A 72,089-nucleotide genomic window follows, 5' to 3' on the forward strand; every position below is an offset into this window, starting at 1 on the left:
CAGTCATATTCCTTGGTAATTATTTTCTATTAGATAAGTGCACTCATTTATTTGAAACTTTTTACTATACATATGTTCCGTTATGTATTTTTTATTTTGTCTGCTTGTAATGACACCTATTAAATGGGATGATGATGCTTTTAATTATTCATGATGCATTCAGGCTGTAGCTGAACCGATGATTCGCTGCCGTTAGAACAACGGCCGCTACTTATACTGGCTGTATGGCGTCTGGCTCCGTATCCCTTTGATAAAGTCACGTGGTGTGACGCAACGCGTCAGAGTAGGAGGAGCCAGGTGCCGTCGCTTCCTAGGGTACGGCCGAACCCGGAAGCTTTTAACTCTGCTACTGATTGCTGCTATTTTAGATGTAAGTGACGCTATTGATTTTATTAAAATTGTTTATACTTATTACACTATGGAGTCCATTTTCTTCTTATATACGTCCATTTGAGAACATCGATGGAGTGAGGGCGAATATCATCCCATCCTGCTCCAACCCCACTCCCAAGGGAGCTGACATCAAGATTGGGAATCTTACTTTGGGAAGCCGTTCCAGTGTGGATATCCCGACCCACCTGTGGTTACAAGTGTGACTCGGCCCACTTGGGGGCCGCTACTACAGTTGAGAGGCTGGGGGAAATGGTCACCGTGGTCATCGCCACATTGCACTTTGGAACAGGATCGGATGAACTACACTGCACCAGCACTTTTTCCTATTCTTAGAAGATTCCTGTTCTTCCGTAATTTTGGAGTGCTATCAGAAGTCGCACCCTTATGGTCTGGACTGCACCTGATTAATTTATAATTCTTATATCACCTTATTTTGAGATATGAGCTCACAATTAATTGATTAATTTCTTTCTTCACTGATTATTATATATCTATTTATCATGCACATCGCACTTTGGTAGTAATTATTATTTACACTTTGCTGTATCCAATTTTATATATGCGATTTGCATGCTCGTGGGAATTTTTTTCACATTACTTTGTATGAATTTCAATATTATTATTAATATATGCACACTGCACTTTGTTAGAAATTGTATTTTTTCAGTTATATTGATTATCGCATATGTGAATCGCATATTCGTGAAATCAAATATTTTTCGTCATACACATATTATATGCTGCAATTGATCATTTCTGTCTGGAAGTTGCAGTTGTGAGGTGTTTATTTGTTTCATTTATGGGGCTCTTCAGTTATTTTTCTTGATCACGCACATTGCACTTTATCAAATTGTGGGAAGCCATATTACTTTACTGCATCTACGAACTATACACTTGTGATTATAAATGTTATTAATATTGTCTAGCCTCCGGTTGTTATATTTATGGTAGAGGCTTATCACTGATTGGATACATTTTGGAGATATTATTTATGATCCACTTTGTCACATGAGGTTGGGTTTTTTCACTATATTTGGTGTGAGATTGGATTATTTCTTTGTATTTTACACATACACACTATTGTACTGAGCTCTATCTGTTCTGGGTGTATCTTTGCCTGGGATGCATTTATCATTATTCTTTCACGTTGTGACTGAGGTAGCGCTACATATAAATTTTATCAGATGTTGAGCAAGGTTATGTGAGTATACCATTTATGTTGGCGGCTCCTTGTCTATCTTTCCCTACTGTGGTTTTTGTGCATTAGTTATCTCTCTTTTTTATTACTGATTCTATACCTCACCTATACTAGTGCAGCATACCATGGATGTTTTCCAATTTTTAGATAATAGAAATTTAGATTTAGATGAAATTTTTACTAAACAAGAAACCAACCATGTAGGGGACATGGAAAGTGGTTTCAGGAAAATAGGTCATCCCATGGAGAAAAAAATGAATGCATGGTGGGATATGGCAACACATGAAAACTATATTAAGGATAAATTAGTACCCAGAAGACTCCGATGGGATGTACCTTTAAATGATGGCCTAGTAGATAAAGAATCTACAGATGAATGGTTTCATTTCTTTAATGACAAAGGCCTAGAGTTGCTTGATTTTCTGATAAAAAGAAAACAAAAGAAGATTAGACTATTAGATAAAAGCAATGGAAGAGAACAAAGCTACTCTGGAACCATATAAAGAATCACCAGAATTCATTGCGCTTTCTAAACAATTAAATCGGGACACGGAACAAAAGGATAAAGAAACAGCTACTAGAAAAAGGAAAAAATATCAAAGAGATATAAAAGACTTTAATGATGACCTTGTCTTTAAATGGCAGAACAAAATAGAAGAGACTGTCATTAATACCAACACGAGCTCCCCCGTAAAAGAAGTAAGGATGAATGAAAATGTAAATGAAAGAAAAATTGAAGGAGCATTCCCAACGAGTATGATACAAGAGAACTATAATACTTATAACACTCCCAATCAAAAACAGAGGTGGAAAGGGAATAATTGGAAAAAACCCTTTTGGAGGAATAATGGACAAAATAGTAATTACCAAGGGAGACCATACCCACAATCCCCTCGGGATAGAAAACCCCCTTATCCTGTGTGGAGAGAATATGAAAAAAATAGAGAGAGAAATGGGTACCATGGAGATGGAATGAGAAGGGACGAAAGATCCTACAGAGAAGATATTTTCAATACGAAGAGAGAAGAGGTGAATCTCCCTCAGGTAATAATCGTTATGCAGTTCCGGTACGGAATAGATTTAAACAATTACGAAGATATGATGAGGAAATGAGATCACCATGGTATCCAAAACATCGACAAGATAATTTCGAACGTGAGAGAACACCGTACCGTTTTTTAGAACAACGCCATTGAGATTCCCCAAGACGTCAGTATCGGGAGGATCCCCCTCGGAGATACGACAGATGCACTCCGGACCCCAGCCCGGACAGAAGAATAAAAAGGAGAGACAAGAAGAAGCAAGAAGGATCAAGACAGGGGGAACGTCAAAGGAACACTCCAAGGAGATCTACAGAAAGAAGGAATGCAAAAAACGAAAAACGAGAAGAGGATGTCGAGCAGGGATCGAAAAACAAAAGGAAAAGGGAATAAAGGGAGAAGGAATTATTCATTTCAGCGGGGTGGAATTAACGCAGGAGGAGATAAATGTATTAGACAAAGGTTTCAAATTTGCCCCAAAAAAGAATCTCAACAAGTTTAATGCCTATGTAGATATTAATAAATTTATCAGAAGTCTTAACATAAAAAAAATATATGCTCAGCAATCCGGGGGAAGGGAGAGGAAGAATAGTGCCTGAAAATAATGGTATTCTATTCAGTAATTTACATAACAAATCTCTCTTTAACCCGCCAGCTGGCACGGACGGACACATTGATGTGTTCAAGAAGATGATTCTGAAGGATCTACAGGATTTAAAAATTAAAAAGGTATTTGACCCAGGAAATATAAAGAATGGTATAAAAAAATTGGAAGCTAAAAAGGACATCGTAATAGGACAAGCCGATAAAGGAGGAGCTATTGTTATTCAATCTAAAGCTGATTATAATGAGGAACTTAACCGTCAACTAAATGACACTGGAACTTACCAGGTATTATTGAGCAACCCGACAACAAGATACAGAAAAGACCTGGCCAAAGTCATACAGAGGGGATCAGAAAAAGGGTTTGCTAAATAAAAAAGAAACCATATATCTTCAACCCAAAACGTGCAGAGTACCTGTGATTTACATGCTACCTAAAATCCATAAAGATAAACATAAACCCCCGGGGAGGCCTATAGTAAATGGGATCAATTCGGTGGGTGCACGAATTGGAGAATATATTGATTGGTTCTTGCAACCAGTGGTCAAGAGGACAAGATCTTATTTAGGAGACACAAAACACCTCATCCAACTCCTGAATGATATTAACCTGAGCGATGATTCTGTATATTTGGCAACTGCTGATGTCGCATCCCTATATCATGATGAGGCCATACAAGCGACCAAATGGGCCCTTAGAAATTTAAGTAGCTTGAAGTGCAAGCAAAGGAGATTCTTATTGGACTGTTTAAAATTCAGTCTAGACTCCAACTATTTCTGGCATAACAATAAGGATTATAAACAAGTCTGTGGAATCGCAATGGGTGCCAAGTATGCATCCAGCGTCGCTAACATTTATATGTCAGAATAGGAGGAGGAAGCATTATATAACAATTTACCACATCAGCTAATATTTTTTAAATGTTTTATAGATGATATTATTGTTATCTGGAGTGGAAGTATAGAGAGCTTAATGGACTTCTGTTTTAATCTCAATACCAACAACAAAAACATAAAACTGTCTTGGGAAATTAGTGATGAGAAAATTTACTTCCTGGATCTGGAAATAAAGAAGGAAGGAACTAAGTTGATTACCCAGACCCATTTCAAAGCGGTCGACAGGAAAAGCTATTTGCCCTTGGATAGCTGTCACCACTCGGTTTGGCTAGATAACATACCGAAGGACCAGCTGGTCAGACTGAGGCGAAATTGTACATCAAAAGACACTTTCCTTGAACAAGCCAAGATGATTGGAGAGAGATTTATCCAGAAGGGATATCAGGTTGAATTTATTGAAGAAAAGATAAAGGATGTTGCATCATTTGATCGAGAGAAACTAATACAAGATAAGATTAAGAACTCTACTCACAAAGATAATATACCTATAATTATGGATTTTAACATTGGAAAACATTGGAGCATATTAAAAACATATTAAAAACAGGTCGACATTTGGGTACTATTTTGCCAAACACACCTAAATTTGTTTATAGAAAAGCGCCCACCCTAAGGGATCGTCTGGCGAAAAATGTCCTGGTCCCCCCCAGACAAGAAAAAGTTCTCTTTCTTTGAGGGCAAGGGATATTACCCGTGTAAAAATTGTTTTGCATGCCGACACACGAAAGAAAATAAGAAAAAGAAAGTCAGCTTTACCTCAACAGTAGGGATGAGCTTCGCGTTCGAGTCGAACCCATGATCGACTCGAACATCGGCTGTTCAGTCGTTCGCCGAATTGCGAACGTTATGGGCCGTTCGCGCCAAATTTGTGTGGCGCGTCACGGCCCATAATTCACTGCGGCATCACAGTACATTGCTGGCTGATGATTGGCCAAGCATGCACTATGACCCGCATGCTTGGCCAATCACAGCGCCATCGGTAGAGAGAGCTGTAATTGGCCAAAGCCAGGGTGGCTTTGGCCAATTATGGCTCAGGGGGTTTAGAACTCGCCCCACACTATATAAGGCCGCCTGCACGGTGGCCCTGTGTAGTGTGTTCCGGCGTGCTTAGATAGAGAGAGAGAGGCAGTGTTATTTCATTTTAGTTAGATAGATTAGGCAGGACAGTCAGTGACAGTGAGTTAGCTGCACTCATAGTGTATTGTGTATATATATATGCATCCCAGGTGTTGCATATATATATATACACTGTATTCAGTTAAGCTAGATCCGTTCCTGTTATCTTCCTACTGACAGGCATTCTTGTCTTGTTACAGTATTTGCAGCTACCTGAAGAAAATTGCTGGTGTTCTTTTGATCCTATTAGTACCACAGTCAGGCAGCTAGACTATTTACAGTTAGTGCAGTGCGTCCTGCTCACAGTGTTCAGTTAAAGCTACAAGTTAGTTTAGTGTGACCTCTGCACAGTGTTCAGCTAAAACTACAAGTTAGTGTAGTGCACAGTGTTCAGCTAAAGCTACAAGTTAGGGTAGTGCGTCCTCCTCACAGTGTTCAGCTAAAGCTACAAGTTAGTGTAGTGAGACCTCTGCACAGTGTTCAGCTAAAGCTACAAGTTTAGTGTAGTGCGTCCTCCTCACAGTGTTCAGCTAAAACTACAAGTTAGTGTAGTGAGACCTCTGCACAGTGTTCAGCTAAAGCTACAAGTTAGTGTAGTGCGTCCTCCTCACAGTGTTCAGCTAAAACTACAAGTTAGTGTAGTGAGACCTCTGCACAGTGTTCAGCTAAAGCTACAAGTTAGTGTAGTGCATCCTGCTCACAGTGTTCAGCTAAAACTACAAGTTAGTGTAGTGAGACCTCTGCACAGTGTTCAGCTAAAGCTACAAGTTAGTGTAGTGTGTCCTGCTCACAGTGTTCAGCTAAAACTACAAGTTAGTGTAGTGAGACCTCTGCACAGTGTTCAGCTAAAGCTACAAGTTAGTGTGGTGCGTCCTGCTCACAGTGTTCAGCTAAAACTACAAGTTAGTGTAGTGCGACCTCTGCACAGTGTTCAGCTAAAGCTACAAGTTAGTGTAGTGAGACCTCTGCACAGTGTTCAGCTAAAGCTACAAGTTAGTGTAGTGCGTCCTGCTCACAGTGTTCAGCTAAACCTACAAGTTATATTTTTGCGAGCTCTGCACAGTGTTCAGCTAAAGCTACCTGTAGAAGGTTGGTGGTGTTTTCCTGATCCTATCACTACCGCAGGCAGCTAAATAAGCTACAAGTTCGTTTTTTGCGAGCTCTGCACAGTGTTCAGCTAAAGCTACCTGTAGAAGGTTGGTGGTGTTCTCATACTACAGGCAGGCAGTTGATTTTGCTAGCTGCAGTATCAGTACATATATATATATATATCCCAGCTTAGTGCAGCTACAGGCCATTAGTATGTCTGGAAGGCCAACAAGGAGAGGCAGACAGTCAAAAGCCAATAAAAGAGGGCAAGCAGGCTCTGTGTCTAGAGGCAACAGTGCTGGTCCTGGAGACGGTGCATCCTCATCAGCACATGGCCGTGGGACACGTTTGGCCTTTTTTCGGCAGCTGGCCGTGTTGAGCCGCAACATGTGGAAGACTTGGTCGAGTGGATGACCAAGCCGTCCTCATCCTCCTCATCCTCTCTCACCCATGCTCAGGATACTTTGTCTGGCAAAGCAGCGGCCTCTTCCCTCGGCTCAATGTCATCAGTGACTCCTTCCCTAGCCCCACCATGTCCTCCTGAGGAATCCCTCGAACTGTTTGACCACAGTGTTGGGTACATGTTCCAGGAGGATACCCAGCGTTTGGAAGGCTCTGATGATGATACTGAGATAGATGAAGGCAGTAACGTGAGCACAGACAGAGGGGGTGCCCAAGAAGGACAGCAATCTGGCAGTCATGCTCCCCCTGCTGCAGCATACTGCCAGGTTTGCTCCAGTGATGAGGAGGGAGGGGATGATGAGGTCACTGACTCAACGTGGGTGCCTGATAGGAGAGAGGAGGAGGAGGAGGAGGCGGCACATCACCGACGAGGCAGGATGCCCTTCAGGGGCCAGCCTAAGGGCAGCACACTTACTGCTTTACACCCCAAAGCTCCGCATGTGCAGGGCGCTGCAGTCTCTGCGTGTTATTCAAAAAGTTCTTTGGTGTGGCCTTTTTTGAGAAGAGTGCATCAGATCGCACCGCTGCTATTTGCAACATATGTCTCAAGCGTATCTCGCGTGGCCAAAACATCTCCCGCTTGGGCACCACATGCTTGACCAGACATATGTTGACCTGCCATGCAGTTCGTTGGCAAGCGTATTTAAAAGACCCACACCAAAGAACAAAGAGGACCTCTCCTTGCTCCTCATCAGCTGAGATCTCCAACCCCACTATACCTTCAGTCCTCTCTGAGACCTGCACTGAGAGGAATGAAGGTGTAGAATTAGGTGTGTCACAGCCAAGTACTTGTGGGCAATCTGCTTTCGGTACACCGATGTCAGATCACACCAGGCAAATTTTCCCTGCCCCAGCTGCTGCACCGCCGAAAGAAGTTCGCTCCCAGCCATCCACATGCCCAGCGGTTGAATGCTAGCTTGGCAAAATTGCTAGCACTTCAACTGCTGCCTTTTCAGTTGGTAGACTCTGTCCCCTTCCGTGAGTTTGTGGAATGTGCGGTTCCTCAGTGGCAGGTACCCAAATGCCACTTTTTCTCACGGAAGGCGATTCTGGCTCTCTACCGGCATGTGGAAGGCAATGTTTTGGCCTCGCTGGACAGGGCGGTCAGCGGTAAGGTGTATATTACTGCTGACTCATGGTCCAGCAGGCATGGGCAGGGACATTACCTAAGTTTCACCGCGCATTGGGTGACTTTGCTGGCAGCTGGGAAGGATGCAGGACAAGGTGCAGTAGTGTTGGAGGTTGTTCCGCCACCACGCCTCCAAAATGCCACTACTAATGATTGTGACACACCTCTCTCCTCCACCCCCTCCTCTTCTTCTTCCTCCATGGCCTCTTCCTGTGTTTTGTCCTCGGAACTAGCGGTGCTCCGTAGCCGTTCAAGGGGCTATGCAAGTATGCAGGCCAAAAGATGCCATGCAGTGCTTGAGCTGGTGTGCTTGGGGGACAGGAGCCACACTGGGGCAGAGGTTCTGTCAGCTCTGCAAGGGCAGGTTCAGAGGTGGTTGACACCACGCCAACTTAAGGCAGGAATGGTGGTTTGTGACAATGGCACCAACCTCCTCTCTGCCCTCCGACAGGGACAAATGACCCATGTGGTGCAGCGGTTCTTGGGCAGGTACCCGGGGCTTACAGGATGTCCTGAGGCAGGCCAGGAAAGTCTGTGTGCATTTCCGCCGGTCATATAATGCCAGTGCTCGGCTGGCAGACCTCCAAAAGGAGTTTAACCTGCCCAAGAACCGCCTAATCTGTGACATGCCCACCAGGTGGAACTCAACGTTGGCCATGCTGCAGCGGCTGCACATGCAGCAGAGGGCCATCAATGAGTACCTGTGCGACTATGGCACCAGGACAGGGTCAGGGGAGCTTGTTTTTTTTTCCCCACGCCAGTGGGCCATGATCAGGGAAGTATGCACTGTCCTGTCACCATTTGAGGAGGCCACGAGGATGGTGAGCAGTGACAGTGCATGCATCAGTGACACTGTTCCCCTTGTTCACCTGTTGGAGCACACACTGCGTGGAATAATGGACAGGGCACTTGAGGCAGAACAGAGGCAGGAAGAGGAGGACTTCCTTAGCTCTCAAGACCCCCTTTATCCAGACAGTGTTCCTGCATGCCCACCGATCACACAGGAAGAGGACGAGAACGAGGAGGAGGAGGATTGTGTCAGTATGGAGGTGGAGCCTGGCACTCAGCATCAGCAGCAGTCTTTAAGGGATCAGTCCCAAGAAACACATGGACTTGTATGTGGCTGGGAGGAGGTGGCTACGGACCATGTCGTCCTTAGTGGCCCAGAGGACTCCGGACCGAATGCCTCAGCAAACCTACGCTGCATGGCCTCCCTGATCCTGCAAAGCCTGCTTAAGGATCCTCGTATTCGTGGTATCAGGGAGAAGGACCAATACTGGCTGGCAACCCTCCTTGATCCACATTACAAGGGTAAGGTTGCGGACCTTATCTTGCCATCGCAGAGGGAGCAGAGGATGAAACATCTTTGGGAGGCCTTGCAGAAAGGTCTATGCAACGCGTTCCCAGAGACTGGGAGGTTACAAACTCTTGTTTCTGGACAACGTGTTGCTGAGGCTTCGGTCAGTCAAAGAAGGAGCGGTGGAGAAGGTAGCTGTCTGACCGATGCGTTCAGACAATTTTTTGGTCCGCAGCCCCAAGGTATGATCGGTTCCAGCAACCATCGCCAGCTACTGTTTTACATGGTGCAGGAATACCTAGGGGCAAGATCTGACTTGGACACCTTTCCCTTCAAAGACTGCCTATGCTGATGCTGAATGACTATCCTGAGTAATTATCCTCTTCCTCCTCAATGATCACGCTGATAGCTTGTAAGAACATTTTTGGTTCTGAGCGCCACCACCAGTGCCTAAGGCCCAATTTTTCAGCCCCTGTTTAACAGGGGCGTGTAATTACAATTTTTGATGCAATACTTTGCAGCAGGGCTCGTTCCTGCATTCCAACTAGAGTATCTGTGAGGGGTTGCATTGTTGTGGCACCAGCACTAGTGCCTAAGGCCCAATTTTTCAGCCCCTGTTCAACAGGGGCATGTAATTACAATTCTTGATCTAATATTTCACAGCAGGGCCCTTTTCTGCACCCACCAAGAGCGAGTGAGGACTTACAGTGTTGTGGCACTAGCACCACCACCACCAAAGGCCCAATTTTTCTGCCCCTGTTCAACAGGGGCATGTAATTACATTTCTTGATCTAATATTTCACAGCAGGGCCCTGTGAGGGCTTACAGTGTTGTAGCCACAACAACACCTAAGGCCCAAATTTCTGCTGAGTATATAGGGCAGGCCCCTACTTTCAAACATCCAACTTACAAACGACTCCTACTTGCAAGAGGAAGGAGACAACAGGAAGTGAGATGAAATCTACCCCTAGGAAGGGAAATTCTCTCCTGTAAGAGTTAATATGGGAAAAACGTTTCTCCTTTCCACTGATGCTTTATCACCATTCCTTGTTTCACAAAAAAAAAACAAATTTTCAAAAAACATTTGTCATTGGGACAAAAAATGAGGTGAAATCTTCTGAAGAGGAGCACAGACAGCAAAACAAATGTCACAGGGGTGATAACCCTTCCCTATGTTTTCCAAAAAGCTTAAAATAGATTTTTTGGCTGGAGCTAAACACGTTAAAAATGTAGCAGTTCAAAATTACAAACAGATTCTACTTAACAACAAACCTACAGTCCCTGTCTTGTTTGCACCACCTGTATACTGCTGTTCAGAGTATATAGGGCCTGGTGGCCCCACGCCTTTCCTTTTTTTAATTTAGGTGCGGGGTTCCCCTTGATATCCATACAAGACCCAAAGGGCCTGGTAATGGACTGGGGTGTACTCATGCTGTTTGTCTCACTGATTTTCATCCATAATGCCAGGACCCGACATTACATTAAAGCCGCAAGCAGTTTTAAATGACTTTTTTTCCTTTAAAAATTACATTTTGTGCAGGGACTGTTCTAAGCACGGGAAACACACGCCACTTTACAGGCATACTATAGACACCCCCCAGGTACGATATTTAAAGGAATATTTCACTTTTTTTTTTTTAATTTAAGCATCATTGAAATCACTGCTCCTGAAAAAACGGCCGTTTTTAAAAGTTTTTTTTGCATTGATACATGTCCCCTGGGGCAGGACCCGGGTCCCCAAACCCTTTTTAGGACAATACCATGCAAATTAGCCTTTAAAATGAGCACTTTTGATTTTGAACGTTCGAGTCCCATAGACGTCAATGGGGTTCTAACGTTCGTGCAAATTTTCGGTCCGTTCGCAGGTTCTGGTGCGAACCGAACCGGGGGGTGTTAGGCTCATCCCTACTCAACAGTAACATCACAGAACTACATGATAGAAGATTTTATCTCATGTAGAAGCGAGGGAGTTATTTACTTATTAGAGTTCCCCTGCCACATTCAATATGTGGGTAGGACGAAGAGAGCACTGTGGAAGAGGGTGAGGGAGCATGTCCAAAACATTAAAAAAGCTTTTGATAAACACAGCCTATCAAAGCATTTTGTGAAATATCATAATAGTGATCCCTCGACATTGAAAATTTGTGGGATAGAAAAATACAAACCCCACTGGAGGGGTGATAACAAAATTGGCAAGATTAGTCAGGCTGAGTCAAGATGGATTTATGAATTATGCACTTTATCACCATCGGGACTCAATGTAGAATTCGATCTTAATTGTTTTATCTCTAATTTTAAAATTTTTTTATATATGATGCTAATATTTTATATTCCAGTTGTCATATTTACTGGGGCAAAATACAACACTGTGATTAGTCATATCCCGCAGATGGGTACATACCTTGTATTAATAGTCTATGCATCTATATGACTAAATTCCTTGTATGTATTTACAGTCTAGTTGGGGATGCCTTATTTCTTTTTTTTTTTTTAATTGTTTATTTAACATTTATTCATAACAATTATAATAACAATGATGTCACATTCGGGATGAGAGGAAAACAGAAGGTTTCAACACTGTCAATCGAGGGTGCACATCCTTATCAAAGACTTTAAAGTAACTTACAATACTGCTTTAAGAATGGTAATACCAAACAAGAAAAACCTTTGGTTATTTATTAGGCAATTTGCTGTGAATACCCTACATGTCCTACAGAAAGTGGATAACTTGTTAGGAAAATTCCACACAATTAGAAGAGTAAAATAAATATTAATCCGAAGAGGTAGAAAGTGTGAATTACTGTGCATATCCGTCGTTTCCACTAGTTTCATTTGTCTTAATGTTATTTTCATAGTCATCCCATGGTTGCCATATAAGAGAAAATTTCTGTGTGGAATCATCAACAATGGCAGTTAAGTGTTCCATTCTGCGTATATCCATTAAGATAGATAGAGTGTGTTGTGTGAAAGGGTGGGAGGGGAATTGGATAGCCAAAGTTTGGGAATAACTTTCTTAGCTGCTAATAACACGTAGGACATCAGTTTCTGCTTTAATTTGTGAAGGCCTTGATAGGGAAGGCCTAGTATATAGTACATGGGGTCTAGGGGAACGAGGACTCCCAACAGTTTCTCTAATAGGGTTTGGATCTGTTCCCAGAATTGTGAAACTAAGGAACATTCCCAGAAGATGTGAAAGTGTGAGCCGACCGCCATGTTACATCTCCAACATAATTGGGATATGGACGAATCGATCGCATGTAATCTTTCTGGGGTTTTATACCAAAACATAAGTATCTTGTAGCCGGTTTCTTTGTGGGAAATGCATCGGGAACTTTTGGAGGTGGAGACCCAAATCTTATCCCAATCTAGTAAAGATATGTCATGTTGGAGAATCTGTGCCCATTTCCTCATATAGTGATGTGTATCTACTTTAAGGGGATTGGCCTCATGGAGTATTCTATAAATGGTGGATATCAGTTGGGGTTCATGAGGGCCTGTAGCACATAGCATTTCAAATTGAGTAGGTTTATCTAAAGATAGTGAAGGAGTTTTGGTAGAAAAGAAGTGTCTGATTTGTAGATATGAATAGAATATTGTTTTGGGTAATTGGTGGTGTTTTTGAAGGTCCTCAAAAGACAATAGGTGTCTCGTGGTTGGGTTGACTAGCTGCCGTAACTGAAAAATCCCAGCCTTAGTCCAATGCGCCATACGGTCATAGGACAAACTATCTGGGATGTCTGGATTAAAAAGTATGTTGGTGAGAGGTGAGCATGGGGATGAAAGTGAATATTTAGTGGAGCATTTCTTCCATATTGCCAATGTAAAGAGCATTGGGGCCAGGCAAAGGGTTCTCAGCTGGGGCATATATTTGTCAGTGGACGGCCACAACATGTAGCATGGGTGTACTGGGGAAGTTATGCTCATTTCAATATCCGCACATCTGCTTGGGGCTGTTCTATTGGTCCACGAAGTGAGGACCCTTAGATGAGAGGCATAGTAGTATTTGATGAAGTCTGGGGCTCCTAGGCCTCCTTTAAGCTTACGTGCCATGACCACTGAGCCCGCCACTCTATGTGAAGCGTTGTTCCATATAAAACGTAGGCTTCTTCTTTGAAGATTTTTCAACTGAGACATTGGTATTGCTACTGGAAGTGTCTCAAATAGGTACAGTAGTTTGGGAAGGATAGACATTTTTAGAATATTTATACGTCCAAGGAGAGAGATGGGCAGAGTGGTCCAATGGGTTAGCAAGCGGTTAATTTCTTGGAATAAGGGGGGGAAGTTCGCCTGATATAGAGAGGAATATGATGCTGTTATTCGGATACCTAAGTATTTCAAGGATGTGGAGCTCCAGTGATAGTTATAGTTCTGTTTAAGGGTGACCAAGTTAGTTGGTGTGATGTTTATGGGAAGAGCTTCCGTTTTGGTAGTGTTAATTTTAAACCCTGAGATTTCGCTAAAAGAGTTTAGAATTTTATGTAGCGTAGGTAGGGACGTATGTGGTTGAGTAAGTGTTAAAAGAATATCGTCTGCAAAAAGGGATAATTTGTATTCTAACTGACGCAGGCGTACTCCTACAATGGAGGGACATTCACGGATTGTTGCAGCTAAAGGTTCTAAGCTGAGTATAAAAAGTAGAGGTGACAAAGGGCATCCCTGTCTAGTACCGTTGCTAAGGGGGAATGGGGAAGATAAATAGGATGAAAGTTGTACTTGGGAGGTTGGGTGAGAGTATAAGGATTTAAGAGCCTGTACAAAGGGACCCGAGAAACCATATTTGGACAGGATCGCAAACATGAAAGGCCAACTAAGGCGGTCAAATGCTTTCTGTGCATCTAAGCTTAATATTACTGCCGGAGTTTTAGTTCTAGTAAGCAAGTCGACAAGATCTATGGTGCGTCTAGTGTTGTCCCCTGCATGTCTCAGGGGGACGAATCCAACCTGATCTCTATTTATCAGAGATGGTAAAATTTTTGAGAGTCTATTAGCCAGAATTTTGGTGAAAATCTTGTAGTCAGAGTTTAATAGGGCGATTGGCCGGTAGTTGTCAGGGATAGATGGGTCTTTATCTGGTTTTGGTATGACTATGATATGGGCATGAAGAAATTGGGAATGGGGTATTGTACCTTTTAATAGGGAGGCATATAGATTTAACATGTGTGGGGATAGTATAGGAAGGAAGGTTTTGTAATAAGAGTAGGGGAGTCCATCTGGACCTGGGGATTTATGTAAAGGAAGTAGTTTAGTCACTTCAGTCAATTCTTCAGTGGTAATGGGAGCATTTAGTGAGGAGCGCTGGTCAGGGGATATTTGTGGAAGCTTCAAAGACGATATAAATGAATCGAATTTCCTTTGGGTGAATTGGGTATGTTGATCAGAGCTCAAGCAATTATATAATTTGTTATAAAATTCTCCAAAGATCTTAGACATGGATTGGGGACAGTATGTGAGGGTTCCATCCATTTGTGTTAAATGGTCAGGGATGGAGAGGCTTGGACGTGGTTTCAGCCTGTTCACTAACATTCTGTGGGGCTTGTCAGCATATTCATAGAATTTCTGCCTTGACCATAGAATGGATTTGGAGATTTTATTCATTTCCAAGGACTTAATTTTATTACGGATAGATATCACCTCCCGTAGAGGGGTTATTGTGGGGGCTTGAAGTAAGTGCACCTCGGCTGAGCGTAATTGAGTCAAAAATTCAGATTTTTGTTGAAGCGAGTCTCGCCTCCTATGCGACCCAGCAGATATGCATTCACCCCTAAAGAAGGCCTTGTGGGCCTCCCACAGTATGGAAGTGTCCGAGACAGAGCCGTCATTAAGCTGGAAGTATTCAATCAATTTTGTTTGGAGTTGCTGTTTAATGACCTCATTTTTCAGGAGAGACTCATTAAGTCTCCAATGACAGACCTTAGGGAATGCTGAATGTAGGGATATATCTAATGTTATGGGTGCATGGTCGGACCATGTAATTGGGCCAATCTCAGAGGCAACTAGTTGGGGTAGCAGGGGTGCGGAGAGTAGGAAGTAATCGAGACGAGAGTATCCTTTGTGTGGGGGGGAATAAAAAGTGAATTGTTTACCAGTAGGATATTTCACTCTCCAAGAGTCAAACAGGTTATGGGTACGAATTAGTTTGCGAAAGGAAGTAGATAGCCTATAGGATTGAGTTGGGGGGGTGTTTTGGAGGAGGCTAAATCTATCTTTGTTGGCGGACATACACATGTTGAAATCTCCTCCCACAATTGTGAATGGATGAGAGGAATTTTGTACTTCTTCAAGGACCTTAGTGAGGAATCCTATCTGTCCAGAATTGGGTGCATAGATGTTAACTATCATGAGTTTCATCTTTAAATGGACACAGTTCAGGATGACATACCGCCCTTGGGGGTCCAGTTTTGAGTCAATTACTCTTATAGGACATGAGTTTTTGAACAAAATTGCTACACCTGCCTTCCCAGATGGGTCAGAGGCTACAAATGTGTTAGGAAACGATTTAGAAGCGAACTTAAAGGAGCCTCCCGGTCGAAAGTGTGTCTCCTAAACCATGACCACATCGGCTCCAGAGGCTCTGAATTCCTTCAAGGCTAGCCAGCGCTTGTGGATAGAGTTCAACCCCTTCACGTTACACGAGAAGACCTTCAGAGCCATGAGGAGGACATAAATTTTACAGCAAATGAAATCTTAATAGTAAACAACAGCATGTCTAACCAAAGTAGATTAATCGGTAATACCTTTGCACTTTTCTCAATTGACATATAGACAGTGAGCAAATATATATTAACAAAATAAACAGAGAATGTTAGACATATATTCAGGTCAAAAAAGGGCCTAGGTTTGAAAAGAAAAAAAGAAAAAGAAAAAATATGAACTACAAAAAGTAATCCAAAAGGTAATAAAGAAAAAACATTTTGTAAGCCTGAAGATGAAAAAATCTTCAGGGGGCCTTGGCTATCAGCCATAGACCTGTAGAGGGGCATGCCGGTCAGCAACACGGACGGAGCGGTACCCGCTCCCTCTAAAAGGAAAAGAAAATTAGGTATGGAAACTTTAAACTTTGGATTCTGGGGGAAAAAAAAAGGGGAGTGGGTGAGGACCATCTCGACCGGGGAGTTGAAGTCCACAGACTGGATCAGTTGCCGTTAAACTAGGCCATCAAGAGCAGGATTGGGGAGGTCTCTCTCTGCGGACACCATGGTGCTGCCATCAACAAACCCTCGGAGTACCGAGGAAAATGGTAGGAACAAAAAGGGAAAATATTGAGGAGCTTCTCCTCATTGAGTGGGAAGAGTTCAGGTAGGCATTCTAGCCGAAGCAGGACTTTGAGGAGTGGAAAGGTTTCTTTGACGTCTCCGACGAACTGGGGTCCAGATCTCTGTAAGTGGTTGAAGAGGGGCGGGAATCATATTTAAAGGTGGTGGAGGGAGTTCTTCTTCAGGTATAGGCGGCAGTCCCAGATTGCGGACAAAGGCCTCACATTCGTGTAGGGCTCGCATCGAGTATTGAGTACCATCTCTCGAGGCCGAGAGGCGAAAAGGGAAACCCCACCTGTAGGCAACTTGGTGATGTTGCAGATGCATGGTTACTGGCCGTAATTCACATCTTTTGGCGAGAGTGATGGGTGATAAGTCGCTAAAAATTTGAAGTTTAGCGCCTTTATATTCAATGCGATTTTTATTTCGTGTGGCCATTGTGAGGGCCTCCTTGCTTTCATAATAGTGGAAGCGAGCTATTACGTCTCTCGGGTTGGTACCGGGGGGTGGTTTCGGAGCTAGGGACCTGTGGGCCCTATCTAGCCTCCAGTCGATATCTGGAATATGTGGAGCTATAGTGACAAATAGTCCTAGAAGATAGGGATGTATTTCTTTGTCAGGGACTGTTTCCGGAATTCCACGAATTCTCACATTTTGACGTCTCTCTCTGTTCTCCAGGTCTTCCTGCTGTAATTGGACCTGGAAAACATTTTGTTTAAGTGTCGCATTATCTTCTTCAAGCACGTGTACGTATTTCACCAGTTCGTCAAACTTGGATTCTAAAGTGTCCGTTCGATCGCCCAATTGATCGATTTCCCCTCGGAGCTCCTGAGCCAGTTTCCCTACTGCTACTGTAAAGTTGCGGGTCAGGTCCTGTAGCAGGGTCTGTAGCTTTAAGTCCAGCACTGCAACTGTAACTGTAGCTGAGCTGTCTGGGTTTTTCTCTTGGGATGGGGGAATAGAACTAGAAATACCTGTGAACAATGCAGGATGATCAGCAAGGTGGTCCGCAGCGTGTTCTGCTGTTTCTCTGTAGTTGCTGTGTGAGGTCTCCCCTCTTTGTTGTTGTGCAGAGAGGGATGTCTCTTGAGTTAGGGGACCATGAGCAGAGAGGTCCGGTGTGATGTTTGCTGCATCTGTCGTTCGTGCCGCGGCGAGCGTTGCAGTCGTCTGGCTAATTGAGGCCGGGGATTGCGGCCTATACAGGAACCGCTCCATGCTTTGAGCCGGCCGGGAGGTCGGAGGCGGAACAAACCCCTGGTATCCGTGCCGCTGGGATCCTATTTTCCCCATGAGGTGCCCGGGGTGTTCCGGGAGCTTTTACAGTGGATCCTGGGTCTGATGGAGCTAGCGTTGCTGAGCAGGGTCCGGGAATGGAAGGAGCGGGTCCGGAGCTAGACTCTCAAGCGTCCGCCATCATTGCCCGCCGCGCATGCGCCCCGGGGATGCCTTATTTCTAAATAGTTCTATTATGTTTTGCCATTGAGGCATTTTATTTATAACTTTTCAAAATTAATTAATATTTTCTCCGTGGGATATATTCGAGAAGATGAACTTTGTGCTCACTTGATGTCATCATTGTATTGAGATATAGCCGTATTGCTATGTATGGGATTGTTTCTCTGCATATGGCCTATTTGGATAATTATGTCTCGTATCCTGTAGTGTTATTTTCTCACCACTGGAGGGCGCATAGGTATTAGGCTTTCTAGTAATATTCCCTTGTCATTTATTCCCTATGAGATTGATTCTGGCTGTTTGTCTTGTTTAGATAATTATTTCTCCTCCTGTAGTAAGAGTTCCCCACCACTAGATGGTGTATATATATTAGGCTGTTTGGAAACAGTCATATTCCTTGGTAATTATTTTCTATTAGATAAGTGCACTCATTTATTTGAAACTTTTAGAACAACGGCCGCTACTTATATTGGCTGTATGGCGTCTGGCTCCGTATCCCTTTGATAAAGTCACGTGGTGTGACGCAACGCGTCAGAGTAGGAGGAGCCAGGTGCCGTCGCTTCCTAGGGTACGGCCGAACCTGGAAGCTTTTAACTCTGCTACTGATTGCTGCTATTTTAGATGTAAGTGACGCTATTGATTTTATTAAAATTGTTTATACTTATTACACTATGGAGTCCATTTTCTTCTTATATACGTCCATTTGAGAACATCGATGGAGTGAGGGCGAATATCATCCCATCCTGCTCCAACCCCACTCCCAAGGGAGCTGACATCAAGATTGGGAATCTTACTTTGGGAAGCCGTTCCACTGTGGATATCCCGACCCACCTGTGGTTACGAGTGTGACTCGGCCCACTTGGGGGCCGCTACTACAGTTGAGAGGCTGGGGGAAACGGTCACCGTGGTCATCGCCACATTGCACTTTGGAACAGGATCGGATGAACTATCTATAGACGTTTGTCTCTTAACACTGCACCAGCACTTTTTCCTATTCTTAGAAGATTCCTGTTCTTCCATAATTTTGGAGTGGTATCAGAAGTCGCACCCTTATGTGTCTGGACTGCACCTGATTAATTTATAATTCTTATATCACCTTATTTTGAGATATGAGCTCACAATTAATTGATTAATTTCTTTCTTCACTGATTATTATATATCTATTTATCATGCACATCGCACTTTGGTAGTAATTATTATTTACACTTTGCTGTATCCAATTTTATATATGCGATTTGCATGCTCGTGGGAATTGTTTGCACATTGCTTTGTATGAATTTCAATATTATTATTAATATATGCACACTGCACTTTGTTAGAAATTGTATTTTTTTCAGTTATATTGATTATCGCATATGTGAATCGCATATTCGTGAAATCAAATCTTTTTCGTCATACACATATTATATGCTGCAATTGATAAATTTCTATCTGGAAGTTGCAGTTGTGAGGTGTTTATTTGTTTCGTTTATGGGGCTCTTCAGTTATTTTTCTTGATCACGCACATTGCACTTTGTCAAATTGTGGGAAGCCATATTACTTTACTGCATCTGCGAACTATACACTTGTGATTATGAATGTTATTAATATTGTCTAGTCTCCGGTTGTTATATTTATGGTAGAGGCTTATCACTGATTGGATAATTTTTGGAGATATTATTTATGATCCACTTTGTCACATGAGGTTGTTTTTTTTCACTATATTTGGTGTGAGATTGGATTATTTCTTGTGTTTCACCTTTGTATTTTACACATACACACTATTGTACCGAGCTCTATCTGTTCTGTGTGTATCTTTGCCTGGGACGCATTTATCATTATTCTTTCACGTTGTGACTGAGGTAGCGCTACATATAATTTTTATCATATGTCGAGCAAGGTTATGTGAGTATACCATTTATGTTGGCGGCTCCTTGTCCATCTTTCCCTACTGTGGTTTTTGCGCATTAGTTATCGCTCTTTCTTATACCTGGTGCCTTAACAAATCCCACCTTATCAACCGGGCCACTTGCTTTGATATAGAACATTAGTGAAAGGAATATTTTTCCTTGAATGATCCTGCCCAAACTTCTTCGATGTGTGTATAGGCAGGACATAAGTCTACAATACGTGGCACTCTGATTCAAACAGTCGCCAGATATAAGAAACATTACAAATCAACTCTTAAACAAAAAGAGAAGGCTCTGCATGACTTACTTACGGATCATAAAAAAGAACCCCCAAACAGACCTACGCAACCAGACAGAAGCCGCTCGTTTAGAACCAAACATCTGTCTCACTACCAGGGCTGAAAAAAATCTGTGGTGGTCGAGAGCTAAATTTTACTCTCAAGCGGATAAGCCTGGTAAACTATTGGTGACCAAATTGGCTCCCAGATGCCCTGCCCCCTGTATTCCCAAGATCAGGAGAGCGGGCGGCTCCTTCATGCAAAATCCTAAGCTGGTCCTGCAGGAATTTTCGGATTTCTTCCAGGACCTCTATATGCACATGAATGTGTCTAGCTCACAGGGCTTTGATAACTTTACGGCTCATCTCCTTACTAGAGGAGCACAGGGAGCTTACGGAAAAGGATATCACGGTCAATGAAGTCCTGTCCACCATTAAGCAGGCTCCGGTGGGTAAGGCACCTGGCCCAGACGGCTTTAGCTCACTATATTACAAAAAATGTGCCCCCTTATTAGTTACACCCTTGACACATTACTTTAAGACCATCCAAAAGGGGTCCCAGTAGACCCTGATTCTAACAGAGCATATAATATAACACTTATTCCAAAACCTCACAAAACCTATAGTTAGACATAGCTAACTATAGACCAATATCTCTAATCAACAACCTTAAGCTTTTTCCACTAAAATCTCTGCAAATTGATTGCTGACTTTCCTTGACTGTTAAGTACACTCTGACCAAGTGTGATTCCTACCTCACAAACAAGCAGCAGACCAAGTGCGCCAGGCAATAGACCTTATTTCACCTCGTGGGATGGGGGATGGGTTAGACATGGGATGCTACTATCCCTTGACATACAAAAAGATTTTGATTCCCTCTAGTGGCCTTATCTTTTTAGGATACTGGAAAGAAGGAGTTTTGGTCCCAAATGTATTGCCTCATTCCATTCCCTTTATAGCAATCTGATGGCGCAGCTATTACTACAAGGCCATAGATTGGATCCCTTCATTATCTCCTCTGGCACTCATCAAAGGTGCCCACCAGCCCCAGAGTACCTGTCACCAGACCATCAGAGTACCTGTCACCAGCCAGAGAGTACCTATCACCATCATCAGAGTACCTTTCACCAGCATCAGAGTACCTGTCACCAGCATCAGAGTACCTGTCACCAGCCCAACAGAGTACCTGTCACCAGCCCAACAGAGTACCTGTCACCAGCCCCAGAGTACCTTTCACCAGCCCATCAAAGTACTTGTCACCAGCCCATCAAAGTACCTGTCATCAGCTCATCAAAGTACCTGTCAACAGCCCATCAGAGTACCTGTCACCAGCATCAGAGTACCTGTCACCAGCCCATCAGAGTACCCATCAACAGCCCATCAGAGTACCCATCAACAGCCCATCAGAGTACCTGTCACCAGCCCATCAGAGTACCTGTCACCAGCCTATCAGAGTATCTGTTATCAGAATCAGAGTACCTGTGACCAGCAGCAGAGTACCTGTCACCAATCCATCAGAGTACCCAAGTACCTGTCACCAGCCCATGCCTCACAGAATATACGTTGGGGTGTTTGCTTTTGAAAATGGGATCATTTTGTGGGTGTTTCCATTGTCCTGGTGCTCCAGGACCTTCAAAAGTGTGATAGGTTGTCAAGAAACTAAATGTGTAATTTACTTCCCTAGATCGCCTGGCGGTGCTCCCTGCCTGTTGGGCCTCTGTATGTGGACTGGCTGTGTAAAAGTCTCACACATGTGGTATCGCCAATTTTGGGGGGAGTAGCAGAATGTATTTTCAGCCCAACAGAGTACCTGTCACCAGCCCCAGAGTACCTATCACCAGCCCATCAGAGTACCTATCACCAGCCCATCAGAGTACCTGTCACCAGCTCCAGAGTACCTGTCACCAGCCCAACAGAGTACCTGTCACCAGCATCAGAGTACCTTTCACTAACCCCAGAATACCTGTCACCAGCATCAGAGTACCTGTCACCAGCCCCAGAGTACCTGTCACCAGCCCAACAGATTACCTGTCACCAGCCCATCAGAGTTCCTATCACCAGCCCCAGAGTACCTGTCACCAGCCCATCAACGTACCTGTCACCAGCCTATCAGAGTACCTGTCACCAGCCAGAGAGTACCTATCACCAGCATCAGAGTACCTTTCACTAGCCCCAGAATACCTGTCACCAGCATCAGAGTACCTGTCACCAGCATCAAAGTACCTGTCACCAGCCCCAGATTACCTGTCACCAGCCCAACAGATTACCTGTCACCAGCCCATCAGAGTACCTATCACCAGCCCCAGAGTACCTGTCACCAGCCCAACAGAGTACCTGTCACCAGCCCAACAGAGTACCTGTCACCAGCCCCAGAGTACCTGTCACCACACCATCAAAGTACCTGTCATCTGCCCATCAGAGTACCTGTCACCAGCATCAGAGTACCCGTCAACAGCCCTTCAGAGTACCTGTCACCAATCCATCAGAGTACCCAAGTACCTGTCACCAGCCCATGCCTCATACAATATACGCTGGGGTGTTTGCTTTTGAAAATGGGGTAATTTTGTGGGTGTTTCCATTGTCCTGGTGCTCCAGGACCTTCAAAAGTGTGATAGGTTGTCAAGAAACTAAATGTGTAATTTACTTCCCTAGATCACCTGGCGGTGCTCCCTGCCTGTTGGGCCTCTGTATGTGGACTGGCTGTGTAAAAGTCTCACACATGTGGTATCTCCATATTCGAGAGGAGTAGCAGAATGTGTTTTCAGCCCAACAGAGTACCTGTCACCAGCCCCAGAGTACCTATCACCAGTCCATCAGAGTACCTATCACCAGCCCATCAGAGTACCTGTCACCAGCCCAACAGAGTACCTGTCACCAGCCCAACAGAGTACCTGTCACCAGCCCTAGAGTACCTGTCACCAGCCCAACAGAGTACCTGTCACCATCCCAACAGAGTACCTGTCACCAGCCCCAGAGTACCTGTCTCCAGCCCATCAAAGTACTTGTCACCAGCCCATCAAAGTACCTGTCATCAGCCCATCAAAGTACCTGTCATCAGCCCATCAAAGTACCTGTCAATAGCCCATCAGAGTACCTGTCACCAGCCCATCAGAGTACCCGTCAACAGCCCATCAGAGTACCTGTCACCAGCATCAGAGTACCTGTCACCAGCCCATCAGAGTACCCATCAACAGCACATCAGAGTACCTGTCACCAGCCCATCAGAGTACCTGTCATCAGCCTATCAGAGTATCTGTTATCAGAATCACAGTACCTGTGACCAGCAGCAGAGTACCTGTCACCAGTCCATCAGAGTACCCAAGTACCTGTCACCAGCCCATGCCTCATAGAATATACGTTGGGGTGTTTGCTTTTGAAAATGGGATCATTTTGTGGGTGTTTCCATTGTCCTGGTGCTCCAGGACCTTCAAAAGTGTGATAGGTTGTCAAGAAACTAAATGTGTAATTTACTTCCCTAGATCGCCTGGCGGTGCTCCCTGCCTGTTGGGCCTCTGTATGTGGACTGGCTGTGTAAAAGTCTCACACATGTTGTATCGCCATATTCGAGAGGAGTAGCAGAATGTATTTTCAGCCCAACAGAGTACCTGTCACCAGCCCCAGAGTACCTATCACCAGCCCATCAGAGTACCTATCACCAGCCCATCAGAGTACCTATCACCAGCCCATCAGAGTACCTGTCACCAGCCCCAGAGTACCTGTCACCAGCATCAGAGTACCTTTCACTAACCCCAGAATACCTGTCACCAGCATAAGAGTACCTGTCACCAGCCCATCAGAGTACCTGTCACCAGCCCCAGAGTACCTGTCACCAGCATCAGAGTACCTGTCACCAGCCCATCAGAGTACCTGTCACCAGCATCAGAGTACCTTTCACTAACCCCAGAATACCTGTCACCAGCATCAGAGTACCTGTCACCAGCCCCAGAGTACCTGTCACCAGCCCAACAGATTACCTGTCACCAGCCCATCAGAGTACCTATCACCAGGCCCAGAGTACCTGTCACCAGTCCAACAGAGTACCTGTCACCAGCCCAACAGAATACCTGTCACCAGCCAGAGAGTACCTATCACCAGCATCAGAGTACCTTTCACTAGCCCCAGAATACCTGTCACCAGCATCAGAGTACCTGTCACCAGCATCAAAGTACCTGTCACCAGCCCCAGAGTACCTGTCACCAGCCCAACAGATTACCTGTCACCAGCCCATCAGAGTACCTATCACCAGCCCCAGAGTACCTGTCACCAGCCCAACAGAGTACCTGTCACCACACCATCAAAGTACCTGTCATCAGCCCATCAGAGTACCTGTCACCAGCATCAGAGTACCTGTCACCAGCCCTTCAGAGTACCTGTCACCAATCCATCAGAGTACCCAAGTACCTGTCACCAGCCCATGCCTCATACAATATACAATGGGGTGTTTGCTTTTGAAAATGGGGTCATTTTGTGGGTGTTTCCATTGTGGTGCTCCAGGACCTTCAAAAGTGTGATAGGTTGTCAAGAAACTAAATGTGTAATTTACTTCCATAGATCGCCTGGCGGTGCTCCCTGCCTGTTGGGCCTCTGTATGTGGACTGTAAAAGTCTCACACATGTGGTATCTCCATATTCAAGAGGAGTAGCAGAATGTATTTCCAGCCCAACAGAGTACCTGTCACCAGCCCCAAAGTACCTATCACCAGCCCATCAGAGTACCTATCACCAGCCCATCAGAGTACCTGTCACCAGTCCCAGAGTATCTGTCACCAGCCCAACAGAGTATCTGTCACCAGCCCATCAGAGTACCTGTCACCAGCCACAGAGTACCTGTCACCAGTACAACAGTGTACCTGTCACCAGGCCGAGAGTATCTGTCACCAGCCCCAGCGTACCTGTCACCAGCCCATCAGAGTACCTGTCACCAGCCCCAGAGTACTTGTCACCAGCCCATTAGAGTACCTGTCACCAGCCCATCAGAGTAGTAGTACCTGTCACCAGCCCAACAGAGTACCTGTTACCAGCCCCAGAGTACCTGTCACCAGCCCATCAGAGTACCTATCACCAGCCCCAGAGTACCTGTCACCAGCCCATCAGAGTACCTGTCACCAGCCACAGAGTACCTGTCACCAGCCCAACAGAGTATCTGTCACCAGCCCATCAGAGTACCTGTCACCAGCCCCAGAATACCTGTCACCAGCCCAACAGTGTACCTGACACCAGGCTGAGAGTATCTGTCACCAGCCCCAGAGTACCTGTCACCAGCCCATCAGAGTACCTGTCACCAGCCCCAGAGTACTTGTCACCAGCTCATCAGAGTACCTATCACCAGCCCCAGAGTACCTGTCACCAGCCCATCAGAGTACCTGTCACCAGCCACAGAGTACCTGTCACCAGCCCAACAGAGTATCTGTCACCAGCCCATCAGAGTACCTGTCACCAGCCCCAGAATACCTGTCACCAGCCCAACAGTGTACCTGTCACCAGGCTGAGAGTATCTGTCACCAGCCCCAGAGTACCTGTCACCAGCCCATCAGAGTACCTGTCACCAGCCCCAGAGTACTTGTCACCAGCCCATCAGAGTACCTGTCACCAGCCCATCAGAGTACCTGTCACCAGCCCATCAGAGTACCTGTCATCAGCCAATCAGAGTACCTGTCACCAGCATTAGAGTACCGGTCATCAGAATCAGAGTACCTGTGACCAGCAGCAGAGTACCTGTCACCAGTCCATCAGAGTACCCAAGTACCTGCCACCAACCTATGCCTCATGGAATATATACGTTGGGGTGTTTGCTTTTGAAAATGGGGTCATTTTGTGGGTGTTTCCATTGTCCTGGTGCTCCAGGACCTTCAAAAGTGTAATAGGTTGTCAAGAAACTAAATGTGTGATTTACTTCCCTAGATCGCCTGAAGGTGCTCCCTGCCTGTTGGGCCTCTGTATGTGGATGGCTGTGTAAAAGTCTCACACATGTGGTATCTCCATACTCAGGAGGAGTAGCAGAATGTATTTTGGGGTGTAATTTTTGCTATGTACGTGCTATGTGTTAGAAAAATCTTATAAATTGACAACTTTGTGTAAAAAAAACGTTTTCATTTTCTTTCCACGTTTTCCAAAAACTTTTGGAAAAAAATTACATGTTCAAAAGACACATTATGCCTGAAATAGAATATATCTTGGGGTGTTTGCTTTCCAAAATTGGGTAATGTTGTGGGTAATTCCACTGTCCTGGTGCTCCAGGGCCTTCAAAGTTGTGATAGGTCATCAGGAAATGAGATGTGTAATTTATGCTCCTAGAACACCTGACGAAACTTTCTGCATGTCTTCTGTTAAACTTAAACAGTGACCGCTTGAGGCTAAATTCTGTCTGGGTGAGGCCCATTTACTGTAATGTCACCTGATCTCTACCATCTAGATTCTTCTCAAAATCAACGTATATGGCATTCTATCTGGACCGATGAGTGTATAAGTAGCTGAGTGATCGGTAATTGTACACAGAACCTCCACCACCTCACTCCAACTGTCTTTCCTAAAGGTGGCAAAACTCAACTGACAACTAACTTGTTGGAAGAACATTGTTGGAAGCCTCTTGCAGACCCGGGACATTTCCACACCACATTTGTCGGCAAGTATAAAACTTTTAACTCATTAAGTCATTTACAACTCATTGCAGAAAATCAGGATAAATTATAATGTTCTAAACCTGGTCATACACCTTACATTCTGATTGTTTCCTTAAAGGGAGGGAATATCATGAGAGAATGATGGAGGCTGCCATTGGTGGCTCTTCATTTTGTGATTGCTGGTTGGCTGGTTATCATGATCATCCTTTGGCTTCATTGCTCTCTGAGTCGCTGTCTTTGTAACATGTTTAATTGCAATATATGGACTTACTTAACTATCCAGACAATGTGTATCTAATTGGCAATTGTTGTAAGATCAAATGAAAACTGAACAGTCAACATGTGTGTGGTGAGCTTTAGATGTACTAAAACCATGTAGCATAAGGACTACCTAAATATGCATTTGATTTGTATTCAGTCAGGCAAAATCTTGTACATCATATCTATAGGGGAATGTACAATCAGCTTCTAGTGTGTATGGTCAGCTCAACAATTTTGTACATTTTATTCTCAGATATTGTTAAGTCTGGTATGTTACATAGTCAATAAAAATAATAAATATTGTAACATAAATGGATGTTTTTTGGTACTTTGTATTTATTTTGTTTTATTTTGGGTTTTACTGTATTATATATATATATATATATATATACACACACCACTTTTAGGTACACAAAGGGGTTTATTTACTAAAGCCAGAAAGTGCAAAATCAATTAAGCTTTGGTAATAAAACCTGGAAGCTCATTGGTTTCTATGCAGAACTGAGCCTGATTTTGCACTTTCCAGCCTTAGTAATTAAACCCCATTGTGTACTTAAAAGTGGGGTATGTATATATATATATATATATATATATATATATTTTTTTTTATTTTATATATATATATATATATATATATATATATATACACACACACACGGCCTGTATATATATGATATTTTGTTATATTGTTAAGCCTCTGGTATGTTACATAGTCAATAAAAATAATGAATACTGTAATATATAGGAATGTTTGTTGTTGGTTCTTTTTGTTTTGTTTTTTATTTAGTTTTATTTTGGAGTTTACTGTATTGCATTACAGGTTTGCATTTCATTACCTGTTTGTAGTTATAAATTAATATTTAATAACAGTAATATTATATATATCTATATATATATATAGATATCTATATATATATATAGATATCTATAGATATCTATATATATATATATATAGATATCTATATATATCTATATATATATATATATATACAGGGCTTTTTTTCAGGGGGAGCTTGGTGGAACTCAGTTCCACCACCTCTGGCTCAGACCCTTTGGTGCCTGCTCACAACAATCACTTGTAAACACAGAAGTCCAGTTTCTGTGTTTACAAGTGACAGCTCTGCACACTGTGTGTAACCCCCATGAACTCTGCACTCTGTATGTAATGCAAACCTGATATTTAATGCCCCTTTAAGACCCTCCTGTTCGTGAAATATGACCACACCCACTATTTGATGTGATTTGGAGGTTGTGTGTGGGGGGGAGGGGTTTTGGGGGGTCGTGGTTGAGTTCCGGCACCTATTGTTTGAGAAAAAAAGCCCTGTGTATATATATATATATATATATATATATATATATATATATATATATATATATATATATATACACACACACTATATATACACACACACTATACTACCAAAAGTATTGGCAGCCTTTACAAGCACATGAACTTTAATGACATCCCAGTCTTAGTCCGTAGGGTTCAATATTGAGTTGGCCTGCCCTTTGCAGCTATAACAGCTTCCACTATAGGCCCCCTGACCTGAGGGAGGAAGTGGAGACAGATCTCCTATCACAATTTGGATTAGCAGTAAGGATGGGAAGTGTTATCATAATGGGGGATTTTAATTATCCAGACATAGACTGGGCGGAGGGAACCGCACATTCATTTAAGGCCCGCCAGTTCCTTAATGTCTTACGGGACAATTTTATGGGTCAGATGGTAGACGCACCAACTAGAAATAAAACATTACTGGATCTACTGATTACCAACAATACGGATGTGGAAATACGGGGCAATTTAGGTAACAGCGATCACAGGTCAATTAGTTTCAGTATAAATCACACAAATAGGAAACATAAAGGAAATACAAAGACACTGAATTTCAAAAGAGCCAACTTCCCTAAACTACAAACCTTGCTAAAAGTCATAAATTGGGATAAAATCTTAGGAACAAAGAATACGGAGGAGAGATGGGTTTGCTCTAAGAGCATATTAATTAAGGGCATTAGCCAATCCATCCTATTGGGTAATAAATTTAAAAGAGCGAACAAAAGTCCTGGATGGCTTAATTCCAATGTAAAAATGCATATAAAAGCAAAGGAGAAGGCCTTCAAAAAATACAGGGTTGAGGGATCATCCTCAGCATTCAGACTTTATAAAGAATGCAACAAGAAATGTAAGGGTGCAATTAGGACAGCTAAGATAGAACATGAAAGACACATAGCGGAGGAGAGCAAAAAAAATCCCAAGAAATTAAACAGTAACAAAGGGAGGACAGACCATATTGGCCCCATAAAGAATGAGGAAGGACATCTGGTTACAAAGGATGGGGAGATGGCGAAGGTATTGAATTTATTCTTCTCCTCAGTCTTCACAAGGGAATCGGGGGGCTTCAGTAACCAAAACTGCAGTGTTTATCCTCATGACACAACACAGGAAGCACCTCCATGGTTGACAGAGGACAGAATTAAAATTAGACTTGAGAAACTTAACATTAATAAATCACCGGGACCAGATGGCTTGCATCCGAGGGTACTTAGGGAACTCAGTCAAGTGATTGCCAGACCGTTGTTCCTAATTTTTACAGACAGTCTACTGACTGGAATGGTACCAGCTGATTGGAAAAAAGCCAATGTAGCATCAATATTTAAAAAGGGCCCAAATACATCCCTGGGAATTACAGACCAGTTAGCCTAACATCAATAGTATGTAAACTCTTGGAGGGGATGATAAGGGACTATATACAAGATTTTAGTAATGAGAACGGTATCATTAGCAGTAATCAGCATGGATTATGAAGAATCGTTCTTGCCAAACCAATCTACTAACCTTCTATGAGGAGGTGAGTTGCCATCTAGATAAAGGAAGGCCCGTAGACGTGGTGTATCTGGATTTTGCAAAAGCATTTGACACAGTTCCCCATAAACGTTTACTGTACAAAATAAGGTCTGTTGGCATGGGCCATAGGGTGAGTACATGGATTGAAAACTGGCTACAAGGGCGAGTTCAGAGGGTGGTGATAAATGGGGAGTACTCGGAATGGTCGGGGGTGGGTAGTGGGGTCCCCCAGGGTTCTATGCTGGGACCAATCCTGTTTAATTTGTTCATAAACGACTTGGAGGATGGGATAAACAGTTCAATCTCTGTATTTGCAGACGATACTAAGCTAAGCAGAGCAATAACTTCTCTGCAGGATGTGGAAACCTTGCAAAAAGATCTGAACAAATTAATGGGGTGGGCGACTACATGGCAAATGAGGTTCAATGTAAAAAAATGTAAAATAATGCATTTGGGTGGCAAAAATATGAATGCAATCTATACACTGGGGGGGAGAACCTCTGGGGAATCTAGGATGGAAAAGGACATGGGGGTCCTAGTAGATGATAGGCTCAGCAATGACATGCAATGCCAAGCTGCTGCTAACAAAGCAAGCAGAATATTGGCATTAAAAAGGGGATCAACGCCAGAGATAAAACGATAATTCTCCCGCTCTACAAGACTCTGGTCCGGCCACACCTGGAGTATGCTGTCCAGTTCTGGGCACCAGTCCTCAGGAAGGATGTACTGGAAATGGAGCGATCCCTCCTTTGCACTCCAAAGTATTCAGATCGCCGTTTTCGCGAAGCGGCTGGGGACGGGCTGGCCGCCTCCAGCGGCTGGGGATGGGCTGGAACGAAGCCGCTCACGGCTTCGTTCCAGCCCGTCCCCAGCCACTGGAGGCGGCCGATTGGCTTTTAGCCCCATCGGTTGTTATACCAGGAAAGCCAATCGCCGGCTCTAAAAAACAGTACCGGGATAATGCCTGCAGCTGCAGGCATCATCCCGGTATAACCCCCGAAAGCCGAGTACGCACATCTGCATACACTCGGCGGGAAGGGGTTACACTCGAAGCTTTGCAATCACTTCAAGTCTAGTATGTTATATAAATATTGTAACATATATACATGTTTGTTTGTTTGTTTTTTTATTTGGTTTTATTTTGGCTGTATAAAACTATATATAAAATAACTGTAGGACTTTTTTTTATTATTTATTTAATTTTTACTAAATTACAAACAGAAATTAGTTATTTACATATAGGATGTATTTTCTAGGGTCTCTGATCTCCATGAAGAAAACACTACTGCTATCTGTACTGTGCGCTGTCATGGCAGGTGAGTGAAGTTTATCTCCTTTTATCCTTTAAAAACACATCTGGAATACAGAGACAGCGATCGTTCCCCAGAGATTGGAGAGCACAATTAGGCTCCATTCACACTAGTGCGTTTTTTGATGCATTTTGCATTTTGCAGAAATGCATGGGAATTTTTTAACATGGGTTCCTATGGAACATGTTCACGTCAATGCCTTTTTGTACCTCTGCATTTTTGGAAAGGGTCAGGGACTTTTTTTTCATGCAAAATGCAGCGTTTTGCATGTAATAGAATTAAATGGACCAGCAAAACGCTGCAAAAACGCTGCAAAAACGCTGTAAAAACGCTACAAAAAACGCTGCTCAAAAACGTGGCAAGCATCACAAAAAAAACTCCAAAAACGCTCAAAAGCAACATGCATAGGTGTGAATCGAGCCTGAGTGGCTGTTTTAGTTCTTTTTTTTTCAGACTTTTTTCACATATTTTCACCTAGTGATCCTGCCAGCCTTCCTGTTACACCATTCTGTATCTATGAGCAAGCCTTATTGCCTTAGGACCACAGAACGCCTCCAACTTTCGTCATCTGCGTAACATAGGAGGAAGGGGTTTTGTGGCTCACGCAGGAAAACGGGGCAGGGCTGATAACACTGTTTGAGATAAGACTGCAGAGTACACAGGAGAGCTCTGAATTTCTGGCAGGATCAACAGATATAACAAAACGAGTGAAGAATTAATGGCAGACTCGCCCGTCTGCTCAATAGCAGCGCAGTTTGCCTGCAGGTGTCGGAATGCCTGTGATTCACACACATTCCTGCACCCGCATATATGTGAGCCTTGCCTTATTCATGAACACGGGGGGGGGGGGGGGGGGGAACACAACACTTTGAGAACTTTGTTTATGAATTGTAACACTTTTGAAACAAGTTTGTATATTGGAACATTTGGATACAAGTTGCAGCAGTTTGACACAAATTGAATTATTATTAAACACTTTGAAAGAAACCAGGAAATTATCTCTGATTTATTTATTTTGATCCTTGTATTACATAGTAGATGGATTTGAGATCTGTTTAGACTTCCACACAGGAACACAGGATGTACTTTCATGTTTTTTTCTGTCTCTCCAGTGGCTGCATCTCTGACCTGTGGAAATAATACCTGTGCTACTGATGAGATTTGTGTCAGTAATGCTGCCTGCCAGTGCAATTCAACTTTCTATCCATTCATACGAGGTATGGTATGCTATAATACAATGGTTACAATGAGTCTCATGCCTTTCAAAACCAAATATTGCATTTTCACATAAACCATATGACTTGTATGTAACATACATAGTACATAGCGTGAAAGTGTAATGGCCCGTTTACATCCAGCTGTTAAATAACCCACCACGGAGTGACCCGGTGTAAATGAGCCCCCTCCCCTCCCGTCGATAGCTGATAGTAGAGGTATAATCTGACCATCTGCAGGCTGACTGTCACATAAACTTACAAACCTGTCTTGCTGTGGGTAATATGGAGATTGGAGTGGAAAACAAAGCAAGATCCCACAGAAGTTGACTTTCGTTGTTCCCAAAGGAACAAATGCTATTTGCATTTTAAAGGACTCCTGTGTATTCCCCATACCAGACTTTCTGAACCAGAGGTTGCTTGTAATTCCTTGAGGAGATTCTGCCTCTCAGATAAGTCTGGTCTCATTGCTTCACTCCCACTGAATGACAGGTCTGGCGGGAGACAGCTGGTGCATACAGGAGTCTCTCAGGATGACCATCTGTGGACATGACCAAATTTTGGGATCCAAATTCCTGCAATCCCAAGGTATTTGTGTTCAGATGGAACCTTAAGCTCATCCCTTCTCGCCACCATTGTAAGGGGACATTACAATGTCCGTTAATGTAAGGGGGGCACTACACTGACCATCAATGTAAGGGGGCACTACACTGATCATCAATGTAAGGGGACACTACACTGATCATCAATGTAAGGGGGTACTACACTGATCATCAATGTAAGGGGGCACTACACTGATCATCAATGTAAGGGGGCACTACACTGATCATCAATGTAAGGGCGGCACTACACTGATCATCAATGTAAGGGGGCACTACACTGATCATCAATGTAAGGGGGCACTACACTGATCATCAATGTAAGGGGGCACTACACTGACCATCAATGTAAGGGGGCACTACACTGATCACCAATGTAAGGGGCACTACACTGACCATCAATGTAAGGGGGCACTACACTGATCATCAATGTAAGGGGGCACTACACTGATCATCAATGTAAGGGGGCACTACACTGACCACTAATGTAAGGGGGCACTACACTGACCATCAATGTAAGAGGGCACTACACTGACCACTAATGTTAGGGGGCACTACACTGATCATCAATGTAAGGGGGCACTACACTGATCATCAATGTAAGGGGGCACTACACTGATCATCAATGTAAGGGGCACTACACTGATCATCAATGTAAGGGGGCACTACACTGACCATCAATGTAAGGGGGCACTACACTGACCATCAATGTAAGGGAGCACTATACTGATCATCAATGTAAGGGGGCACTACACTGATCATCAATGTAAGGGGCACTACACTGATCATCAATGTAAGGGGGCACTACACTGACCACTAATGTAAGGGGGCACTACACTGACCATCAATGTAAGAGGGCACTACACTGACCACTAATGTTAGGGGGCACTACACTGATCATCAATGTAAGGGGGCACTACACTGACCACTAATGTAAGGGGGCACTACACTGACCATCAATGTAAGAGGGCACTACACTGACCACTAATGTTAGGGGGCACTACACTGATCATCAATGTAAGGGGGCACTACACTGACCACTAATGTAAGGGGGCACTACACTGATCATCAATGTAAGGGGGCACTACACTGACCATCAATGTAAGGGGGCACTACACTGATCACCAATGTAAGGGGCACTACACTGACCATCAATGTAAGGGGGCACTACACTGATCATCAATGTAAGGGGGCACTACACTGATCATCAATGTAAGGGGGCACTACACTGATCATCAATGTAAGGGGGCACTACACTGACCACTAATGTAAGGGGGCACTACACTGACCATCAATGTAAGAGGGCACTACACTGACCACTAATGTTAGGGGGCACTACACTGATCATCAATGTAAGGGGGCACTACACTGATCATCAATGTAAGGGGGCACTACACTGATCATCAATGTAAGGGGCACTACACTGATCATCAATGTAAGGGGGCACTACACTGATCATCAATGTAAGGGGCACTACACTGATCATCAATGTAAGGGGGCACTACACTGATCATCAATGTAAGGGGGCACTACACTTATCATCAACAGTCAAAGTTTTGTTTGTAAACTGGAAGTTTGTTTGGGATTTAACTCTTTTACTCAATGATAGCTTTCTTCACAGTCCCTGGTCATTCTTGTCACCCTAAATTGGGTATATATAGAAAATCTCTATGGTGTATAATGTACATCAATCACGTCACCGTCACATCTCAGAAATACTGATTGAATTTACTCTTTTTTCAGGAAGCCGTCCATCGCCAACATATACTTGTACTGGAGCAAAGTTCAATACACAAGTGTCAAAATGTTGGTTGGAAAAATATGGTTTTAATATATCCAATATAAGGCTGAACAGCATCAACTCGGAGTGTTTTGCAGTAAGGGAGGTTGTAGGTGGAATATCAGAGATGACCATTCATCGTCCATTGACAGCCTCTGACTGTAACACTGCTTCTGTGGTAAGTTCTCCTGACACGGTCTGATGGTTTGGTATACTAGAGAAGTAACAACAGATACAATAAAGTATGTATAGACAAAAATGTCATCATTTAGGAACTTAATGGATTAGAGAAGGCTTAGAGCCCTTGTCATGTGTTTTTTTGTTTTTATTTGTCCCCAGAAGAGTGTTTTTCTGTCTACATAGTTTTTAATACATTTTCATATAGGCAGAAAGCACTAAAGCCTAAGCATTTTTTTTTACTCTAATGCATTCACAATGTTAATGAAAAAAATGCCTGATACATTTACAACCCCCCCATCCTCAAACACTTACCTGGCGCCCCTTGTCACTTCCACCAGGTCCTTCACCAGGTCCTTCACCAGGTCCTCCATGTCTGCACCATTTCCTGAACTTGTAGAGGAGATAAAGAGGGAAAGGGTGTGATTGGCTCCTGAAGCTGCCTGAGAGGAGGGAATAGGGGTGTGGCTTGCTGGGGTGCTGTTTATTTAAGACACACACAGCCCCACCTGAGGGTGCACATACATGGATGTCTCTAGTTGGCTAGTTAAAGCAGACACCCACAAGGAGGATTTGAAACCCCAGGCAGATATAAAAGACACAAATAACAATGCTCTGTATTCATTTACAGCAATAAATATATATATATTTTCTAAAAAAAAGCAGCACAATTACCTCAATGTGATCTGGGTTGGTTCAGCCTCTTGCAGTCCCTGTACAACTCAGGCTCAGACAAAGAGAAGGAACGCAAGTAACCAGTTAGTTCATCTGCTGACAAAGATTATGGTAATAAGAGGAGAGAACAGAGCAGTGGCGGCCCAACCATATGGGACGCAGGGGCACTTCCTCCCTAATCCATGCACCTGGTCCCTAATCTACATACAGGGCACCGGACGCATTGAATTTCAATGGGATTTTTTTTTAAGCACATGATTAGAGCCTGGGGCTCTAATTGGCTTCAAAAAAGAGCGGGCTCGGGGCGCAGAGCACTGCGCTCTGAGCCCGCTCAGTTGTGTGACAATAGCTAATTAATATTCACTATTGTCTTCCTGATTCTCCTCCTGGCCAATCAGAAAGTGGGTCCTGAGTCCCGATTGGCCAGGGAGTCTTAGGACTCCCGGCCAATCAGGTCCCAGGACCCACTTCCTGTTCAGCCAGGAGGAGAAGCAACGGCCCAGAGCGAGGAGCAGCAGGCTAACCCCTAATCCTTGTCAACTGCCTCCTAAGGTAAGGAGGCCTCTGATCACCGCCTTCCCATCCGTCTCCCGGGGGGGGGGATCGCTGCCTTCCCGTCTGACTCCCATGAGGGGGTTGGGTGGGGGGGCGTTGGTTTTCCACCCCCTCCAAAATATTGAGCCCCAGCCACCACTGGAACAGAGTGATGGAGAGATGAGCACATCAGTCCCCTGCTTCTCCTTTTTCTACCCAATCACAGGCTGGGGATGGAGGGGTCCAAGGGCTCAGAGAAAGTGGGTTGAATGGTAGTGGCCATCAAAGTGAGCACATCAAATGGCGAAAGAAGTACAGCAGGGAACATCTCTCTTAAAGTTGAATATTGCAGTAAAAGCTGCTTTTTGTTATTTTATCTGTGGGCTGTGCATTTTTATCTGGTTGTTTTGAGCTGGAGTTCTGCTTTAACAAAACTGGAGATTTGATTTCTGACTATTGAGGGAATACACTGACATTAATAGTAACTCATTGCTATTGTGTGAATTACTGTATGTTGGTAAGTTTTCTGACCCTGTCTATGACTTCTGTGCTTCCTCTCTCTACAGGTAAATGCGACCCACGTCACATACACAAATCAGCTGAATATGTTTGCCAAGAAGTATCCAATCCAAACAGCAAATGACGCTGTCATGAGTTTGTCCTGCTCTTTCCCGCTGAATGTGAATGTGAACGTCCCTATTATTGTGCCAGTGAAGCCAGGGTAAGTAACTTCCCTACAGTAGATGTTAAACGTACAGGTCCGTAGTTACAGATTGATGACCTTAATCTCTTTTTAAACAAAAGCACTAAATTGGCCTTGTGCCAAGCCTCAATAAATTAGAAAAAAAAAGCTTAAATATAACTGAGCTCAACTCTCTTGGGCCAAGTGACCCTATCAAATTGAGAAGAAATGTTCCCACAACAGAAATGTTTTTATAACCCGTGTCTCCAGTGGCAGGTGGTGGGTTCTTCTTTGGGGGGGGGGGCGGCAAACAAACAACCCCCCCCCCCCGCAGCAGCGCGATGGCAGCAATGAAACAGAACCCCCCGTCCAGTACTGAACCGGTCGTGTGGTGGGGCTGTGGTCTCCTCTCCTGGAGTGAAGGCAGCGGCCGTGGCGGCTCCGTGTCCCCTCCTTTAGCTTCCTCCCCTGTTTCTCCTCTTCCGCCAAAGTGTTAGACATCCAATAGGATCGCCTGACGCTTTGGCCAATCAGGAAACGGGTCTCACAGATTCATTTGCTTATAGTCTTACACAACTGGCCTCTGGCTCGGATCACGTGCTTCAAAAAAACAATACCTCGCCGCATGGGAATCCATGGTCCGGTGCCACTGATATGTAGATCAGGGGGCTGGACGCATGGATAGGGGGGGGGGCGGCGTGCGCCCTCTATAGATGGGCTGCCACTGCGTGTCTCCTACCTTCCCTCTGCTTTAGTGCTGCAGCCTCCATAAGATTCTTTAGCGTTCAACGCTTGTGTTTCCCCTGCCACATCGCATGGTTCCTTCCTCCTCAACCTACGACACTGCTGAGTCCTGTAGTGACATTGGGGCTAGAGAAGGAACCATGGCATGTGCTGGGATCACCACTTCCTGGACCCCTCTGTTAAACTGATGGGGCCCAGGGAAATGTAACTTAAGCACCCTGGTAAACAAGTAGGAGCGAGGGTGTGGTCAAGTAAAATCCATTTCTTCATTTAGGAAGAAATGAACAATAAAGTTGCCCTGGGCCCCCCTGTTTAGCTGATGAGGTCTGATCCCAGTACAACAGGACCAGTTGTACTGCCTTATCAATGGCCCTGGCTGGAAGACACAGGCACACTTCTAGAAATGTTGAGTACTGAACAGTCTGGAGGAGGCTGCAGAAACTGGACCGATGGGTTTCCAGACAGGTGAGTATGATATTTCTTAATTGCAAGTGCATTTCATCTCAATTTGTTCCAACCTGACAAGGTCATTTAAAGGAGAAGTATGGGTTTAAAAAAAAATAAAAATATATATATACATACATACTCATCTCTACACTGCCGTATTGTTGTAATTCTGCAGTTGCCCCACGTCGGCTCCAGGACCGAGAAATGAGCGATCACATGACTACTTATCGCTCAGTTCTCAGTCTGCTTGGAGCAGAGAGCAGTGACTGTTAGTTCCAGCTCTCCACTCCGTCCCCCCCCCCCCCAGCACTCACTAGAGTGCTGTGGATGGGGCAGGTGCAGCTGGCTTCTGATCTCAGCCGTGCTCTGAAAAGCAGGGCCAGCTGTTTATCAGCCGGTTGAGTGTGTCTTGACAATATTGTCAAGATCCTTCCGGGGCCTGGACTGGCTCTGCCATATCAGCTGATAGCAGACAACAAATACAAAAATAAACAAATCGTCCTGCACTCAAAATATTACCGTTGAATTGAAAAAGGAAGGAAGGGGGTCTTCACAGCTCATGCCACTGCATCGGCTGTGCTGCCACTCTCAACAAGTTGGGGGGAACCCAGGACAAATTCTAAAAGAAAACGAGGACAGAGGGCGTACACCAGCCTTGCGCATTACCTTTGCAACAATTAAATTTATTAAAAATAAGATAATATACTCCCAAACAAGTGATAAAATCAGACAGATAATACAAAGTCCGTCATGGACCTCATCCAGGAGGATCTGCTGGCCAGTAGACTTAGGTGGAGGAAAAACGTCCAAGGTAAACTGACGCGTTTCGAGGGTGGCCCCTCTTCCTGAGGGCTTTAAAGAAGAGGGGCCACCCTCAAAACGTGTCGGCTTACCTTGGACGTTTTTCCTCCACCTAAGTCTACTGGCCAGCAGACCCTCCTGGATGAGGTCTATGACGGACTTTGTATTATCTGTCTGATTTTATCACTTGTTTGTGAGTATATTATCTTATTTTTAATAAATTTCATTGCTGCAAAGGTAATGCGCAAGGCTGGTGCGCCTTCTCTGTCCTTGTTTTCTTTTAGGATAGCAGACAATAACTTGGGTAATAGGAGAGCAAAAGTAAGTGTGACTGTGTCCCACAAAAGAAGTATGACCAAAAAAGCATTTGTCATACATCTCTTTTAAGGTATCTTTTTTTTTTGTCTAATTCTTAAGCAAATTCATTTTAAACCATTGTGGTGCATTTGAAATTGTATATTAGCTTTATCGCTTCCACTAGTATATACAGAACTGAAGACGATATCTGATAGGTTTGCAAATAATCTCAGTTCTCTGTAGAATATCATTGATGCATGACCACATATCTACAAGGGTTTCTTGATATTTAACCTTTGCCATGTGTCTATTTTCCAGGACCACAGTAATAACCGGCCCTACAGGAGATGGAAGTTATACAGCCGTAATGATGGCCTATACAGATAGCACATATACGACCCTTCTCTCAGACTCCGACACCTTGACTGTGGAAGATAATATTTACCTTGCAGTGCAAGTACCAGATCTGGATGTGAACACCTTCAAACTCAAAGTGGTGAATATTTATGCCTCTCCTATCAATTCAAGCGACCAAAAGTACTATCTTCTTCAGAACGGGTAAGTACGCAGTGCACCGGTTAGTAGACCTCTGTGTTCTTTGTACACGTTGACTACAGATATAATTCTCTAAATGCCCAAAACAATCTACAGTATCTAGTTAGGAGGTAGGTTGCTGCAGTGTTGGCATGAAGTTCTGAACTAATCTGGTCAAGCAACTCAAGTGACATCATTCCTGGAGTTCATCTTTAACCGCTTCAGCCCCGGAAGTTTCCACCCCCTTCCTGACCAAAGCACTTTTTGCGATTCGGCACTGCGTCGCTTTAACTGACAATTGCGCCGTCGTGCGACGTTGTACCAAAACAAAATTAACATCCTTTTTTCCCCCACAAATAGAGCTTTCTTTTGGTGGTATATGATCCCCTCTGCGGTTTTTATCTTTTGCGCTATAAACAAAAAAAGAGCGTCAATTTTGAAAAAAAAACACAATGGGGGTTATTTACGAAAGGCAAATCCACTTTGCACTACAAGTGCACTTGGAAGTGCAGTCGCTGTAAACCTAATGCCCCGTACACACGATCAGAAATTCGGCCAGCATAAGACCGATGGGAGCTTTTGGTCGGAAAATGCGACCGTGTGTACGCTCCATCGGTCTTTTGCTGGCGGAATTCCAGCCAGCAAAAGATTGAGAACAGGTTCTCAATTTTTCGGTCGGGAAAAGTTCCTAGCCGAAAATGCGCTCATCCGTACAAATTCCGACGCGCAAAATTCCTACGCATGCTCGGAAACAATTCGACGCATGCTCGGAAGCACTGAACTTCATTTTCTCGGCTCGTCGTAGTGTTTGTACGTCACCGCGTTCTTGACGGTCGAAAGTTCAGAGGACTTTTGTGTGAGGCAAGCTTGAGCGGAATTCCGTCGGAAAAACCATCTGCGTTTTTTCCGACGGAAAATCCGCTTCTGTGTACGCGGCATGAGGGGTAGATCTAAAAAGGGGGGAAGCTCTGCTGATTTTATCATCCAATCATGTGCAAGCTAAAATGCTGTTTGATATTTTCCTTGCATGTCTCCCTCGGATCTACAGCGACTGCACTTCCAAGTAGTGCAAAGTGGATTTTCCTTTCGTAAATAACCCCCCCAATATCTTTTACTTTTTGCTATAATAAATATCCCCATTTTTTTTTTTTTTTTAAAAGCAAATTTTTCCTCAGTTTAGGCCGATATGTATTCTTCTACATATTTTTGGTAATAAAAATTGCAATAAGCGTATATTGATTGGTTTGCGCAAAAGTTATAGCATCTACAAAATAAGGGGATAGATTTATAGCATTTTTATTATTATTTTTTTTTTTTTACTAGTAATGGCGGCGATCTGCGAATTTTATCGGGACTGCGACATTATGGCGGACACATCGGACAATTTTGGGACCATTGGCATTAATACAGTGATCAGTGCTATAAAAATGCATTGATTACTGTAAAAATGTCACTGGCAGTGAAGGGGTTGTGCCCTAGTGTGTGTTCTAACTGAAGGGGGGAGGGGACTGACTAGGGGAGATGATAGATTGCTGTTCATACTTTGTATGAACAGACGATCTGTCACTTCTCCCTTCAGAGAACCGGGATCTCTGTGTTTACACACAGAGATCCCGGTTCTCGCCACGTTACGAGTGATCGCGGGAGCGCATCAGCTCCGGGGGCAAGCTGCGGGTGCGTGCGTGCCCCTAGTGGCCACCAGAGGGAGTGACATAACATAACGGCGATTCGCCCGCCCGTGCCATTCTGCCGTAGTGCAACTGCGGCAGCTGGTCGGCAAGCAGTTAAAGCCCAACTAAAGCCAACTTTTTGTTCAGTTTTGGATAAAGTGAGAAAGGGTTAGGACCCTTTTGAGGTGTCTGTGTCTCCTTCGAATTCTGGATGGACCCTCTTCACAATGCTATACACCCTTTCCAGCAAAGTATGCAATGAAAAACAGGGATTTTTACTTCACACATATTGCAATACATCCTTAAGCTGGCTAACTGTGTGAAAGTAATTCATTCAAGGCACTTTCTTCTTGCTGATCCATGATTGTGACACCAGGACTAGAACTGAAGAAATGGGGTCATCAAGCCAGTATGACACAGACAGCAATAAATACCAGCCAAAGGGTTCTTACTCCTCACCACACTGCTTTCTGTCTATGTCCTCACTGGAGAGAATTTCCATCATTTCGTGTTCCTGTAACCGCGTGTCACCAGGACAGGATGTGAAGGGAAATTTTGGATCATACAACAATACAAGCCTTGAGAAGGGACTTAGGTATGGAAATAAGAACATGCCAACGCATTTCAGGGGGTGCTAAGGAATCTGCTTTCATCAGAAATTCATGAAATTGTTATAGGCAGAGGTTCCGGAATTCATAGGGTGATGATTGATGGACAATCCAACAATCTTTGTGCATGGCTTTCACAGCAAAACAGCGAGGATCTAACCAGGGCCGTCTTTAAGGCAGGGCAAAAGGGGCAGTTTCCCTGGGCCCTGTCATTGTTGTGGGGCCCAAAGCAGCTGCCTCATACTTTCAAACTATCCCAGTTAATTCCCCTAAAGTTTTAGTCCTGTGCTGTGTCCCGATATCTCAGTGTGAAGTACTGCTACTAATTCTGCCCAGCTCTGCCCTATTGTTGTGTACAGATGACTTACCTGCAGACCCTGTATTTATATATAAATAACCGGCATTGATATGTAAATAGTGGCAGCTTTCATATGTAAATAGACACGGTATGCAGCACTGATATGTAAATAAAGGTGGCATTCATATGTATATCATACCGCCCTGAGGTCATATCCACCATCACCTATACTGAATGTTGCCCACTGGGGAGACAAAGGGGCATGCTTGAAAGTCCTGCCTGCAACTATGGTCATTAAGCCCAACATCAGTCTGTTCTGCAAAGGTAAGCAAATTGGTGGGGGGGGGGGTACTTTGGGGTGTGCAGAGGTAGGCAGAGAAGAAATTATAGTTTGGGGTACACAGGTGAGCAAGGAGGGGATGTATGGAGGAAAAGAAGGTGGGTAGAGTTAATGGGGTGGAGGGTTGGAGTGGAGAGAATGGGGGAGGTTTGGAGGGGCAGAGGTTAGCAGGGGTTTTAGGTGTACTGACAGGGTGGATAAAGATGTAGGTAACGTGTAGGGAAGCTCATTCATTTCAATGGTCTGCTGTATGCGCTAGAAATGCAGAAGAAAGTCCCTAACGCTTTTTCAAAATCACACGGTGCCAAGGCACATGTCAGCAAATGCACGAGGGTGTCATTAACAATTAATGGCACTGCTGTGTATCTGCTAAAGGGCGGTATGTTTCTGTGGTGTCAGGAAATCGATTTTGCATGCGTTCCGGACACACAAATGTGAAAGCAGGCTAAATGTCTCAGTTACATTGGTGGTCAGTGTAAATCTTCTCATTACATTGGGGCTTGGTGTAGAATCCTTTCATTCACACTAGTGGCCAGTGTGAAGGTCCCCCTTACATTGGTGGTCAGTGTAAATCCCTCCTTACATTAATGGTTACTAGGGATGAGCCGAACACCCCCCGGTTCGGTTCGCACCAGAACCCGCGAACGGACCGAAAGTTCGCACGAACGTTAGAACCCCATTGACGTCTATGGGACTCGAACGTTCGAAATCAAAAGTGCTCATTTTAAAGGCTAATTTGCATGGTATTGTCCTAAAAAGGGTTTGGGGACCCGGGTCCTACCCCAGGGGACATGTATCAATGCAAAAAAAACTTTTAAAAACGGCCGTTTTTTCGGGAGCAGTGATTTTAATGATGCTTAAAGTAAAAAAAAAAAAGTGAAATATTCCTTTAAATATCGTACCTGGGGGGTGTCTATAGTATGCCTGTAAAGTGACGCGTGTTTCCCATGTTTAGAACAGTCCCTGCACCAAATGTCATTTTTAAAGGAAAAAATCTCATTTAAAACTGCTTGCGGGTTTAATGTCATGTCGGGTCCTGGCAATATGGATGAAAATCAGTGAGACAAACGGCATGGGTACCCCCCAGTCCATTACCAGGCCCTTTGGGTCTTGTATGGATATTAAGGGGAACCCCGCACCCAAATTAAAATAAGGAAAGGTGTGGGGCCACCAGGCCCTATATACTCTGAACAGCAGTATACAGGCGGTGCAAACAAGACAGGGACTGTAGGTTTGTTGTTAAGTAGAATCTGTTTGTAATTTTGAACATTTTTAACGTGTTTAGCTCCAGCCAAAAAATCTTTTCTAAGCTTTTTGGAAAACATAGGGAAGGGTTATCACCCCTGTGACATTTGTTTTGCTGTCTTTCCTCCTCTTCAGAAGATTTCACCTCACTTTTTTGTCCCAATGAAAAATGTTTTTTGAAAATTTGGGTTTTTTTGTGGAACAAGGATTGGAAAGCATCAGTGGAAAGGAGAAATTGTTTTCCCATATTAACTCTTACAGGAGAGAATTTCCCTTCCTAGGGGTAGATTTCATCTCACTTCCTGTTGTCTCCTTCCGTTTGCAAGTAGGAGTCGTTTGTAAGTTAGATGTTTGAAAGTAGGGTCCTGCCCTATATACTCAGCAGAAATTTGGGCCTTAGGTGTTGCTGTGGCCACAACACTGTAAGCCCTCACAGGGCCCTGCTGTGAAATATTAGATCAAGAATTGTAATTACATGCCCCTGTTGAACAGGAGCTGAAAAATTAGGCCTTAGGCACTGGTGCTGGTGCCACAACACTGCAACCCCTCACAGACACTCTAGTTGGAACGCAGGAACGAGCCCTGCTGCAAATTATTGCTTCAAAAATTGTAATTACACGCCCCTGTTAGACAGGGGCAGAAAAATTGGGCCTTAGGCACTGGTGCTGGTGCCACAACACTGCAACCCCTCACAGACACTCTAGTTGGAACGCAGGAACGAGCCCTGCTGCAAAGTATTGCATCAAAAATTGTAATTACACGCCCCTGTTAGACAGGGGCAGAAAAATTGGGCCTTAGGCACTGGTGCTGGTGCCACAACACTGCAACCCCTCACAGACACTCTAGTTGGAATGCAGGAACGAGCCCTGCTGCAAAGTATTACATCAAAAATTGTAATTACACGCCCCTGTTAAACAGGGGCTGAAAAATTGTGCCTTAGGCACTGGTGGTGGCGCCCAGAACCAAAAATGTTCTTACAAGCTATCAGCGTGATGATTGAGGAGGAAGAGGATAATTACTCAGGGATAGTCACTCAGCATCAGCATAGGCAGTCTTTGAAGGGATCTGAGATTTCAAAAAAAATTATTCGGTTACATCAGCATCAGGTGCTTGGTAGCTGGTGGTGATCCAAGACTCATTCATTTTTATGAAGGTCAGCCGATCGACCGAGTCGGTGGACAGACGCACCCTGTGATCGGTTACCACGCCTCCAGCAGCACTGAATGTGCGTTCCGAAAGAACGCTGGATGCAGGACAGGCCAGTAGCTCAATTGCATACTGTGCAAGCTCTGGCCAGTGATCCATCCTCAAGACCCAGTAACCCAGAGGATTTTCGGTGGGAAAGGTGTCCAAGTCTGATCTTGCCCCTAGGTATTCCTGCACCATGTAAAACAGACGCTGGCGATGGTTGCTGGAACCGATCATACCTTGGGGCTGCGGACCAAAAAATTGTCTGAACGCATCGGTCAGACGGCCACCTTCTCCACCGCTCCTTCTTTGACTGACCGAAGCCTCAGCAACACGTTGTCCAGAAACAGGAGTTTGTAACCTCCCAGTCTCTGGGAACGCGTTGCACAGACCTTTCTGCAAGGCCTCCCGAAGATGTTTCATCCTCTGCTCCCTCTGCGATGGCAAGATAAGGTCCGCAACCTTACCCTTGTAACGTGGATCAAGGAGGGTTGCCAGCCAGTATTGGTCCTTCTCCTTGATACCACGAATACGAGGATCCTTACGCAGGCTTTGCAGGATCAGGGAGGCCATGCAGCGTAGGTTTGCTGAGGCATTCGGTCCGGAGTCCTCTGGGTCACTAAGAACGACATGGTCCGCAGCCACCTCCTCCCAGCCACGTACAAGTCCATGTGTTTCTTGGGACTGATCCCTTAAAGACTGCTGCTGATGCTGAGTGCCAGGCTCCACCTCCATACTGACACAATCTTCCTCCTCCTCCTCTTCCTCCTCGTCCTCTTCCTGTGTGATCGGCGGGCACGCAGGAACACTGTCTGGATAAAGGGGGCCTTGAGAGCTAAGGAAGTCCTCCTCTTCCTGCCTCTGTTCTGCCTCAAGTGCCCTGTCCATTATTCCACGCAGCGTGTGCTCCAACAGGTGGACAAGGGGGACAGTGTCACTGATGCATGCACTGTCACTGCTCACCATCCTCGTGGCCTCCTCGAATGGTGACAGGACAGTGCATGCATCCCTGATCATGGCCCACTGGCGTGGGGAAAAAAAACCAAGCTCCCCTGACCCTGTCCTGGTGCCATAGTCGCACAGGTACTCATTGATGGCCCTCTGCTGCGTGTGCAGCCGCTGCAGCATGGCCAACGTTGAGTTCCACCTGGTGGGCATGTCACAGATTAGGCGGTTCTTGGGCAGGTTAAACTCCTTTTGGAGGTCCGTCAGCCGAGCACTGGCATTATATGACCGGCGGAAATGCACACAGACTTTCCTGGCCTGCCTCAGGACATCCTGTAAGCCCGGGTACCTGCCCAAGAACCGCTGCACCACCAAGTTAAGGACGTGAGCCAAACAGGGCACATGGGTCATTTGTCCCTGTCGGAGGGCAGAGAGGAGGTTGGTGCCATTGTCGCAAACCACCATTCCTGCCTTAAGTTGGCGTGGCGTCAACCACCTCTGAACCTGCCCCTGCAGAGCTGACAGAACCTCTGCCCCAGTGTGGCTCCTGTCCCCCAAGCACACCAGCTCAAGCACCGCATGGCATCTTTTGGCCTGCGTACTTGCGTAGCCCCTTGAACGCCTACGGAGCACCGCTGGTTCCGAGGAAGAGGCCATGGAGGAAGAAGAAGAGGAGGGGGTGGAGGAGAGAGGTGTGTCACAATCAGCATTTTGGAGGCGTGGTGGCAGAACAACCTCCAACACTACTGCACCTTGTCCTGCATCCTTCCCAGCTGCCAGCAGAGTCACCCAATGCGCCGTGAAACTTAGGTAACGTCCCTGTCCATGCCTGCTGGACCATGAGTCAGCGGTAATATGCACCTTACCGCTGACCGCCCTGTCCAGCGAGGCATGGACATTGCCTTCCACATGCCGGTAGAGAGCCGGAATCGCCTTCCGTGAGAAAAAGTGGCGTTTGGGTACCTGCCACTGAGGAACCGCACATTCCACAAACTCACGGAAGGGGGCAGAGTCTACCAACTGAAAAGGCAGCAGTTGAAGTGCTAGCAATTTTGCCAAGCTAGCATTCAACCGCTGGGCATGTGGATGGCTGGGAGCAAACTTCTTTCGGCGGTGCAGCAGCTGGGGCAGGGAAATTTGCCTGGTACAATCTGACGTCGGTGTACCAAAAGCAGATTGCCCACAAGTACTTGGCTGTGACACACCTAATTCTACACCTTCATTCCTCTCACTGCAGGTCTCAGAGAGGACTGAAGGTCTAGTGGGGTTGGAAATCTCAGCTGATGAGGAGCAAGGAGAGATCCTCTTTGTTCTTTGGTGTGGGTCTTTTAGATACGCTTGCCAACGAACTGCATGGCAGGTCAACATATGTCTGGTCAAGCATGTGGTACCCAAGCGGGAGATATTTTGGCCACGCGAGATACGCTTGAGACATATGTTGCAAATAGCAGCGGTGCGATCTGATGCACTCGTCTCAAAAAAGGCCCACACCAAAGAACTTTTTGAATAACGCGCAGAGACTGCAGCGCCCTGCACATGTGGAGCTTTGGGGTGTGATGCAGTCAATGTGTTGCCCTTAGGCTGGCCCCTGGAGGGCATCCTGCCTCGTTGGTGATGTGCTGCCGCCTCCTCCTCCTCCTCCTCCTCCTCCTCCTCCTCCTCTCTCCTATCAGGCACCCACGTTGAGTCAGTGACCTCATCATCCCCTCCCTCCTTATCACTGGAGCAAACCTGGCAGTATGCTGCAGCAGGGGGAGCATGACTGCCAGATTGCTGTCCTTCTTGGGCACCCCCTCTGTCCGCGCTCATGTTACTGCCTTCATCGAGCTCAGTATCGTCATCAGAGCCTTCCAAACGCTGGGCATCCTCCTGGAGCATGTACCCAACACTGTGGTCAAACAGTTCGAGGGAATCCTCATGAGGACATGGTGGAGCTAGGGAAGGAGTCACTGATGACATTGAGCTGAGGGAAGAGGCCGCTGCTTTGCCAGACAAAGCACCCTGGGCATGGGTGAGAGAGGATGAGGAGGATGAGGACGGCTTGGTCATCCACTCGACCAAGTCTTCCGCATGTTGCGGCTCAACATGGCCAGCTGCCGAAAAAAAGGCCAAGCGTGTCCCATGGCCACGTGCTGATGAGGATGCACCGTCTCCACGACCAGCACTAGACACAGAGCCTGCTTGCCCTCTCTTATTGGCTTGTGACTGTCTGCCTCTCCTTCTTGGCCTTCCAGACATACTAATGGCCTGTAGCTGCACTAAGCTGGGATAGAACACCTGTAATTTTCTTCAAGTAGCTTTATATACTGTAACCAGACAAGCCTGCCTGTCAGTAGGAAGATAACAGGAACGGATCTAGCTGAACACTGTGAGCAGGACGCACTGTACTAAATGTAAATAGTCTAGCTGCCTGACCGTGGTACTAATAGGATCAAATAGAACACCTGTAATTTTCTTCAGGTAGCTTTATATACTGTAACCAGACAAGCCTGCCTGTCAGTAGGAAGATAACAGGAACGGATCTAGCTGTACACTGTGAGCAGGACGCACTGTACTAAATGTAAATAGTCTAGCTGCCTGACCGTGGTACTAATAGGATCAAATAGAACACCTGTAATTTTCTTCAGGTAGCTTTATATACTGTAACCAGACAAGCCTGCCTGTCAGTAGGAAGATAACAGGAACGGATCTAGCTGAACACTGTGAGCAGGACGCACTGTACTAAATGTAAATAGTCTAGCTGCCTGACCGTGGTACTAATAGGATCAAATAGAACACCTGTAATTTTCTTCAGGTAGCTTTATATACTGTAACCAGACAAGCCTGCCGGTCAGTAGGAATTTAACAGGAACGGATCTAGCTGAACACTGTGAGCAGGACGCACTGCATTAAATGTAAATAGTCTAGATAGAAGATAACAGGAACGGATCTAGCTAAACTGAATACAGTGTATATATATATATGCAACACCTGGGATGCATATATATACACAATACACTGTAAGTGCAGCTAACTGACTGACTGTTCTGCCTAATCTATCTAACTCAAATCAAATGACACTGTCTCTCTCTCTCTCTATCTCTCAGCACACCGGAACACACACTACACAGGGCCGCCGTGCAGGCGGCCTTATATAGTGTGGGGTGTGTACTAAATGCCCTGAGCCGTAATTGGCCAAAGCCACCCTGGCTTTGGCCAATTACAGCTCTCTCTACTGACAGCGCTGTGATTGGCCAAGCATGCGGGTCATAGTGCATGCTTGGCCAATCATCAGCCAGCAATGCACTGCGATGCCGCAGTGAATTATGGGCCGTGACGCGCCACACGAATTTAGCGCGAACGGCCCATAACGTTCGCAATTCGGCGAACGATCGAACAGCCGATGTTCGAGTCGAACATGGGTTCGACTCGAACACGAAGCTCATCCCTAATGGTTACTGTAAATGCTTCTATTACATTAGTGGTCAGTGTAAACCACTATTACATTGGTTGTCAGTGTTAAAACTACTCTTTATATTGGTAGTAAAAAAAATCAGCATTGCCATTGATCACACCCTCCCCCCCCCCCCCAGCACTGCCACTGATCCCAAGAGTTTTTAGGATCCCTAGGAGTTTTCTGTCTCTTGATAGGTCCCCTCACCTCCCCAGTCCATGGTGTGCAGGCAGTGAGGAGATAACGTCCTGTAACCTCTAGCGACCAATCAGTAAGCAGTAATGAGGTGCAGTAATCTCTAGCACCCAATCAACAAGCAGAAATAATATGCTATAACCTCTAGCAACAAATCAGTGAGCCGCAATGTGTGCTGTAACCTCTAGCAACCAGTCAGTAAGCGGTAATGATATGCTGTAACCTCTGGCAACCAATCACAATCGCTGCCTGATCTGATTCAGTAAACTGATTTTGAGTCTAGCTGCTATTTATTGTGTATATATATCAGAGCAGGTGGAGAGCGAAATTGCATTGGGGGAGGGCCCAAGAAAATGTTTGCCCGGGGTCTAATCAATATAAAAGACGGCCCTGGGTCTAACCCTTTCCCACACTGCTCATTGATTATAAAATAAAAGTTACAACTACAGAGCTCTTTTAAAATGATACAAAATTTTAACGCAGTTTTAACGCAGGCTGGAATTAACACTTATATTTTCTGCTTGATGTGTCTTCCATTGAAGGGCCCATTCACACCACCTGTGACGAGCTGATTTGCTCAAGGCAGGCCCAACGCATTGACAGTCCATTGTTTCTAATAGGCCGAAACGCTGCATTTATACGGAGCACAAAACATTTAATAACATGCAATATGATGTCTTTTGTTTGTCTCAATGGAAAATGCATTAAGGAGAAAATTGTGTAGGTGTGAGGGTTGAAGAAATATGGGTCACAGCCAGTGGCGGCTGGTGGTATATTTTTTTCTTGGGGGGGGCAAACAATGCACCCGCAGCCACCACAACCCCCCCCCCCGGGTTGGTCAGGTCATCCGCACAAACCCACTTCCCCCCGTTGGTTACACAGCCGACAACACCACACATGCACACCTGCCTATTGCAGAGAGGTTATGCAGTGCCTGCGGATGTACGATGCGTTCTCTGGGACTTGTAGTCCCCCTGGGATCGTACAGGTCAGGCTCAGTATACACATCGGGGACTGTCACTCCTCTCTGCCCATACTCTTCACGGCTCTGATCAGCAGCTCCTCCTCCGTACAGCTCCGCTCTCTCCCAGTGGATGCAAAACTCTCCAGCAGCTTCAGCACCCAAACCACTTGTGGGACCACCCCGGACACAGACTCCGGGGCCATACTGCTCGATGAGGCTCTGTAGCTTGGAGCCCAGACTCTTGGCCATGCTGTACACATCCTCCAAGGACAGAACAGCAGGAGCCCGCCGCCATACCATCCCCACCCTCCTCCTCCTAAGCCAATAGGCTCGCTTCTCCTTTCGCCAATCGGGAAATGGGTCTCAGGACCCCACTTCCTGATTGGCTGGGAGGAGAATCAGTGTGACAATAGCGAATATTCATTCGCTATTGTCACACAACTGGGTGGGCTCAGGGCGCAGTGCTCTGCGCCCCGAGCCCACCCTTTTTTGAAGCCTATTAGAGCCTCTGGCTCTAATCATGTGCTTAAAAAAAAAACCCTGATTGGAATCCATGCATCCGGTGCCCTGCATGTAGATTAGGGGGCTGGACGTATGGATAGGGGGTCGGCACCTGTGCGTCCTGCATTATGGGCCGCCACTGGTCACAGTGCATGTATGCATTTTTTGTGTATGGCACAAAGAGAGGCCTGGAACGAGGGAATGAAAAGGAATGAAAAAGAATGAAAAGGACTAGCAGAGGGTGATAAGGGAACAGCATGGATTAACAAAATAATGAAAAGGTGGGGGATTAATGATTGGAGGAGAAATGGGAATAGGTGGGGTTTAGTTTATTTAAGGAGCAAGGGGGGTGACTCTGCAAGGGATCTTGTCAGAGAAACAGTTTGTGCTCCTCACCCTGACAGCAATGGCGGACATCGACCGGCTTTTAGCCCAGCTGCGGGCGGCTGCCACCTCCAGGGGCCCTGAATGCCTGCAGAGCCAACTGGCACCTCTTCTCACAGAACAGGCATCCAGATCGGAGGCAGGGGGAGGACCTCCTGCATGCTCGGAGGTCACGGCCGCCAGAGCGTTTTTCTCCAGATGCCTCCCCCAGAGCTTCGAGCCACAGTAGAAGCCCCCCTGGACCAGGACCCGTACGGCCCACCAGCAAAATGCCAGCCGGTTTCAGCTGGGCCGGAATCCTCATCACCAGCAGGGCTCCGTGGGCAGGGCCTTGGCGCGTGCACGTGCCTCGTCCCTGCCCGCGCGGCGGGGTCAAAACAGGCAGACGGACACCCCTTTGCTGGATGTAACAGCTAGTGGGAGGTCCCAGCATGGGAGAAGGACTGTCACGGCCACTGGGCCCTCACCGGCCTCGGCTAGCAGACCCAGACCGGTGCTTCCCACCGCCAGGCAGCGTGGGGAACATGGCGCCGTCAGGGGGGACACGCCACCTGTGGTCAGAGCACAGGACAAACACCAAGAACACCAGCGCCAGGAGGCGGGGCCAACAGAGCCAGGTCAGGTCAGCACGGTGTCCAGGTCGGTGTCCCCATCGGTGAGCGATCCGGACATCCAGGAGCCATCAAGCGCATGATCGGAAGGAAGGCTGTCGGATGTGGAGGATGCCCAGGAGCGTCAGCCGACAGTGGATTGGCAGGGACGCCCTCACCTGGTCAGCCCGGTAAGTCTCTATGTCTGTCCTCTATGTGTAGGCCTAACACTATGCAGGTGTTGTCGGGAGTAACGATTATTGGGGGTTCAAGGGCCACAAAATGGGCAACACAGGCCCCTATGGCCGCAGTGGGGACCCCCCGGGTGGCAGATTCGGTATCTGCCCCCCGCGGGGTCTGACACGCTCTTGCAGGCATTACTGGAGGGTTTGCAGGGCTTGGTACAACAGTTAGTGGTAGGGACCGGGGGGCAGGTGCAATAGGCGGCGGCTCTCCCTCAGCTGCGGTGGTGCCGGGGGGCCCCTGGGTTGGTCACCTCCCCTTTAACGGTTCTCGCAGAGCCTGATAGGGCTGCGGGTTTGACTGTGTCCACGGCTCCTGGGCTGACAACGGCTGTGGGGGGGGGAAGCTGGTACATTGCAGGAAAGTGGGGGCAGGACAGATGTGGTTCGCATTGCGGATGCAGCAAAATGCGAGGTATACGTCTGTTTTGAGGGCCTGCTAGGCACTCACCTGAAGCTGGATGTCAGAGACAAGATAGTGAAGGGTGAGTACGTAGAGATATTTTCCCTGTTGCCCCTGGAAAAGTTTAATTTGGACAGGGTTAAACCAGACGATAGCAAGAAGGAGGATGAGGAAAAACGGAGATACCAGTTGATCCCGTGCACGCTCACCAATTGGCTGTAGGCATTTGCCATTATGGCAAGCATGATAGGTGAAAAGAACCCCGAACACTGTTCGGCACTTTTCTGTTACATGGACACAGAGGGGGAAGCTTACGGAGTCTACGGAGGTTCGGCCTGGCTGAGGTATGACAAACAGTTCAGACAGCGCAGGGCTGTCCGTCCCTCAGATGGGATCACAAGGACATTAGAGTCTGGATGAAGCTGATGTCGGCGGCGAGGGCCCCTAATCATTTTTTTCAAGGGGGGGCCAGGGGTTCTACGTCCTCAGGACAGCCGGCCACCAAAAAATGGGGTGTCTGCTGGCAGTACAATGAGGGAGCCTGCAAGTTCGGGGGAGCATGTTGTTTTAAACACGAGTGCTCCGGCTGCGGGGGGTCCCATCCCATTTCACGCTGTTTTAAAAAAGGCAAGGGGGGGTTTTAACAACAACAGGAACGACGCCGGTGAGGGTGAAAAGGACGCAAATCTTTCTAAATAGGTATCCAGATCGGGAGGCCGCTAGGCTCTCGAGGGAGGGATTTTCCAAAGGTTTCCATATCCCTTGCTCTTTATCGGCCATCCCGCCGGTAGCCAAGAATTTGCTATTGGCTTTTCTCCATACTGGGGTAGTGGGGGAGAAATTAGGTAAGGAAGTGGAGCTAGGCCGCATGGCGGGGCCTTTCAGCAATCGGAGGGATTCCAGGAGGCCGGTGTCCTTTGACAACCTGCGGTCGCTGTTTGTTTAGTTAGGTGGGGCTTTTTCGCTGGCTTTTTTTGGAACCTTCAAGATTAGTGAGCTGGTTAGCCCTTCCAAGTAGGTTCCGGGGGGTACACAAGTTCAGGATGTAATGTGCAAAGGGCCGTGCATTGAGGTATTGCTACGCCGGTCCAATACAGACCCAGGTGGCAAAGGGGTAAAAGTACGGCTGTATTCACTACTGGACTCTATTGTATGCCCGGTGGTGACGGTGAGAACATTTTGGGGAGTTCACCCTATTTCGGAGGGGGTTTTGCTGGTGCACAGGGATGGAGCCCCATTGTCTAAATTCCAGTTTGTGGCCGTTTTTAAAAAATGCCTAAAGGCAGCCTGTTTGGATAGCTCACAGTATGCTTTGCACTCCTTCCGCATTGGCACGGCGACAGAGGCGACTGTAAAATGGATCGGTCACTGGGAATCAGGGAGATTCCGGACATATATCCGACCGCATTTGGTGGTTGAGTAAAGGGGGAAGACACAGATTGGGCTATGACATGGGGGGTGTTTTTTTGTGTTGCCGAATGGCATGCACTCAGGTTTTCGAGATGGGTGAGTATTGTGTGTAGTGGTATCATGGTTATCTTGTGGTTTTCTTCCTTTCTTTCAGGTGGAAGCCAGATGCGCCTCGTCTGGATATTGGGCCACTCCAACGTGTTTTCGGGGGCCAGGCAGGCAGACGTTCGGCCCAACGGCAGGCAACGGGGGATACCCAGGGGGGAAGCGTGTATACATTGGTTAGGCCTGGGCATGTTGTGGAGTAGGATTCTGCCAGAGGTGCATCGCTTTGCGCATCTGGACAGGCCTCCAGATGTTTTGGTTCTCCACGTTGGGGGAAAGATTTGGGGGGGTCATTCCATTCGGGTACTTGTTAAGGACATTAAGTTTGACTTGCTTCGGATGAGGATGACCTTCCCTGACATGTTGATCGTTTGGTCGGACATTGTAGCCAGGACGACCTGCCAATTTGCGAGGTCGTTGGATAGACTAAATAAAGCCTGCATAAAGGTGGGCCATTTCGTGGTTGGGAATGGGGGCTTGGTGATCCGCCATAGGGAATTGGAGAGGGATGTTGGGCTGTATCTCAGAGGGGACTGGGTTCACCTGTCAGCAGTGGGCATTGATCTTTGGTCCCTGGGACTGCAGGATGGGATACAGTGGGCTTTGAGGGTGTGGAGGGGCTCCCAAGGGTAAAGGGTCACCCTTGTTAGCGGTGGCGGTCTTTGGTGGTGGCAAGTAACCTATAAGATGGAAGTGTGGGGGACCCATCGGTGGTATGGGCCCCTGGTGTATTCAGTTAACACGGGTTAACTGGATGATGGTAATGGTGGCACTGCGGGAATGGGTTTGTCTCTGAGCTGGTGTGACAGTGTGACAGGGCTGGAGGCCTAATACACAAAAGACCGCAGTGTGGAAGTGGAATGGAGTTATGTTGGGGAGTGCCAACAAAGACCACCGGGGGAGCAACTGATATTCTGGAATTTTCTGTTATGGTTAAAATGATTATATATTTTGAGTATTTGTGAATAAAAGGCTGCTATGGCCAGTTATACTCCTGTTCAAGTGTGGTCTCGTTAATAAATAGGTAATTATAAGTGGGGCGGGTTTTGGAGTATGATAATGGTGGCAGTCTTATGAAGGTTGGACATCTTATCTACACTGGGCATGATTCCACCAATTAAAATGTACTGTAAGTGGAAGACTTTAATGCTGAGTAACAGAAACAATATAATGAACACATTCCTTTTTCAGCTATAATATACTGTACATATAAAAGAATTATGATGGTTGTTTTGTCCATCTATAATATATATATATAATGAACACAGACCATATATTGTTCAGTTGTATTATTATGTGCCAGTATTGTGTCTAATCTTTAGATTACAGTAACTGAAAGCTGATGAATGGTTTCTGTATCCAGGTGCCCAGCTAGCGATATATCTCCTGACCAGCTAACAGTGGACAGCAATGGGGTCGGCACTGAATCTCGGTTTGCTATGAAAGTTTTCAAGATTGCCAGTTCTAACAGCGTCTACCTCTATGCCGAACTTAGACTCTGCAGTACTGATTGTACCACGGTAAGACTCAACTTACACAAGAAGGGTGATCTGTGATTTCTGTGCCTGAAGGAGCAGTCAGGCATTCTTTAGCCATACACACACATACTAGCACCAGTTTAGACAGGAGCCAAATTTTCTACCAACAGGTTGTTGGAAGAAACCCACACAAGAAGAACATGCAAACTCCAAGCAGATAGTGTCCTGGCTGGCATTCGAATTGAAGCCAGTGCTACAAGGCAAGAGTGCTAACCATCAAGCCTCTGTGCTGCCCAAATGTCCACAGTTGGCTTTTTAATCATTGCATTATTAAGATGCTTGGAAGTGTTTATGGACTGAAAAAAAAACTGCACACCAAGCATAAAGATACCGGCTTCCCTCTTGATTAACGGATCTGCTGCTGCTAACCAAGTAGGTAGAACATTGCTGTGTGTAATGAGAACAGCTGCTGAATTCATGACCAACTCCACAAAAAAGTGGTGAATTAAATCATATGCTGGCTTCTGATATTATTCTATTTTGATACCATCACCAGAATTCACAGTTCTGCCCATCTGCTGTAGATATAACATAGCTAGAGTTCCGTCCAAACCCAAGCTCATCTCTAACAACACAATTGGTGGTTTCATGTTCATCCCTAACATAGACAATTGATGGTTTCATGCCCATCCCTAACATAGACAATTGATGGTGTTATGCTCATCCCTAACAAAGACAATTGATGGTTTCATGCCCATCCCTAACAAAGACAATTGATGGTTTCATGCTCATCCCTAACAAAGACAATTGATGGTGTCATGCTGCCCCGATACATGTAGAATAAATAGGTGATTGGGGAATATGGCTTAGAGAGACTGAAACCAATGTGGAAGGGGAATGCAAACTATTCCAGGTAAGTCTCACCATTGGAGTTAAGAAAAGACCTGGTGTGCCCGCATTCTCCACTATTTCCTTTGTGGGGCTAATACAGATAAGGGGACTTTGTGACTTTAGCATAGCTGGGGTGTTTCTTGGATACAATTTGCAATTTCTTCATCAATTTTACTTGTCTGGAATTTCTGTTGAATTACTTTTATTTCCTTACAGACCTGCAGCTCATCTAAATCAGATGTTTCCCAGGACATTGCAGGAAGAGTCAGCATCTATTTGAATGCAGGTAAGTCATCTCATGGTCACAGTTTTGTTACAGTCATTTTCTGTGTTCCTTCAGACACAAATATCAAAACCCAACTCCAGACAAAACATTTTTTTTTGTTTTGTTTTGGAAAGGCTTAAAGCTTCTGTCAAGTATTAACTGCTGTCTTTGTTCCCTACGGAGGAGATTTTCCCTCACTTCCTGTTCTGTCTGACACCTCTCACCTGACCAGGAAGTCAGGAAAAATGTCCCAGAAGGGACAAAGCAATAGAAACCTGCAGAGCATATTTAACAGACCAATAATCCAGCAAATTGTCCCTTGTTAGGTATGATTGTCAGGGATTACAAATGCTTGGACTTTTATGATGATCACTACACAATTATTTCAGCCTACAGTGAATGTGAATATCATACGATATATCCAGAAGAATGAGTATCAGTCCGGTTGAGGTCTCCAATTAACAGATATGTTTCTCTTTATTTCCAGCTGATACCTATTACTATTTGGATTCCAGTTCTGCCAGCGGTAAGTAAACTCTTACATTGAGAAATTTTAATGGTTTAAAGTGATGTAGTTAAACATGTTCAACCCCTTTATAGCACCAATACCCTTATATGTGGGGGCAGGGTAGGTGGACCTCAACATCCAGCCCCTGCATTAATGCATTGCTTTCTTGTTTGGGGAGCTCTCCGCCAATAACCCCAGAACTGTGACTGAGCTGTCACCAAAAGCTCACAGTCAACTCCTTACAATCAGTAGTTGAATTGGCTGCGGATTATGTCAGCACTGTGCAGCCAATTACAGCGCAGCATGATCAGGAGACCCTCCTACCGGCCTTTGGACATCAGGGCCTATTGAAAACAGCAGCTCCCACCAGCATAAAGGGTTTAAAGCTGAATTCCATGAAATTATCTAAATTTCCACATAGAAAAAACAGATATGGGAACCATATTACCTGCCAAATGATTTGTATGTCTGTCTATCCAGTCTTGAGGTTTGCACAGCATTGCCACACAGCACAGCCAGGAGGATGACACCGTTTTCCCTGTTACGTCTTGGAATGCAATGGTGTCCTCTCCCCAGCCCCACTCTGCTGATTGGGCAGTGAAGGAGCAGTAGCACACTGATTAGGTCATTTCCCTGTTCACTCTGCTCTCCCCTCCTATCAGCGTGTACCTTTTTAACACATTTGCATGCAGCACATGATTGCTACCCCGTTTGTACCCTGTTTCGTCCTCTCACACTCCAGACCTGCTGTACAGGGACTACAAGAGGCCTATACCAGGTCTTATTCAGTACACTGCTTGCATTAAAAAAATAAGAAAAATATTGTCTCCTTTTGAGCTGTTGCAGATTCCTATTACTGGCTACAAAGATATTAAACTCCCTCAAAGAGATTTGTCAAATTTCCCATTTCGCCCCAATTGCATCTGCCTAATTCTAACAATGACAATGACTAGGGGTTATTATCCATCCATATACAATATTTCTGTGCATACATTTAGTATTCATTTAAATATTTACTGATACTAGTTTTATTATACAACTATATATAGACTTTATGGTTTTAAATAGTTTTATCTATACAATTATATATAGACTTTATAGTTTTATATAGTTTTATTTATACAATTATATATATATACTTTCAATTAGAGAGAGACAGTCTGAAGGCAAACAGCTTTTGTTGTGCTGTCTTTTGAAAATGCATAATTTTCTGTGGCACCAATATCACAGATGTACTGTATATCCTGTATTGAATGTTTTTTGGTGATATTATCGCCCCCCCCCCCCCCCACCACCACCACTGGACAACAAATTTCCCATTGCTTCCTGTGTGGTCAACACAACTTAAGAGGAGAGGATTCCTCTATTAAACTGTATATCCAGCCAATGTATTTTTTAGCTTTAGAAAGAGCCAGGAAGGATAAGAACCCCTTTTGAGCTTTTATTGGCATCTTGGGATATGTTAGAGAAATCTCCCTTTGCTTACTGTCCCAGTGACAACGGTTTCACCAAACAGGAAGTGAGAGCAAATCTCCAACAGCTGCACAGACAGAAATATACATATATATATATATATATATATATATGAACAATCCAAGTGGTGCACTTCGGTCCCAGATGGTCGTGCTTAGCAATCAAGCCTTCCCACAGGCTTTAAATATAAAACAATTCAAGTGGGATTGCTGCACAAACTGTATTTATTCAAAAAGATATCAAAAAGACATCATAAAATCAGGCATACATGATATTGATATTTAAACGTTTTCACGCCCTTCTTCAGAAAATCATGCCTGATTTACCAGGCATATATGCCTGATTTTATGATGTCTTTTTGAATAAATACAGTTTGTGCAGCAATCCCACTTGAATATATATATATATATATATATATATATATATATATATATATATATATATATATATATATATATTTCCACTATATAAGTGGAGTGCGGAAAGGTCAAATTATCTGTCAGCTTTTTTTATTGCTTTTTTTTTTGCTGTCTGTGTCCTTGTAGCAGATTTTTCACTTCCTATCTGGTAAAACCATTGCCACCTTGACAGTGAATGCTCTCATGCCGCCACGCTATCCAAAACTAAAAAAACTAAAATTCTGGTTGGACATATACTTTAAGTTCTCACAATGTCACACAGTCTGGTATAAAAGTTGGCTTTCACCAGACTGCAACTATAATGAAATCCTAGAATTGAACAGAAGATCTTCCATAGGAAGATGAAGCCCTTCCTGATCCATTCCTAATATCTCTTGTGTGTTGTTCCAGGTTTCTCCATGCCTTGGACTTTGTCTGCTCTGATCTTCTCCTGGATCTCAGTGAAGCTGATGTAAATCCTTCGAAAACCGACCATCCCGACACCATGAGACTTTGTCATATCATATAGTTACATAGTAGGCGAGGCCGAAAAAAGACACAAGTCCATCAAGTCCGACCTATGTGTGTGATTTCATCATCACCCCCAGTGCTCTCGGCAGAGAGAAGTTACGAAAGAATCTTGTATCTAATTATTTTTCTGTGGATGGTGTTGGCTGCATCATATATAACGCTACCTAAGATAACCTTGCCGCTGTGCATCCTGCTTATCTCTCATTTTGTACAGTGCTGAACTGCTGATATTCTGCTTTGTCCACTTCACTACCTCATGTTTGATGGACCCCAGATGAATGAATGAGTGACTTGTATAGTGCTACCTATGCAAACTGAGGTGCTGTTTGCTGCCGGTGTCCATCTGCGGTATAGCGCAGTCCTTTACCCCATGGGGTCCTGACGCGCTTACAAACACATACAACAACAGATGAGTGCAATGAGGGCAGGATTGGTTATGTTGACAGAGGTATGATAGGATTGCAGGAAATAGAGGAGTAGGGATGAGCTTAACCACTTCCCTACCGCTGTATAGTCATATGACGCCCGCAGGAACCCTTCGTCCCTCCGGGCGGGTGTCATATGACGTCCTGGGATTCCCTGCATTGTGGAGAGCGCATGCGCGCCCGCCACATCACTTGGGACCCGATGCGCGTGCCCGGTGGGCTGCGATGTCCGCCGGGCACCCGCGATTGCTCGTCACAGAGCAGGGACGTGGCTCTATGTGTGTAAACACTCAGAGCCACGTCCTGTCAGGGGAGAGGAGACCGATTGTGTGTTCCCAGTACAGAGGAACACCAATCGGTCTCCTCCCCTTGTGAGTCCCCTCCCCCTACAGCTAGAATCACTCCCTAGGACACACAGTTAACCCTTTGATCACCCCCTAGTGTTAACCACTTCCCTGCCAGTCACATTTATACAGTAATCAATGCAATGCAATGCCCCGTACAGCCTACTTGACAGGACCACCCCCCCATCCCCCCCCACCAAAAAAAAAAAATATCAAATGATATTTTTGCTAAAATGTGATGGTTGGAATGCTGTTTTGCAGCAGAATTGATACCTGTTCTATAAACCCCCCCCCCCCCCCCTGATTTTGGTTGTACTGCTTTAAAATTGCTGAATTGTAAATTTTACATTGTGAAATTGCACTGCAACTGTGAGCCAAGTGTTTGGCATTCTCCCCCTTTCTGAATCCTGAACTTTCTACAGCTTCACCCCCCTCACTCACCCCCTTCCAGCAGTAGCACTGCAACATGCGGCATGCCCCCCCATGTGAATGCATAAGGGGTAAATAGTAGCCCTACTCATTCACAAAATACAATATCAACAGTAGGGATGAGCCGAACACCCCCCGGTTCGGTTCGCACCAGAACCCGCGAACGGACCGAAAGTTCGCACGAACGTTAGAACCCCATTGACGTCTATGGGACTCGAACGTTCGAAATCAAAAGTGCTCATTTTAAAGGCTAATTTGCATGGTATTGTCCTAAAAAGGGTTTGGGGACCCGGGTCCTACCCCAGGGGACATGTATCAATGCAAAAAAAACTTTTAAAAACGGCCGTTTTTTCGGGAGCAGTGATTTTAATGATGCTTAAAGTAAAAAAAAAAAAGTGAAATATTCCTTTAAATATCGTACCTGGGGGGTGTCTATAGTATGCCTGTAAAGTGACGCGTGTTTCCCATGTTTAGAACAGTCCCTGCACCAAATGTCATTTTTAAAGGAAAAAATCTCATTTAAAACTGCTTGCGGGTTTAATGTCATGTCGGGTCATGGCAATATGGATGAAAATCAGTGAGACAAACGGCATGGGTACCCCCCAGTCCATTACCAGGCCCTTTGGGTCTTGTATGGATATTAAGGGGAACCCCGCACCCAAATTAAAATAAGGAAAGGTGTGGGGCCACCAGGCCCTATATACTCTGAACAGCAGTATACAGGCGGTGCAAACAAGACAGGGACTGTAGGTTTGTTGTTAAGTAGAATCTGTTTGTAATTTTGAACATTTTTAACGTGTTTAGCTCCAGCCAAAAAATCTTTTCTAAGCTTTTTGGAAAACATAGGGAAGGGTTATCACCCCTGTGACATTTGTTTTGCTGTCTTTCCTCCTCTTCAGAAGATTTCACCTCACTTTTTTGTCCCTCTCCTTCTTGGCCTTCCAGACATACTAATGGCCTGTAGCTGCACTAAGCTGGGATAGAACACCTGTAATTTTCTTCAAGTAGCTTTATATACTGTAACCAGACAAGCCTGCCTGTCAGTAGGAAGATAACAGGAACGGATCTAGCTGTACACTGTGAGCAGGACGCACTGTACTAAATGTAAATAGTCTAGCTGCCTGACCGTGGTACTAATAGGATCAAATAGAACACCTGTAATTTTCTTCAGGTAGCTTTATATACTGTAACCAGACAAGCCTGCCGGTCAGTAGGAATTTAACAGGAACGGATCTAGCTGAACACTGTGAGCAGGACGCACTGCACTAAATGTAAATAGCAGGAACGGATCTAGCTGAACACTGTGAGCAGGACGCACTGCACTAAATGTAAATAGTCTAGAAGATAACAGGAACGGATCTAGCTGAACACTGTGAGCAGGACGCACTGCATTAAATGTAAATAGTCTAGATAGAAGATAACAGGAACGGATCTAGCTAAACTGAATACAGTGTATATATATATATGCAACACCTGGGATGCATATATATACACAATACACTGTAAGTGCAGCTAACTGACTGACTGTTCTGCCTAATCTATCTAACTCAAATCAAATGACACTGTCTCTCTCTCTCTCTATCTCTCAGCACACCGGAACACACACTACACAGGGCCGCCGTGCAGGCGGCCTTATATAGTGTGGGGTGTGTACTAAATGCCCTGAGCCGTAATTGGCCAAAGCCACCCTGGCTTTGGCCAATTACAGCTCTCTCTACTGACAGCGCTGTGATTGGCCAAGCATGCGGGTCATAGTGCATGCTTGGCCAATCATCAGCCAGCAATGCACTGCGATGCCGCAGTGAATTATGGGCCGTGACGCGCCACACGAATTTAGCGCGAACGGCCCATAACGTTCGCAATTCGGCGAACGATCGAACAGCCGATGTTCGAGTCGAACATGGGTTCGACTCGAACACGAAGCTCATCCCTAATCAACAGTAAAACACACACAAACAGTTTTTTACTTTAACCAAAAAAAACCCCACTATTAACAAAAAAAGAGAGACAATTTTGAAACAATATTTTGTACTTTTTGCTATAATAAATATCCCCATATTTTTCCCCTCAGTTTAGGCACCCCCCCCCCCCCCCAAGATGTATAAGCATTATGTGTCACTAAAAATCCCTTCCCTCAAAAAAATAAAAAATCGAGCACTAATCTGCATGCTCATCCCCTATGCATAAATTCCCCCTCCGCCCAGTACAAATCTTCCCCGCCTGCTGAAACCCCCCCTTCTTAGCACAAATCCTCTACCCCTCCAACTTCCATTCCAAGTACAAATCCTTTTCTTCAAATCCCCGCTCTTCCAACACAAATTCCCCTCCCCCAATCCCCCATACTAGCACAAATCTCCACCTACAAATTTCCTCTTCTAGCACAATTCCCCTCCCCCCCAAAAAATAAAAAAAATTCCCCTCTACCATTATACTTTTATAGCACAAATCCCCCCTCCCAACACAAATCCCCCAAAATCACCATTTCTAGCACACCTCCCCAAATTTGCCCTCTTAGAACAGTTATTACCCCCTGCCGCTCCACAATTTCCCCTTCTCAATACATATCCCCCCCCCCCCATTTCCTTGTGGTGCCCCCCCCCACCTCACATGGTACCACAGCACCCAGGGCAGCCTCCCCTCCTGCCCGCCTCTTGTCCCGGCCCCGACAGCAACACCGACATTTACAAAGAAAGGTGTGTTAAAATAGCTGGCAAAATGACAGTTCCCCGTTGTTCTGTTTGTAAACAAATGGAAAATGTTTGTACTGCACTTTATAATGTTATATTGATTTATTAATTATTCATTAAATATTTATGGTATTAGAACAGCGCTAAGTATAATTGTATATATCAGTGTAGACAAGTGCCCACAAATATAAATACAGTATATGTTTTTAAATAATCCAAGAAATTGCAGATGGGGGATGGGCAGCGCAGAGAACTTTGACAAAGTGGGGCTCAGATGGCCTGGACTTGAAGGACGGTTTTCTATAGCTTTTAGATCTTTTGTGGATGCGACTTCCACCACTCAATTCAGGCCTATCACCTCTGGATAACATTTCAGGTGTTGCAGCCAAAACAACCTAGAAAAGTTTTCTTTTGTAAAAAGTGTAATGAATCAGTTTGGGGTATGTGAGCCAAATGTAAACATTACATAAAAAAAATCCACAGCCAAATATAAATGCCAATGTACAAAGGATACACCAATACTGAGTACTCGTGAAAATGCTCCCAGTACCAAAACCAATAGTTTGAGGTGCGGTTCCTGTCCAAATGGCATGCGGTTTCTTGCATTGCGCCTGTGTGAACCCAGGCTTGTAATAGTGAAGTTCACACAGGAGAGGTGCGAGAAACTCAACCTCCCTACATTACGGGTTCTTCCAGCTTCGGCTCCCATTCGACTGTGGACATCTGCGGCTGTGGCTCCTCCTGCCTCTCCCATGGCTTTGTTCCCCCCAGCCTCCAGTGGCTCTTTCCCCCCAGCCTCCAGCAGTTCTGTCCCCCCTCAGCCTCCAGTGGCTCTCTCGCCCCAGCCTCCAGCAGTTCTCTCCACCCAGCCTCCAGCAGCTCTCTGCCCCCAGTCTCCAGCGGCTCTCTCCCCCCAGCAGCTCTCCCCCAGCCTCCAGTGGCTTTCTTACCCCCAGCGGCTCTTTCCCCCCAGCCTCCAGCGGCTCTTTGCCCCCAGCCTCCAGTGGCTTTCTCCCCCCAGCGGATCTTTCCCTCCAGCGTCTCTTTCCCCCAGCCTCCAGTGGCTCTCTCCCCCCCAGCATCCAGTGGCTTTCTCCCCCCCAGCAGCTCTTTCCCCCCCAGCCTCCAGCGGCTCTTTCCCCCCAGCCTCCAGAGACTCTTTCCCCCCAGCCTCCAGAGGCTCTTTTCCCCCAGCCTCCAGTGGCTCTCTCCCAGCAGCCTCCAGTGGCTCTCTCATCCCAGCCTCCAGTGGCTCTTTCCCCCCAGCCTCCAGTGGCTCCCTCCCCCCAGCCTCCAGTGGCTCTCCCCCCCATTCTCCAGCAGCTCTCTCCCCCATTCTCCAGTGGCTTTCTCACCCCAGCCTCCAGTGGCTCTCTGCCCCCCCCAGCCTCCAGTGGCTTTCTCTCCCCAGCCTCCAGCGCCTCTTTCCCCCCAGACTCCAGTGGCTTTCACCCCCCAGTGGCTCTTTCCCCCCCAGCCTCCAGTGGCTCTCCCTTCCATTCTCCAGCAGCTCTCTCCCCCATTCTCCAGTGGCTCTCTCCCCTATTCTCCAGTGGCTTTCTCACCCCAGCCTCCAGTGGCTCTCTGCCCCCCCCTAGCCTCCAGCGGCTCTCCCCCCAGCCTCCAGCCCCTCTTTCACCCCAGCCTCCAGTGGCTCTCTTCCCCCAGCCTCCAGTGGCTTTCTCCCCCCCAGCGGCTCTTTCCCCCCCAGCCTCCAGTGGCTCTTTCCCCCCAGCATTCAGCGGCTCTTTCCCACCAGCCTCCAGAGGCTCTCTCCCCCCAGCCTCCAGTGGCTCTCTACCCCCAGCGGCTCTCCCCCCCAGCCTCCAGTGGCTCTCTCCCCCCAGCCTCCAGTGGCTCTCCCCCCCACTCTCCAACGGCTCTCTCCCCCATTCTCCAGCGGCTCTCTCCCCCATTCTCCAGCGGCTCTGCCTCCCATTCTCCAGTGGCTCTCTCCCCCAGCCTCCAGTGGCTCTCCCCCCCCATTCTCCAGCGGCTCTCTCCTGTATTCTCCAGCGCCTCTCTCCCCCATTCTCCAATGGCTCTCTCCCCCATTCTCCAGTGGCTCTCTCCCCCATTCTCCAGTGGCTCTCTCCCCCATTCTCCAGCGGCTCTCTCCCTCATTCTCCAGTGGCTCTCTCCCCCAGCCTCCAGTGGCTCTCCCCCCATTCTCCAGTGGCTCTCCCCCCATTCTCCAGTGGCTCTCTCCCCCAGCCTCCAGTGGCTCTCTCCCCCATTCTCCAGTGGCTCTCTCCCCCATTCTCCAGCGGCTCTCTCCCCCATTCTCCAGTGGCTCTCCCCCCCCATTCTCCAGCGGCTCTCTCCCTCATTCTCCAGTGGCTCTCCCCCCCATTCTCCAGTGGCTCTCTCACCCCAGCCTCCAGTGACTCTCTCCCCCACCCAGCCTCCAGAGGTTCCAGCCATCTCTTTCTAGTGCTGACAGTACGGACTACATGGATTCTAAGTGGTCAGCACCATCACATGAAGCCGTCTAGCCCATACTGTCAGGAGAGGAGAGAAAGCCGCAGGGATTTAAAATCCCCGGACTGGTGAAGCGTCTTTTCGGTGTCTAACAGCAGGCAATCTGGTACAGCGGGACTGGGGGGTTGGGAAGGGAGTCCAGTGGATTGCTCAAACCGCTGGAGGCTGGGGTAGAGAGCCGCTGGAGGCTGAGGAGAGAGCCGCTGGAGGCTGGGGTAGAGAGCCGCTGGAGGCTGAGGAGAGAGCCGCTGGAGGCTGGGGTAGAGAGCCGCTGGAGGCTGAGGAGAGAGCCGCTGGAGGCTGGGGTAGAGAGCCGCTGGAGGCTGAGGAGAGAGCCACTGGAGGCTGGGGTAGAGAACCACTGGAGGCTGAGCGGAGAGATCGCCTGCGCAGTAGAGGGGGGTCCTTCTCCGCCGAGGGGAACTTTCTCGGCAGAACACCGGAGCTGGAGGAACCCATCATGGAGGAAGATTTTTCCTCTTCCTGTGTGAGCTCAGGTTCAAAATCACTATGACAAGCCTAGGTTCACTCAGGAGCAGTGGGGGAAGCCGCATTTGATTTGGACAGGAATCGCACCACATTCCTGTTCAAATTACATGCAATTCTTTGCAGTGTGATTTGTGCCATTTATTTTGTATTGACACAAATCATACTGCAAAGTATTGGTACTCGGTATTGGCGAGTACTTGACTCGTACTCGCCAATAAAAAAAGGGTACAATGCCACTGAGACTGTCTGTGAAATTTGTACTGTTCCATAACACCACTTGCAATTTCCTCCCAAGTATGTCATATACAGGATTTGTATATTTTCGAAGTTGCACTACGATATTCGAAAAACATTTTTTTGCTTTGTTTATTGTCCCCATGGCAGTGCATAGCTTCCCATGCCCTCTTTGACAACATCTTATCTATTAGCCTAAAATGGGGGCCTTGCACCCAATGCTGGGTACGTCCTGCTGTCTGCAGGACAGAAAAGGGGAAGACAAGAATATGAGCAGCTGAAAATTAAGCATTTATTTGCAAAATGGACCACAGTATTTTAATGTATGAAGGACATTTTTAAGCAAGGGAATGTTTTGGGGAAAAGTATGTAGAGGTGAACTAGCCCATTAAAAGATGAATCTCCTATTGACGTATGACAAACCTCTTTATGATCTGAGTATTGCATTTTTTAAAATTAATTTGAAATAATTTACAAATTAATACATTACAAAAGACGGTGCTAAAAGAACAATTGAATCTCATACACGCCACAATGAAAAAAAGACTATATCAAACATATAGACAAGTCCCTGTTCATTTATCTTAGCAACCACAATTATTTCCTAAAATGGAAGATACAGACAACGGGAGAGGTGTGATCTCCCTGAATCTGAGTATATTTGATCCAACGAATCCTCACCAAGAAAGATCTAATGACTACCAGGTCCTTACACCTATACCTCACCTCTCTCATCCTCACCCCCTTACCCCCTTTCCTTCACCCCACCTCTATCATCTCACGTCCACCACCTACTTCATTTGTTGTATGTCTTGCGATCTGAGGTACATTCGTCTCATTACAACTACTAACTTCATCCTGTTTTGCCTATGTCCCATTGACAATTGCTGTCTACTGTCCATCCTTTGACCCATTCTTTAGCCATGTATACAACCCAATGAACAGAAGATCGCACTCTGAGACAGAAATAGTTTGATGGCCATTCTGCTCCCCAAGTTTTGTATGCCTTATCCTGGCACTGGGTATCCCAATGTGGAATGCTGCTAATGCCTACAGCTAAGAGATGTCCACTTGGTCACTGTGGAATTTGAACAGGTGATTGATCTAGATCCACACTGGTTCATGACTGTTTTGCTCTCATATTCATTTCTCATTGTCCCCTCAGTGGTATTGGTCAGAACCTTCAAAGATCACGAATACTTGACAAATTTGACCAATGTCCCAATGCTCAAAGAATAGATATTGTTTTGGCAATGTAGTGATCAAACTTGAAAACCTAATAATTTGCCCTAGCTGTAAATTTTGAATTCATCTCTAATCCCTTAAGTACAGCCCAACCTATAACAATACTGACCAAATTCCCTCCAGTCCCCTTGAACATGAACTCTTAAGCCTCATACACATGATCGGACTTCAAACAAACTTTTCCATGGATTTCTGTCCAAAGGGCGTTGGCCGTGAACTTGGTATGCATACACACGGCAGGACTTTTTCAGCCAACTTTCACCAAATCACGTGGTTATTCAGCTCTTTACCGCCACCCTTTGGTCAACTTCTGTATTGTTGTCTGATTTTTTGCATTGGTTCTGAGCATGCGTGTTTGTACTTTGGACTAAAGTCTGATGGATTTGTGTACACACAATCGGACTAGCTGATGTAGGACTTTTGTTGCAGGAAAGTTTGTCAGTTTGCACAGCCAACATTTGTCCGGTGAAAACCGAAAAAGTTTGTCCGATGGAGCGTACACACGGTCGGATGTTTCCTTAAAACAGATAATTTGCATGTTTGTTGTCAAAAAGTTTGATCATGTGTATGGCCCTTTATGCCGCGTACACGCGATCAGATTTTCTGACAACAAATGTTGGATGTGAGCTTGTTGGCGGAAAGTCCAACCGTGTATATGCTCCATCGGACATTTGTTGTTGGACTTTCCGCCAACAAATGTTGGCTAGCAGGTTCTCAAATTTTCTGCCAACAAATGTTTGTTGTCGGACTTTCCGATCGTGTGTACACAAGTCCGTCGCACAAAAGTCCACGCATGCTCAGAATCAAGTACAAGCCGGAAGCGCTCGGTCTTGTAAAACTAGCGTTCGTAATGCAGATATCACGTACGTCTTGTACGTCACTACGTTTGTAATTGTTGGCCAACATTTGTGTGACCGTGTGTATGCAAGAGAAGTTGGAGCCAACACCCTTCGAACAAAAATCCACGGTTTTGTTGTCGGAAAGTCCGATCGTGTGTACGAGGCATAACCCTATCACTGATAAAGCAGATACAAAAGGAGAGAGTCTAATGCCCCGTACACACGGTCGGATTTTCAGACGGAAAATGTTCTGTGGGACCTTGTTGTCGGAAATTCTGACCGTGTGTAGGCTCCATCGGACATTTTCCATCGGAATTTCCTTCACACAAAATTTGAGATCTGGATGTTAGGCAAAATCCGTTGTCGGAAATTCCGATCGTGTGTACACAATTCCGACGCACAAAGTTCCACGCATGTTCGGAATCAAGCAGAAGAGTCGCACTGGCTATTGAACTTCATTTTTCTCAGCTCGTTGTACGTGTTTTATGTCACCGCGTTCTCAACGTTCAGAATTTCCGACAACATTTGTGTGACCGTGTGTATGCAAGACAAGTTTAAGACCAACATCCGTCTGAAAAAATCCATGGATTTTGTTGTCGGAATGTCCGATCGTGTGTACGTGGCTGATACGATCGCAAGTCTTCTAGCCGGCACTCGGATCTGAGTGCCGGTCTTTGTAAGTGCACATTTTTACGTTTTATATTTAATAAATTTTCTACTATGTTTTTTGCCCTTTTGTTACATATGCATCATTCGTTCCTATTTGATGAGTTCTGAAGTGTGAAGGCGATACCATCATCTGGCTATATCTACCCAGTGTATGCTATTGAAGCTGTGTGACCTGTTTCAGGTCGAGTATCTAAGGTGAGGGGTCATCCATGTCCGGTGGAGGGATCACAGTCACTAGTCTGTTGTTTTCTGTAATCCAGAGTGTCCACTGGTGGTTCCTGTTATTTACTTCACTTATCTCATCTGATATATGATCTTTGGAGGACTTTATATTTGCGCAGCACTATTTTTCAGTTTTACGCGGCATTAGGGCAAAGAGGTTCTAATGTGCTTGCACTTAAGAAAACTAAGAATGCTCTGTGGATCCACCACGTATTAAATGTTAATTTATAAAACCTACATTTTATATAAGGATCAAATATGAATCATTATCTTAAACATTTACAGACTTGACAAAAGTTACAGAAGACTTTACAAAGTTTCTGTTAAAATAATCCTACTTTATAAAATAAGAGCTAGCTTTAAAGCCCATCTATAGGCATATAGAATCCCCACACCCATTCCTCCAATTAAATAAATAAAATAAAAAACATTCAACAGTGTTTTTGATCTACCTGAATCCACCATCTGTATCAGGATCCAGATCTGAACCTGGGACCTCTGCGGTGTCTGGCTGTGGTTTCTTTTTGCTGTGTCACCTGCAATGCTGGCCAGTACCTGTCCCGCGTCTGCAAGAGGCTTCCAACAACTTGATGTTCTTCCAAGAAGTTAGTTGCCAGTTGTCACCTTTAAGAAAGACAGTTGGAGTGAGGTGGTGGAGGTTCTGTGTACAGTTACCGATCACTCAGCTACTTTTATACTCATCGGTCCAGATGGAATGCCATGCGTCGATCTTGTGACGAAACTTGAAAGTGGAGGTTTGGTGACATTAAAGTAAAAGGGCCTCACCCAGGTCCAGCCCCCCGAGCCGTCACGGTTTAACTTTGAAGCAACTCTTACTGACCGATGAATTGTTCTGGAGGCATTTCACATTTATAGCTGATAAAAACCTCAGCTACAGTTCTATTAAAACTACCTATCAACTTTTTAAATATTTGTTTACAACCCAACTCTGACCATTTTTTGGACATTCAATCCCCAAAATCTATTACCAATGGACTATGACAGCAATAAACCATATGAGAGAATTTCTCCTATTTGTTGCTTTTCTGTCTTTACAAAATAAGAAATCAGGCTTTTGACGTAGCAAACCCCAACATCATGTATAAAAAATACATTTTAATTGTAGCACGATTAGATTTAACCCCTTAGCGCCTAAGGGTAAAACAAATCTTAATGCCTAAGCACAATTTTGCAACTTTGACATGTGTTAGTAAAACTGTACATACAGTATATCGCCCCACCGACTACTTTTTACATCCAGGTGAATTATACCTTGTCTTTATCAAGACAAATTGGGCTTTCGTTCGGTGGTAAACAGTAATGGATATTGCCTGATTTTGTTTTTGATTATTAAAGGGAAATTGGCCCAAAATAGTACAAAATAATCTTTTTTTTAAATTTAGCTGTATATTTCTTGTTACTACTATAACCTACCACCAAAGAACAACCAAAAATAAATTATCCTGTTCCTGACAATCACAATGATACCACATATGTGTATGTTATTTATTGTTTGTACCCGTATTACAGCCCAGAAACAATTTGCTTTTTTTTTTTTTAATACATTTTTTTAGTTTAAGAATATAGGAGAGAGAAAATACAATATGTTATACATAAAGTAAAGAAGTAAATAAGTTAAAATTGCTAAATATAGAAAGATATACATGTGAATAATGACTATGGTAAGTCATATACAGTACATATATTTGTAGATAAAATAAAGTAGAAATTCACAATAAGGTACAAACTTACATATAGTTACATAGTAGGTGTGGTTGAAAAAAGACACAAGTCCATCAAGTCCAACCTATGTGTGTGATTATATGTCAGTATTACATTGTATATCCCTGTATGTTGCGGTCATTCAGGTGTTTATCTAAAAGTTTCTTGAAGCTATCAATGCTCCCCGCTGAGACCACCGCCTGTGGAAGGGAATTCCACATCCTTGTCGCTCCTACAGTAAAGAACCCTCTACGTAGTTTAAGGTTAAACCTCTTTTCTTCTAATTTTAATGAATGGCCATGTGTCTTGTTAAACTCCCTTCTGCGAAGTTTCCTCCCTATTGTGGGGTCACCAGTCCGGTATTTGTAAATTGAAATCATATCCCCTCTCAAGCGTCTCTTCTCCAGAGAGAATAAGTTCAGTGCTCGCAACCTTTCCTCATAACTAAGATCCTCCAGACCCTTTATTAGCTTTGTTGCCCTTCTTTGTACTCACTCCATTTCCAGTACATCCTTCCTGAGGACTGGTGCCCAGAACTGAACAGCATACTCCAGGTGCGGCCGGACCAGAGTCTTGTAGAGCGGGAGAATTATCATTTTATCTCTGGAGTTGATCCCC

At 45.4% G+C, this 72,089-nt stretch overlaps 1 protein-coding gene across 1 annotated transcript; it reads left to right on the top strand.

The window, feature by feature from the left end:
- Positions 1-31,096: 31,096 nt before the first annotated feature.
- On the top strand, positions 31,097-59,630 carry LOC141111393 (pancreatic secretory granule membrane major glycoprotein GP2-like). The gene is made up of 9 exons (XM_073603652.1): positions 31,097-31,142; positions 32,249-32,353; positions 34,693-34,907; positions 36,682-36,836; positions 39,405-39,644; positions 55,505-55,661; positions 56,727-56,796; positions 57,263-57,301; positions 59,566-59,630. Exons 1-9 carry the CDS (start codon positions 31,097-31,099, stop codon positions 59,628-59,630), a joined length of 1,092 nt encoding a protein of 363 aa, XP_073459753.1.
- Positions 59,631-72,089: the final 12,459 nt, after the last annotated feature.

The sequence above is a fragment of the Aquarana catesbeiana genome, linkage group LG10 (assembly GCF_042186555.1).
Source record: "Aquarana catesbeiana isolate 2022-GZ linkage group LG10, ASM4218655v1, whole genome shotgun sequence".
NCBI classification, from domain to species: Eukaryota; Metazoa; Chordata; class Amphibia; order Anura; family Ranidae; genus Aquarana; species Aquarana catesbeiana.

Bases quoted from the DNA above. Each gene is read 5' to 3' on its own strand.
- LOC141111393 (XM_073603652.1), top strand. From the start codon at position 31,097: ATGAAGAAAACACTACTGCTATCTGTACTGTGCGCTGTCATGGCAG. The intron at 31,143-32,248 runs GTGAGTGAAGTT...CTGTCTCTCCAG, and splicing joins ACTGTGCGCTGTCATGGCAG to TGGCTGCATCTCTGACCTGT. The intron at 32,354-34,692 runs GTATGGTATGCT...CTCTTTTTTCAG, and splicing joins TTTCTATCCATTCATACGAG to GAAGCCGTCCATCGCCAACA.